The sequence below is a fragment of the Dendrobates tinctorius genome, unplaced genomic scaffold, assembly GCF_039654945.1.
Source record: "Dendrobates tinctorius isolate UK_male_01 unplaced genomic scaffold, ASM3965494v1 ptg000028l, whole genome shotgun sequence".
Classification (NCBI taxonomy): Eukaryota; Metazoa; Chordata; class Amphibia; order Anura; family Dendrobatidae; genus Dendrobates; species Dendrobates tinctorius.
The window spans coordinates 20,245,515-20,317,603 of record NW_027361696.1 but is presented as its reverse complement, the minus strand read 5'-3'; the positions used below and the strand labels follow the sequence as shown (position 1 = coordinate 20,317,603).

General features: G+C 47.2%; 1 long non-coding RNA gene across 1 annotated transcript; it reads left to right on the top strand.

The window, feature by feature from the left end:
* Positions 1 to 26,590: 26,590 nt before the first annotated feature.
* On the top strand, positions 26,591 to 54,145 carry LOC141084865 (uncharacterized). The gene is made up of 3 exons (XR_012231147.1): positions 26,591 to 26,648; positions 51,688 to 52,138; positions 53,636 to 54,145. It is a non-coding gene; the product is annotated as an uncharacterized lncRNA (long non-coding RNA).
* The last annotated feature ends 17,944 nt before the right edge of the window (positions 54,146 to 72,089 follow it).

Below are 72,089 nucleotides of genomic sequence, written 5' to 3'. Positions count from 1 at the left end.
GCAAGCAGGCACGGCTTGGCACACTGGCAGGCAGGCACGGCTTGGAGGCACTGGGCAAGCGGGCACGGCTTGGAGACACTGGGCAAGCGGGCACGGCTTGGAGACACTGGGCAAGCGGGCACGGCTTGGAGACACTGGGCAAGCGGGCACAGCTTGGAGACACTGGACAGGTAGGTGACGGCTTGAGACACAGGGCAAGCAGGAGTGATATATGAGAGAACAGGTTTGGACCTGTTCACACAGGAGGTGCGGGTATGGATATAGGCAGGAAGGAGTGGAATATGAAGGACCAGGTTTGGACCTGTTCACAGAGGAGGTGCAGGTAGGCAGAGCCGCAGGAGTGCGGAGCAGGCAGAGCCGCAGGACTGCGGAGCAGGCAGAGCCGCAGGACTGCGGAGCAGGCAGAGCGGCTAGGGTGCAGATGCACAGATAAAGCTGCGAGGGTGCAGATGCACAGATAAAGCTGCGAGGGTACAGATGCACAGATAAAGCTGCGAGGGTGCAGATGCACAGATAAAGCTGCGAGGGTGCAGATGCACAGATAAAGCTGCGAGGGTGCAGATGCACAGATAAAGCTGCGAGGGTGCAGATGCACAGATAAAGCTGCGAGGGTGCAGATGCACAGACAGGGAGGACACAAGGAAAGACACGTCAGAGAAGGAACCACAAACAAGGAGACTGACGGACAGAGGTAAGACTGAGTTCAGACAGAAACACAGGGACAAAGACACAAGGACCAGGATATTCTGCCTCCTGGCAGGCGGACAGAGAACAGACAAGGCACTGGGAACAAGACTCAAGGGCCAGGATATTCAGCCTCCTGGCAGGCAGACAAGGTACAAGGCAAGACAAAAAGTATTCCTCCAGAGAAGGAGATACACAGAACAGGGCCTGGCTTCCTCAGCAGCAAGACACTAACTGAGTATAGACATTGCACAGGCAAAGGTCAGTGGGTGTGGCGAAACTAAATAGTCAAGGGCTCTAGGTAATTCGTAAGGGACAGATTACACAGGTGCACCCTGACTGCATAAGAACCAGAGAGTTTAGGCGCCGCCCCCTATACACACAGTCTGGAAACATGAAGAGCAGAGGCACAGAGCTGGCAACAGACAGAATTCACAGCATGGCTTGAAGCAGAAAGTAAGTTGGTGTGCGGGGGATGGGAGGCCATGCAGTGATGCCAGCAGGGTTGTTACAGTAACTACAGGACAATGTTACCAAGGGGCATAGACAGAGACAGAAACCAGATCAAGCCGAGGTCAAAGCACGGTTTTAGCAGGACAGTACCAAAGGGTTAGTCAGAGTGAATAGTCAGGACGTAGCAATAGATCAGAAAACCAGAACGGGCAATAGATGGTACAATAGGGACAAACTGTAACGGAGTAATGATAGCCAAGCCAGGAGGTCAGAATCAGAAAAGCCAATTGTACAAAAACGAGAGACGGAGTACAGAGTGAAGGAACAAGCCAGGTCATACACGCGAAGCAAACAAACAACGCAGAGTACACGCACACCAGGGGTCAGACACACCAGAACAGCAGTATAACTGACAGAGAATGCTAGTTTGGAGTGAGTATAAATACCCCTCCCAGATCCAAAAAGAGGCCGGCAAACGTTAACCCTATGAGAACAGGACATTAACCATGTCCTAACCATGACAAGTATTAGATGAGAGGAGGCACAGTAGTAGATGGGAGGAATACTAGTAGATGAAAGGAGGAACAGTAGTATATGAAAAAAGAGGAACAGTAGTAGATGAGAGGAGGAACAGAAGAAAAAGAGAGAAGGAACAGTAATAGATGAGATGAGGAACAACAGTAGACAAGAAGAGGAACAGTAGTAGATGAGAAGAGGAACAGTAATAGACGAAAGGAGGACCAGTAATAGATGAGAGGAAAAATAGTATTAGAAGAGAGGAGGAACAGTAGTAGATGAGAGGAGGAACAGTATTAGATGAGAGCAGGGATCCCACTAGGAATTTCGGGGCTCCATACTGGCAAAATGTTCGGGGCCCCCTTGAGCCCTGCCTCCACTCCTCGAACTGTCCACAGTCAAAAGATTTTTAAGCTGCTCCCACAACAAGGTAGACTCTTTTGGCCGGGCCCAACTCTACTCTAGCCTCTTAAACATTTGCTAAAATAGCCAATACAATTTAGGTATATTTTTATTTGTTTTTTTAATTTCTAAAATGATCAATAATATCACATACAGGGGACAAATACCACCGCACCATGACCAGACACCATATTACCACCACATAGTGACCCATAATGCCACAAACAAGGAGCCAATACTGCCACACCATGACCAAACACCATATTACCACCACATAGTGACCTATAATACCACATACAAGGAAGAAATACCGGTGCAACATGTCCAGACCACATATTACCACCACAGTGACCGAATAATACCACATACAAGGAACAAATATCACTACACCATGGCCAGACCACATATTACCACCACATAGTGACCTATAATGCCACATTGAAGGAACAAATACTGCCACACCATGTTCAGATCTCATATTACCACCATATGATGACCAATAATACCACATACAAGGAACAAATACTGCCACACCATGGCCAGACCACATATTACCACCACATAGTGACCTATAATACCACATTCAAGGAACAAATACTGCCACACCATGTTCAGATCTCATATTACCAACATATGATGACCAATAATACCCCATACAAGGAACAAATACCGCCACACCATGTCCAGACCGCACCATGACCAGACACCATATTACCACTACATAGCGACTTATATTATCATATACAAGGAACAAATACTGCCACACCATGACCAGACACCATATTACCACCACATAGTGACCTATAATACCACGTACAAGGAACAAATACCACCACACCATGTCAACACCACATATTACCACCACATTGACTGAATAATACCACATACAAAGAACAAATACCACTACACCATTGCCAGACCACATATTACCACCACATAGTGACCTATAATACCACACTGAAGGAACAAATACTGCCACACCATGTCCAGACCACATATTACCACCATATGATGACCAATAATACCACATACAAGGAACAAATACCGCCACACCATGGCCAGACCACATATTACCACCACATAGTAACCTATAATACTACATTCAAAGAACAAATACTGCCACACCATGTTCAAATCTCATATTACCACCATATGATGACCAATAATACCTCATACAAGGAGCAAATACCACCACACCATGGCCAGACAACATATTACCACCACATAGTGGCTGAATACTACAATACTGATCAGTAATAAAAAAAAAATACTAAGGTCACTATAAGTGCCATTATACACAGGAGATCTCTACTTAGTATGCAGTGTCTGTGTACAGGCAATACAGTGATCACGGTGACATTATACACAGTAGCTCTGTATATAGTGAATAATGTAAAGGTAATACAGTGATCACTGGTGACATTGTACACAGGACGGCTGTATATGGTATACAATGTATAGTGTTAGTGTACTGGTAACACATTGACTCACCAGTAACATCTCTAGGTGAAGGCCTTCATCTTCATCCTGAGTGACCGCCGTCACTTCTTCCAGTCCGGGCTCGTCTCTGCAGGAAATAACACAATTATTTAGAGCTCCGCTTGGAGAACACATTACTTATTTTTTTCCCAAATTCTAAACTACACCAGATGAAGAAAAAAAGCGACAGTATTGCTCTGCACAGTAACAGGACAGCCCATTCATTTAAAACAGTATCATCAAAAAATAAAATAAATACATCACCGCAGTAATAATATCCAATTAATTAGCCCCTATGGTAATAATATCCCCCATCCTGGCCCCCGTGTGTCTCATTCCTGACTCCAGCCATATGTTATCATTTCCTGCCCCCATATGATCTCCCCATCCTGCCGCATATGATCTCCCCATCCTGCCCCATCTGTCCCATGATCCTGTCCCATCTGTCCTATGATCCTGCCCCATCTGCCTTCATGGGCCCACAAGGCAATAGAGCACCTAAACCTGCATCTCGGACACAGGTTTCAGTTACTGCACAGGAGAATCCTACCACTGGGGCACATTCAGGAGAAAAGACTGGGCCCAAAATGGGCCCACTCTGCTGACCGGGCCCCATACGCCAGGCAGGGCAATAATGCCCTGATGGCAGCCCTGGATGAGTGGAGGAACAGTAGTCGATGACAGGAGGACAGTATTAGATGGGAGGAGGAACAGTATTAGATGGGAGGAGGAATACTAGTATATGAAATTAGGAATAGTGGTAGATTAGAAGAGGAACAGTAGTAGATGAGAGGAGGAACAGAAGATGAAGAGAGAAGGAACAGCAGTAGACGAGAGGAAGAACAGTAGTAGATGAGAAGAGGAACAGTAATAGATGAGAGAAGGAATAGTAGTAGATGAGAGGAACAGTATTAGATGAGAGGAGGAACAGTATTAGATGAGAGGAGGAATAGTATTAGATAAGAGGAGGAACTGTCATGAATGGGTCACCGAGGAGGAGAGCAAGCCCAAGCTAAGCCACAGAAAACCAGAGAGGTTGGTAACTAAGTGGATTGCAGACCCCTGATTCTATCCACACAACTAGCAGTTGCCGTGGAGCGTACCTACGATAATCCTAGATGCCTCAGCATAGCCGGAGAGCTAACTAAGCCTAAAGCAAGAAAGGGGAAATCTAAACTACCCCAGAGCAGACCCCAAAGGAATAGATAGCCCCCAAAACATATATTGTCAGTGAGACAAGGTGAAAACACAAACGCAGGCAGGAAAATAGACTTAGCAAACGATGGGGCCCACACTGACTAGACAGGACAGGAAAGGAAAGACGCTGTCTGCAATCACACAAAAAACCCTGCAAAAAGTCCAACAAGTCTGATGCAAAAAACCCTGAAGTCGCACAACTTCGCACACTATATCAACACTCTGGTATATTCTGAAAGCAGAGCAAAAAGAGGCCAATCTAATAAGGGACAAAAACAAACTGGCACAAGCAGTAACATATGGACGGTGATTCAGCGCAGCCCTAGCAGAAGCTGGCTGACCCACACAAAACTGAGATAGACAAAACCAGATCTAATGTAAACAGAATAGCAAATGAAAACTTAGCTGAAGATGCAGGGACTGAGCTGGAAACATCAGACCTCAGGAGGCAGAAGAAAATCACCAGCAGGGATAGAGGGAGTCGGCTGTCTTAAATCTCAATCTGAAACCCCAGATCTCCAATCATCGTCCTCATCATCAGGTGGCAAGCCCCTGCCAATCAGATCAGCTCCACTACCTCCAGCAACAACCAGAGGGAGCCCATAAAGAGAATTTGCAACCCCTCTGTCAATCTGACCAGCTCCACTACCTTCAGTAATAACCAGAGGGAGGCCAGAAAGCGAATTCACAACAGTACCCCCCCTGAGGAGGGGTCACCGAACCCTCATCCAGGCCACCAGGCCGATCAGGATGGGCCCGGTGAAAAGCACGAACCAATCCTTTGGCATGAATGTCAGAAGCAGAGACCCAAGAATTATTCTCCTGGCCTTAACCCTTTCATTTGACCAAGTACTGGAGTCTCCGTCTAGCCAAACGAGAATCCAATATTTTCTCTACCTCATATTTTAAATTGCCTTTAACCAATACAGGGTCAGGAGGCGCCGACATATGAACTACTGGCTTGACAAACCTCTTCAACAAAGATTTATGAAACACGTTATGGATCTTAAACGTAACTGGAAGAGCCAATCGAAAAGAAATGGGATTAAGGATCTCCAAAATCTTATAAGGTCCAATGAATCTTGGCTTGAATTTTGGAGATGCAACCTTCATAGGAATATTCTTTGAAGACAACCAAACCATATCACCCACTTTAAACCGGGGACCAATGGTCTTATGCTGGTTGGAAAACTGTTGGGCTTTTTCCTGAGAGTGGGACACTTATCCACCACTTGATCCCAAATCTGCTGCATTCTCTCTACCACAGTGTCCACACTTGGGCAGGTCAAAGATTCCACCTGCCCTGAAGAAAATCGAGGATGAAACCCAAAGTTAATGAAAAAGGGCGACATCAAAGTGGCAGAACTAGCTCTTTTGTTTAGCGTGAATTCGGCCAAGGGCAAAAATAAGATCCAGTGATCCTGATCAGCAGATATGAAACATCTCAAATAGGACTCCAAAGTCTGGTTTGTTCTCTCAGTCTGCCCATTGGTCTGAGGATGAAATGCAGAGGAGAAAGATAACTGAATTCCCAGTTTGGAACAAAAAGCTCTCCAAAATCTGGAAACAAACTGGACTCCTCTGTCCAACACAATGTTCTCAGGAATCCCGTGCAACCGAACCACCTGTTGTATAAACAAGGGCACCAATTCAGAAGAGGATGACAACTTTGGGAGTAGTACAAGATGGATCATCTTAGAAAATCTATCACAAATCACCCAGATAACAATCATTCTCTGAGAGACAGGAAGATCGGAAATAAAATCCATTGAGATATGGGTCCATGGCCTCCTGGACACCGGCAGGGGCATCAACAACCCACTAGAACGAGAACAGGGCTTGGACCGAGAACAAGTCCCACAGGACAGCACAAAATTCCTGACATCACGAGATAAGGCAGGCCACCAAAAAGACCAACTCACCAAATGTCTGGTACGAAAAGTACCTGGATGACCAGCCAACGCGGAGCAATGAATTTCAGACATTATTCTCTTCCTTCACTAGTCATGGACATACAATTTTCCCATAGGGCAATGTTCAGGTTTGTCCTCCTGAAATTCCTCCACGGCACATCTCAAATCGGGTGAGATGGTGGAAAGAACTACACCCTCATTTAGAATGGTAGTAGGCTCGGTCACAATAAGAGAATCCGCAAAGAAACTCCTAGAAAGGGCATCCGCCTTAACATTCTTAGTGCCCGGAAGAAAAGAGACCACAAAATTAAAACGCGTGAAAAACAAGGCCCACCTAGCCTTTCTAGGATTCAAGCGTTTGGCTGATTCAAGATAAATCAAATTCTTGTGGTCGGTGAGGACCACAACTTGATGTCTCGCTCCGTCCAACCAATGTCTCCACTCTTCAAATGCCCATTTCATGGCCAACAATTCCCCACGTCATAGTTACATTCAGATAGGGAAAATTTTCGAGAAAAGAAGGCACAGGGATTCATCTTAGAAGTCATAGGATCTTTTTGGGGCAAAACGGCTCCTGCACTAATCTCAGAAGCATCTACATCCACCTGAAATGGGAGTGAGACATCAGGTTGCCGTAGAACCGGAGCAGAAGTGAATCTACGCTTAATCTCCAGAAATGCCGAGACTGCCTCTTGAGAACAAGTCACCACATCAGTGCCCTTTTCGGTCAGATCAGTCAGTCGTTTAACAATATCAGAAAAATTACTTATAAATTTACGGTAGAAATTAGCAAAACCGAAAAATTTCTGGAGAGCCTTCAAAGAAGTGGGCTGAACCCAATCATATATGGCCTGTATCTTGTCCAGGTCCATTTCAATAGCAGACGGGTGTGATGTCACGGGTGACTGGATACTCCGCCTCCAGCAGGGCGAATTTCTATGACACCCGTGACCCTGGATACATCGCCTCCAGCAGGGCGAATTTAAACAATGAATCGTGCAGCCGGATACACCGCCTCCAGCAGGCGAATTTCAATAGTTACACGTGTATCTGGATACACCGCCTCCAGCAGGGCGAATTTCAGAGATAAGGGAAACACCAGGGAAACTGATACAATGGAGGGCCCTGCAATAGGGAACAAGGGCCCTGCAATAGGGAACGGGGATGTGGAGACCTCCTGCACTCCCCTGAGTCAGTGTCTCTACACTCCTGACGGTCCCTAGGCAGGTTCCGCACCTGGCAACAAGCAAGATACCTAAAAACCCTAGCTTGCCCTGCACCTATCCCTTTCTAATGAGTTGGACGGTGCAGAAACTAATCCCACCACTGCACTAAAACACACATAAGGAAAGTTACAAACAGGGAAAAACCACTTAGCTTTGCTCTGTTGCTATTGCTCTCAGCAACAGAGTCCAGCACCTGATTGCAGTTTTCCTCCTGAATAGCTGCTACTTCACCAAAGCTTTGTCAGAGCTGCAAGGAACTCCTCACTGCTGCTCCTTCCACACCAGGACTCTGACTGAGCTGCAAGGAACTCTTCTCTAGCTCCTTGCTCCACCAAGGATGGTTGGAAATGACCAATATAACCAACAGTGAGTGAGACCACCTGACTCTCCTTTATAGGCAAGAGCCAGAGCCATAACACCTGCTAGTGATTCCCAAGTAATAATACTAGCCACCACAGGGGGCAAAGCTAGAACTAAAGACACCACTTTGTAATGACCCTAATGGCCACCGGGGGCAAAACTAACTTTAAGCAAACAGCTTAAAGGAAAAAAAAAGGTTACATGTGCTTTTATCTGTCACAATCCAGCATGGATCCTGACAACGGGGACAAAATAAATCCCAAAAATGAAATCCTCTGTACACCAAAGAGGCACTTCGATCCCTTAACATACAGAGAATTTTCCCTCAAAATCCCGAACACAGTCTGGACATGTTCCACATGAAAATCCCAATCACTGGAAAAGATGAAAATATCATCCAGATAAATTATCAAAAACTTATCCACAAAGTCCCGGAAAATATCGTTCATAAAAGATTGGAAGACAGAAGGGCATTAGTGAGCCCAAAAGGCATCACCAGGTACTCAAAATGTCCCTCCGGAGTATTAAATGCCATCTTCCGTTCATCCCCGTGCATGATGTGAATAAGATTATATGCCCCCCTGAGGTCAAACTTGGTAAACCAACAGGCACTTTTAACTCTGGAAAATAAATCAGAAATCAGGGGTAACGGTTACTGATATTTAACAGTGATTTTGTTAAGGGAACGATAGTCAATACATGGCCTTAATGAACCATCTTTCTTGGCCACAAAAAACTCAGCACCTAAAGGTGAAGAGGATGGTCTAATATGACCCTTCTCCAACGACTCCTTGATATAAGATCGCATAGCATCATATTCGGGTACAGATAAGTTGAAAAGCCGACCCTTGGGAAATTTACACCCGAGCATTAACTCAATTGCACAATCATAACTCCTATGAGGAGGCAAAGACGCAGACTTACTCTCACTAAATACATCAGAAAAATCAGCCAAATAGTCAGGAATATCATGAGACTGGGGAGAGGTGGAGAAAACAGGAGTGTCAATAAGAACACATTGACAACCTCAACTCACCACAGACACAGATTTCCAATCCAAAACAGGATTATGAGTCTGCAACCAAGGAAAACCTAGAACAATAGTATCATGCAAATTGTGCAACACCAAAAATGTACAATTTTCTTGGAGGTCCGGGGCGACCCGCATTATCACCTGGGTCCAAAACTGGGGTTTATTCTCCGCCAAAGGAGTAGCATCAATACCCCTCAAAGGGATAGGAGTCCACAGGGGTATCATAGGAAAACCACAACGTTTAGCAAAGTCTAAATCCATCAGATTCAAAGCTGCTCCTGAATCTACAAAGGCCTTAGAGGAAAATGTAGACAAGGAGCAGATCAGAGTAATTGCCAAAAGGAACTTAGGCTGTACATTGCCCATCACAAATGTGTGAGCAAAACGCTTTTCCCCACAGAAAAAACACATCTTATTACGCCTTCTAAACTCCTGATGTTGCGCCCTAGACAAAACCCTATCACATTGCATGGGTTCAGACGTTCGTTCGAAAGGTGGCAATGCCTCTCGTGTAGTTTTACGTTCACGTAAACGCCGATCAACTTGAATGGCCAATGACATAGAGTCGTCTAGACCAGAGGGAACAGGAAATCCCACCATAACATCTTTTACGGTTTCTGCCAAACCCTTCCGAAAGAGAGCTGCTAGGGCATCGCCATTCCATTTAGTAAGGACCGCTCACTTTTGGAATTTTTGACAATATAGCTCTGCAGAATCCTGACCCTGGTTCAATGCCAATAATGTTTTCTCAGCTTGATCAATTGCATTAGGTTCATCAGCAGGGAGATGACAATTTTAACCTGCTGCACAGAGCTCCCCGATGAGTTAGGTTTCAAAGTAAAAATAGTTTACAATTATTCTTAAAATTCAAAAATTTAGACTGATCCCCAGAAAACACATCAGGAGTAGCTATTTTTGGTTCAACAGCAAATGATTGAGCGAGATAGGCAGAAATTCCCCGCACTTCAGCAGCGAGCTGCTCAGCACGATCAGACAATTGCTTACTCTCCATTTAGAAAAAGAAAAAAAGAGGAAAAAATATACAAGAAAAAAAAAAATTCTGACACCCTTTTTAAAAAAAAAAAAAAAAAAAAAAATTCTTTCCTACTTTAGAGTACCCTAGAGTCTACAGTTAGGCTGGTGAATCTGTTATGAATGGGTCACCGAGGAGGAGAGCAAGCCCAAGCTAAGCCACACAAAACCAGAGAGGTTGGTAACTAAGTGGATTGCAGACCCCTGATCCTATCCACACAACTAGCAGTAGCTGTTGAGCGTACCTACGATGTTCCTAGACGCCTCGAAACAGCCAGAGAGCTAACTAATCCTAAAGCAAGAAAGGGGAAATCTAAACTGCCCCAGAGCAGACCCCAAAGGAATAGATAGCCCCCAAACATATATTGTCAGTGAGACAAGGTGAAAACACAAATGCAGGCAGGAAAATAGACTGAGAAAATGATGACTAGACAGGAAAGGAAAGACGCTGTCTGCAATCACGCAAAAAACCCTACACGTCTGATGCAAAAAACACTGAAGTCGCACGACTTCGCCCACTATATCAGCACTCTGGTATATTCTGAAAGCAGAGCAAAAAGAGGCCAATCTAATAAGGGACAAAAACAAACTGGCACAAGCAGTAACATATGGACGGTGATTCAGCACAGCCCCAGCAGAAGTTGGCTGACCCACACAAAACTGAGATAGACAAAACCAGATCTAATGCAAACAGAATAGCAAATGAACACTTAGCTGAACATGCAGGGACTGAGCTGGAAACATCAGGCCTCAGAAGGCAGAAGAAAATCACCAGCAGGGATAGAGGGAGTCGGCTGTCTTAAATCCCAATCTGAAACCCCAGATCTCCAATCGTCGTCCTCATCATCAGGTGGCAAGCCCCTGCCAATCAGATCAGCTCCACTACCTCCAGCAACCACCAGAGGGAGCTCAGAAAGAGAACTCACAACCCCTCAGTCAATCTGACCAGCTCCACTACCTTCAGTAATAACATCAAGGAACAGTATTAGATGAGAGGAGGAACAGTAGTAGATGAGAGGAGTAAGAGTATTAAATAAGAGGAGGAACAGTAGTAGATGAGAGGAGGAACAGTAGTAGATGAGAGGAACAGTAATAAATGAGAGAAGAGAGGAGGAATAGTATTAGATGAAAGGAGGAACAGTAGTGCAGAGCTTGCTGCTCCAGAGATAAACCCTGAGTAACTGTAATATATGAGAGGAGGAACAGTAATAAATGAGAGATGAGAGGAGTAATAGTATTAGATGAGAGGATGGACAGTAGTAGAAAAGAGGAGGAATAGTATTAGATAAGAGGAGGAACAGTAGTAGATGAGAGGAACAGTAATAAATGAGAGAAGAGAGGAGGAATAGTATTACATGAAAGGAGGAACAGTAGTGCAAAGAGCTTGCTGCTCCAGAGATAAACCCTGAAACATCTGACTCAGATTTTTCATTTGCTCAGCAAGAGATTGTATGGGATCCATATTTCTCAGCAGAGAAAGAAAAAAAAAACCCAAAAACTTAACGGTCAGTTATAATGTCAGGATCCTGTCAGCGCCAGCGTGCAGCCTCCGCTGAGCAAGGGCTCACCCGCATTGTAGGGGGGCCCGGGGTCAGGTACAGCCGGAAAGTAAATAGGGGCGGAAGCCAGCACTGCTTGAGGTTAGAACGCATAAATTGGAGTGCATATGCACATAATATCTAGCTGTATTCAAAAATGAGATATTTAGCAAAAAAATTGATCAATTCAATTGAGCCACCCCGCCGCGCCAAGGCAATCTCATGTGGGGGGTCCTACTCTACATTTTTAATAAATGCTGTGCCATTACGGCCTCCTAAATACATTTAGAGCATGACCACATCAAGTGCAATCTGTACCTGGACATTACTGGATCGCTCCCATGAAGCCAGATGAAGCAAGTGCAGATGAAGGCCAACCAGGTCTGAACATAGACATATCAGGATTGGCCTCCACACATTGCCCGACCAGCAAACATAGATGAAGGGCGATGTTGGCCCAGACACAGGTGCACAATTAAATAAAGCTTGGGGCAGGGCGGGGCTGCCGTGTGTGTGCACAGCAGCCTAATCCATCACTATGAACACAGAAAAATTACAGCGGACATAACCAAGCGTGCACGGCAATAGTGGTGGTGAGCCACAAACCAACAACAAGGAAATAGGGGCGGAAGCCAGCACTGCTTGAGGTTAGAATGCATAAATTGGAGTGCATATGCACATAATATCTAGCTGTATTCAAAAATGAGATATTTAGCAAAAAAAAAAAAAAAAAGGCATTGTGTGGAGGTCAAACCTGAGATGTCTGTGTTCAGACCTGGTTGGCCTTTATCTGCACCTGCTCCATCTGGCTGCACGGGAGTGATGCAGATATGCTTCAGGTATGGATTGCATTTGATATGGTCTTACTTTTAAAACATTTAGGAGGCCGCAATGGCACAGTGAATAAATAAAAATGTAGAGTAGGACCCCCCATATGAGATTGCCTTGGCGTGGCGGGGTGGCTCAATATATTGATCAATATTTTGCTAAATGTCTCATTTTGAATGCAGTAAGATATGTGCATATGCACCTCATGTTATGCGTTTTGACCACTGGCAGTGCTGGCTCTTCTCTTTTTTTACAGCCGGAAAGTACAGATACACAGGACCTGTGGACGCTGAAGTTTAGCAAGCAGTCACAGGACCTACGGTCATGTGACTGCAAGGGGGCAGGGCTTAGCATCCTGCTTTCAGAGATGGCAGGACACTATACAGAAATACTCAGAGTCAGGTAAAATGGAGGTCATACACAGAGATATCAGTAAAGTACCAGGGATGAGACAGGACGGATAGTCAGGGCCAAGCAGAACCTCCGGTTGTGGCCGTGAGTACCGGTAACCAGGCCTCAGAGACCTGGGCCCTTCCCCCCAGCCTTCCCCCATCACGCCGACCCGGCCATCATCGGCCTCAAGATACGCCACCTTGTCACAGGCGGGATTAAAGGCTCGCTACCCTGGCTTAGGAAGAGACTCCTTGGTAAAGGACGGCTACAGGCCTTTCTGGGGAACTGCGTCATCACCGCGCGCCACCTCCATCATTTACTTCAGGGCCTGTTGAGCCCCAACGGCATTGCTTTCTTCAGGGCCTGTTGCGCCCCAACGGCATTGTTTTCTTCAGGGCCTGTTGCGCCCCAGCGGCAGCGTTTCCTTCAGGGCCTGTTGTGCCCCAGCGGCAGCATTACCTTCAGGGCTTGTTGCGCCCCATCGTCCTCGTTTCCTTCAGGGCCTGTTGCGCCCCAGCGGCAGCGTTTCCTTCAGGGCCTGTTGCGCCCCAGCGGCAGCGTTACCTTCAGGGCCTGTTGCGCCCCAACGTCCTCGTTTCCTTCAGGGCCTGTTGCGCCCCAACGTCCTAGTTTTCTTCTGGGCTTGTTGCGCCCCAACGTTATCATTTTCTTCAGGGCCTGATGCCCCCATCGACATCACTTTCCCCAGGACAGCCGCCTCAGCGACCTCAACGCGGCCACGCTACCGAACCCAGCAGTCCCTGGAAGGCTAAGTGAAACAATATTTGGCTAAGATTGTTGAGTCCCTGCGTGGACTGTTGGTGTTGTTCTTTATCCTTGTTTTGTTCAGCCTAGCCCATCGGCTAGAGTTATATAAAAGTAATTTCGAAAACCACCATTCGTTTAGTGTCTCGTCACTGCATCCTGATACCTGTCCGACCCTACACTTGGCGTAGTCGGCAGGATGCAGTCTCCGAGCATAGACGGTGGTGGCGCAGGTCAGGGGAAAGCTGTAGAATCTGTAAATAATGAGGGTCCCCGTACTAGCATTTCATTGGGGGCCATGCTGAACAACCTGCCTAGATTTTCCGGCTCCAATACTATGCTATGGAGCTGGACAGAGCGAATGCGGGGGCTCTTTCGGATGCACCCAATGACCCCTGACCTGGAAGCTGAAGTGGCACTCATGGCCCTAGACGGGGAGGTGCGGAGGTCAGTGATGTTGAAACCTCCGGGGCACCGCAACACTTTTGAAAAGGTGTTGCAGATAGTGGAACAGACCCACGGAGATCCCACTGATGTGGGAGAGTTAAGGACCCGTCTGTTTAGTCGGATGCAGGCAGAGGGGGAGACGATTACTCAGTATATGAATGTGCTCCAAGAATTGCATACGGCTATTGAAAGAAAAGACGGGGTAGGGGTAGGACCTGTTGACATTACCCTATGTGACCTACTGGTGACTGGACTGCGAGATCCACTGATAAAACAGGCATTACGAGAACAGATCAGAATGAATCCCCAAATAGACTTTTCAGAAGTGGGAAGTCAGGCACGGGTTCGGGAGCAAGAGCAGGGGATGGCGGTCCCCGTGGGGAAGGTCCGAGGTGTGGAGGCCTCCTCGAACACAGTTGAGGAACCCCAGTGGGTGGAGGAGATGAAGCGAGAATTGAAAAATATTAAGAGCGAGTTGGCTGAAGTAAAGAGAAGAACCGAACCAGAGACTGGACGACCCAGTGTTAATCCCGGTCCCTGGGGGTCACGTTCTCCGCGGGGTGGTCAACTTATACCGGCCCGGTGATATGAGTGTGGAGAACCAGGCCACTTCGCCCGAGAGTGTCCGCGGCGTGGGAGATACCCACCCCGGTGGCCATTAAACTAAAGGGCTCCGGGCTGGGGGGACGCCGCTCGGAGCCGAAAACCACAACTTGGGGTGGTGGAAGTCCCGAAGATTTGATAGCAAAGTGTCCGGTAGTTTGGGCAGAAGTAGAGGGCCGGGCCGTCCGGTGTCTGGTGGACACAGGGTCCCAAGTAACCACTATGCCCGCAGCGTACTCTCAACGAAACTTTCCAGAGGCAGCAAGGCCCCAGTGGGGACCCATGATTAGACTAGTAGCCGCTAACCAACTGCCGGTCCCGGTTGCTGGGGTAGTGTGGGTGCAGATGACGTTGTGCGGTAAACCCCTCGGCCGTAGAGGGGTGGTGCTGACTCAAGGAGAAGCTGATCAACGACACCCCGTCACCCTAGGCATGAATATTTTAAAAGAGTTTGGTAACCTGTTGCTTAATGATCCCACACAAAGGACACTGAAGCAGTGGGGTTCTCGCACAGCTCAGGGACAGGTATTCCAGCAGCTGGTGCGAGGTGCGCGGGTGCATCGGGACTGCCAGGAGGGTGAGGCTCTGGGTAAGGTCATCGCGTCAGCGGCACCCCTGCTTGTGCTGCCTCCTGGACAGACAGTGGTGGCCCTGCCAATTCGGGCCCCGATACCTTTGGAGGGCGTAGAGGTGCAGGTGGAGCCGTGTCACTCAGAGCACTTACCTCCTGGCATACTGGTGGCTCGTTCCCTCACTACGGTGCGAAAAGGAACCGTCCTGGTCCGCTGCGTTAACCTTGAAGACCGAGATACCATTCTGAAAGCACGGACTGTACTGGCCAAACTAGTAAAGCCTTTAGAAGAAGTGCTGCCCGCTCCTGCGGTTCAATTACGAGTACACCCCGAGGATCCTTGGGAGGTAACAATACGAACCTTACAGGCCCACGAAGTCTCGACACAAGAGAAGGGCCGAAATATTTTGGAGCAGATGCGGGCCGAGCTTTCTGGACTAACTGCGGCCCAACTTTCACAAGTAAAAGCATTGCTGGGACAGTACCACAAAGTATTTGCTAGCCATGAGGACCACTTTGGGTGTACCACCGCCATCACTCATGAGATCCCCACAGCAGGAGCGGCCCCTATCCGAGAACGATATCGACAGATCCCGCCACAACTCTATCAAGAGGTGAAAACTTTGCTGGCTCAGATGCTGCAAAAAGGGGTGATACGGGAAAGTCAAAGCCCTTGGGCGGCCCCCATCGTGTTGGTCCGGAAGAAAGATGGTACACTACGATTCTGTGTGGATTATCGTAAATTGAATGCTTGCACTATTAAAGACTCATACCCACTGCCCCGCATAGAAGAATCTCTGTCTGCATTGGGCAAAGCAAAATATTTTTCGACCCTGGACTTGGCCAGTGGGTACTGGCAGGTGCCCATTTCAGAAGAGGACAGAGCTAAGACGGCGTTCATAATGCCCATGGGACTGTTTGAGTTTAATCGAATGCCATTCGGGCTGGCCAACGCCCCCGGGACATTTCAGCGATTGATGGAGCGATGTTTATGAGATCTCAATTTTGAGGCCACGTTGATCTACCTGGACGACATCATTGTCTATGCTGCCTCCTTCGAGGACCACCTGAAGCGGTTGGGACAGGTACTCAGCCGGCTGCAAAAGTACGGGTTGAAGGTGAAGCCTCAGAAATGCCACCTATTTTGCTCTCAGATTGAGTATCTGGGTCATGTCGTTTCGGCAGAGGGTGTGAGGCCGTCCCGAGAGAAGGTTGCTGCTATCCAGGAATGGCCTACCCCCGAGACGGTGAAAGACGTGCGGGCTTTTCTGGGGTTAGCTGGATATTACCGTCGTTTCGTAAAGAATTTTGCATGTCGAGCTCGAGCCCTGCATGACCTGCTGAAGGGTGCTCCCGCTGGGGCCAATGGGCGAAAAATCCAGTGGCAACACCCTCAGGAAGAGGCCTTCAGAGATCTTAAGGCTGCACTCTCGGATGCCCCAGTGTTGGCTTATGCGGATTTCTCTCAGCCATTCATCCTGCACACTGACGGGAGTCTTCACGGGCTAGGGGCTGTGTTGTCACAGGTTCAGGATGGCCGGGAGAGGGTGATCGCTTATGGAAGCCATTCACTCCATGACTCAGAGCGTAACCCTGACAATTACAGCTCTTTTAAGCTCGAGCTCCTCGCAGTGGTGTGGGCTATGACGGAGAGATTCGCAGAGTACCTAGCGGGCTCCGAGGTGGTAGTGCGAACTGACAACAACCCACTGGCTCATTTGGAAAACACCAAGTTGGGGGCTTTGGAGCAGCGATGGGTGGCCCGAATGGCGAAGTACAATTACAAGATTATTTACAAAAGAGGGGCCGAGAATGTTCATGCAGATGCTCTCTCCAGGATTCGACATACAACTCCCGGACAGAATCGAGATGACGAATTAGAAGGAGAGGAAATACCGTTCGCTCTTACCGCTGCCGTGCTCACCAATGTTGATGCAAAAGTATCTTCCCCAGAGGCCCACAGGGGCATCCTGGAACAATCTCGGGATAAGTGGATACAACAGCAACAAGAAGATGAAGAAGTTGGACTTCTCCGGACATGGGTCGCCGCTGGTCAATTACCCACTGATACTCAACGACAAACTTTGACCCAAGACCTGTCGCTGATGCTGCGACAATGGGAGAGACTGATTATCCGAAAGGGACTACTGTACCATAAAATCACTTCGCAAACAACCTCAACGACTGTTTGGCAGGTGGTTACACCCGGAGCTCAACTACACAAGCTGGCTCAAGAGGCTTACGAAAAAGGGGCCCACTTTGGAGTCAAAAAGACTTTGCAATGGTTACAACAGAAAGTTTATCACCCACGCTTGTCGGCTGTTGTGGAAGAAGTTTGCCGTACCTGCCGCTTATGTGAATTGGCCAAACCGCCTGCTCAGAGGGCCGCAACACAGACGATTGTGACTTCAGCACCCTTTGAGCTCCTGATGGTGGATTATCTGCACATTGGTCCCGCATTCCAGGGATACGAACACTGCCTCGTCATGGTGGATCATTTCACCAAGTTCGCTGTGGTCACCCCTACTCGAGACCAGACCGCGGAGTCAGCCGCCTCCGCAATTTGCAGAAACTTTATACAAGTGTACGGCTGTCCTCAACGTATACATTCCGACCAGGGAGCATGTTTTTTGGGGAAAGTTATGGAGGAACTACATCATCTTTATGGGATTGATAAATCCCGGACCACAGCATATCACCCGCAAGGGAATGGGGCTTGTGAGCGATTTAATCGGACATTGATTCAAATGCTACGCACTTTGGAGAGTGACAAGAAAGCTCGTTGGCCTGAATATGTTTCTGAATTAGTATGGGTTTATAATAATCGGGTACATCGAGTTACGGGCTATACTCCTTATTTCCTGCTGTTCGGATGAGAGGGTAAAGGGATCACGGAGGTAGAGTTGGACCCCGAAGAGCCTCGGCCCTGGACCGGAGTGTCATCTTGGGTCCGAAATCATCGCCACAGGCTGCAAACTCTTCACCGAATTGTACATACTAAACTTCAAGACTGGGAACACCCAGGGAAGAATACAACCTCCCCTCCCCATCTCCAAAGCGGGGACCGTGTGCTTGTACTAGATCAACGCCCCCAGAATAAACTGGAGTCACGTTGGGAAAAGAGTCCTTATCGGGTACTACGCGGTATCCATCCAGAAGGACCTGTGTACGAAATACGGCCCGAACAGGATGAAACACTGCCCACCCGCATTGTGCATCGTAATATGTTACGCCCGTGTATTTCCACCGACCCAAAGCAACTGAAACCTGTCCTGAAGACATCCGAACCGGAGTCCATATGCTGGGACTCGGAAGACGAGGATTTCCCTCCAGTTCCCAAGGGCCCTCCACCCAATAATGAGCCAGTTGACACAATTAACCCACCAGCACCATGCAGCCCACTGACGTTCACCACCCCAGAAGAGTCCACCCCAGTCGAACTTAGATGCTCCGAGCGGTCAACAGCCGGCAAACCCCCCGAACGGTATGAACAAGATCAGTTCGTATGGCAATGAATATTAACACCTTTACAGGCCAATCTTAATAGACTAACTCCCTCGCCTGAGGACTGGCGAGCTTACAGGGTGGGGGAATGTGGGGAGGAGGACCCCCATATAGTGTTTGGGCCGGAACCAAGGGGACCGCCATCAGAGTTATTGAAGGAAGCACAACAGGGGAATTACAAAGGGAGACATGCGACTAAGGTTGTCAGGGCAACAGGGGGAGGGGCTAGGGTAAAAGGAGCAGGGGACGCGCTGAAGTGGCAGTTGGGGAAGAGAGGGAGTGAAGGCAGGACGCAGGGTGACTTGCAGGGGCACCGAGAGGAGCATGCGAGGAGAAAGCAGCCGATTTACCGACAAGAGAGACGTGAGAGACTGTGCCCAGAAACTGCTCCCCGCTCCCGTTCTGAGAGAATTATCCCCGCTAACCCCCGCCTTGGAGAGAGAGGAACTATACCTCCGGTTGTGGCCGTGAGTATCGGTAACCAGGCCTCAGAGACCTGGGCCCTTCCCCCCAGCCTTCCCCCATCACGCCGACTCGGCCATCATCGGCCTCAAGATACGCCACCTTGTCACAGGCGGGATTAAAGGCTCGCTACCCTGGCTTAGGAAGAGACTCCTTGGTAAAGGACAGCTACAGGCCTTTCTGGGGAACTGCGTCATCACCGCGCGCCACCTCCATCATTTACTCCAGGGCCTGTTGAGCCCCAACGGCATTGCTTTCTTCAGGGCCTGTTGCGCCCCAACGGCATTGTTTTCTTCAGGGCCTGTTGCGCCCCAGCAGCAGTGTTTCCTTCAGGGCCTGTTGCGCCCCAGCGGCAGCGTTACCTTCAGGGCCTGTTGCGACCCATCGTCCTCGTTTCCTTCAGGGCCTGTTGCGCCCCAGCGGCAGCGTTTCCTTCAGGGCCTGTTGCGCCCCAGCGGCAGCGTTACCTTCAGGGCCTGTTGCGCCCCAACGTCCTCGTTTCCTTCAGGGCCTGTTGCGCCCCAACGTCCTAGTTTTCTTCTGGGCTTGTTGCGCCCCAACGTTATCATTTTCTTCAGGGCCTGATGCCCCCATCGACATCACTTTCCCCAGGACAGCCGCCTCAGCGACCTCAACGCGGCCACGCTACCGAACCCAGCAGTCCCTGGAAGGCTAAGTGAAACAATATTTGGCTAAGATTGTTGAGTCCCTGCGTGGACTGTTGGTGTTGTTCTTTATCCTTGTTTTGTTCAGCCTAGCCCATCGGCTAGAGTTATATAAAAGTAATTTCGAAAACCACCATTCGTTTAGTGTCTCGTCACTGCATCCTGATACCTGTCCGACCCTACAAACAGACCGAGTCATACACAGAGAATCAAGCAATCAGAACACAGCACAAACACACTCAGGGGTCACCACACAATGCCAAGGGCGAAAGTGTAACTGACGGAGATGGGAGCGTCCTGAGGCTATAAGAAGCCTCTCCCAGAACCAGGGAGAGGCCACAATCATAGCCCCACGTGTGCAGGTAAGCCTGCACTGGGATCACAACCTTTAACCCCAGAAATGCCAGTCATCAGCACTGGTTCCAGACATTAACCCCACGTGTGCGAGTCAAACCCGCACTGAGATCATGACAAGTAGTAGAAGAGAGGAGGAACAGTAAAAAATGAGAGGAGGAACAGTAACAAATGAGAGATGAGAGGAGGAATAGTATTAGATGAGAGGAAGAACAGTAGTAGAAGAGAGAAGGAACAGTAGTAGACGAAAGGAGGAACAGTAATAGATGAGAGGGGGAACAGTAATAGATGAGAAGAGGAACTGTAGTAGATGATAGGAGGACTAGTAGTAGATGAGAGGAGAAACCGCAATAGTTGAAATATGGAACAGTAGTAGATGAGAGAAGAAACAGTAGTAGATGAGAAAAGGAACAGTAATAGGTGAGAGAGGGAATAGTAGTCGATGAGAGGAGGAAAGGTAGTAGAAAAGAGGAGGAACAGTAGTAGAAGTGAGGAGGAACCGTAGTAGATGAGAGGAAGAACAGTAATAGATGAGATGAGGAACATTAATAGATGAGAAGAGGAACAGTAGTAGATGAGATGAGGACTAGTAGTAGATGAGCGGAGGAACAGTAATAGATGAGAGGAGGTCTAGCAGTAGATCAGTTGAGGATCAGTAGTAGAAGAGAGGAGGAATAGTGATAGATGAGAGGAGGAACAATATTAGAAGAGAGTAGGAACAGTAGTAGATGAGTGGCGGAACAGTTATAGAAGATAGGAGGAACAGTAGTAAGCGAGTAGATGATTATTAGTAGATGAGATAAGGACCAGAAGAAGTTGATAAGACAAGTTAATTTGCTGGAAGTATTAGTCCTCCTGAGCTGAGAGAAGTCTCAGTGACCAGAGAGTGGCATATAGATGGTAAATGGCGGAAATGCAAGAGTAGCAGAAAAGTCTCCGTGGGAGGAGAACTTGCCAAAGGCTGAACAGTGAGCATCCCTATATTAAGTAGAGTGGAGCAAGAAGATCTCATTGTGTTTCTATCATTTCGCTCTGTTTCTGCTGCTATTTTTATAGGTCTCTGAATGCAACCTGCAGTATAAAGTATGAACTGATGAAATGTCACAGATGTCGAGGTCTAGTGTGTAATATAAGACTAGTGTTTATAGTCATGGCAACCAGCATGAAAACCCTCCATACCTTATACTGCAGGTGCAGGTAGCACTAAAATCAGGCAGATTTAAAAAACAGTGGGAAATAGAAACAGTTTAACCCCTTCACAACATGCACCGTACATGTACTGCATATGTTGTGTCTCTCCCTTTGATGTGAGTTCCAACACTTAGGCTACGGGCACACGCTGCGGAATGGGGTGCGGATTTGGCCGCGCGGATTTTGTAAAATCCGCAGGTAAATCTGCCTGCGGATTGCTCTGTGGTTTTGCCCTGCGATTTTTCATCTCCACAATGGAGGAGATGGCAAACCACAGCGGAATCCGCGGAAAGAATTGACATGTCAATTCTTTCTGCGGTTTCAAAACCGCAGGAAAACAGCGTGGAAAAATCTGCACCGTCTGCACTGCGTTTTTTTATTCCCATAGGGAATAATGGTACTGTACACCACAGCAAAAACTGCTGCGGACCCGCAGCGGCCCAATCCGCTGCGGACCCGCAGCGGCCCAATCCGCTGCGGAACCGCAGCAGAATCCGCAGCGTGTGCACACACCCTTAGCCCACATCTTTCCCATCACATGTCAGCTGTTTTGAACAGCTGACATGTGCACCTGACAGCCGTGGGTGGAATCGGGATCCACTCGTGGCTGTTAACCTGTTTGTTTTCCGCCCTTTTTCAGCCAATCAGGATCCACGGACACTGTGGGCAACGTGATGACATAGGCAGGGGTCACCACCATCTTTGAGAAGGGCATGCAAGTGATTGGCTTGCTTTGGGGGGCGTCACAGGGGGTGCATGCCGACTGCCATGTTACTCATGCTGATCTCAGAATAGGGACAGCTGCTGCTGCTGCTGATTCTGTTGGGAGAGCGGGAGAGCGTTAGGCAGGGAAGAAGACATCAAAAACTGCTTCTGCTGCTAGCGATTTTGCCTGTACAACACACCAGTCACTGTGTGTGCAGTGCAAGTGGAGGCTATATTGTGGTGGATCAGCTGTGTTGGTTGTTAGGCTGCCTTATAAGTCTTCCTGATAGCTGCATTGCTGTTTTCCCACTGCTCTGCAAACTGCTTTTTTAAAAGGACATGTTCCTTTCTTACAGACCTCCACCTTCTAGTTTTGTCTGTTTTTCAAACAGTTAAGTATATTTGCTGTTTGATCACATTCAAAACTATAGAGAGACAACGTGTGTCAGTCCGTATACTTAAAAAACACGGAGCTTGACAATTTTACGGACACCGGACAGCGGTGTACGTGCACGCTCCTCTCTCAGTACCGTGTAACGGCTGTTATCACGGCCACAGTGAAGCTATCTGTGTGTGACTCTGTAAGGATAAGTTGAGGACATGTTCTTTTCTTACAGACCTCCACCTTCTAGTTTTGTCTGTTTTTCAAACAGTTAAGTATATTTGCTGTTTGATCACATTCAAAACTATAGAGAGAGACAGTGTGTGTCAGTCCGTATACTTAAAAAACACAGAGCTTGACAATTTTACGGACACCGGACAGCGGTGTACGTGCACGCTCCTCTCTCAGTACCGTGTAACGGCTGTTATCACGGCCACAGTGAAGCTATCTGTGTGTGACTCTGTAAGGATAAGTCGAGGACCTGTTCCGTTCTTACAGACCTCCACCTTCTAGTTTTGTCTGGTTTTCAAACAGTTAAGTATATTTGCTGTTTGATCACATTCAAAACTATAGAGAGACAGCGTGTGTCAGTCCGTATACTTAAAAAACACGGAGCTTGACAATTTTACGGACACCGGTGTACGTGCACGCTCTTCTCTCAGTACCGTGTAATGGCTGTTATTACGGCCACAGTGAAGCTATCTGTGTGCGACTCTGTAAGGATAAGTCGAGGACATGTCCGTTCTTACAGACCTCCACCTTCTAGTTTTGTCTGGTTTTCAAACAGTTAAGTATATTTGCTGTTTGATCACATTCAAAACTATAGAGAGACAGCGTGTGTCAGTCCGTATACTTAAAAAACATGGAGCTTGACAATTTTACGGACACCGGACAGCGGTGTACATGCATGCTCCTCTCTCAGTACCGTGTAACGCCTGTTATCACGGCCACAGTGAAGCTATCTGTGTGTGACTCTGTAAGGATAAGTCGAGGACTTTTTCCGTTCTTACAGACCTACACTCTAGGGAGATTCCTATTCTGCCCAATTCTATATACACCTTGTAGTTTGTCATACACTAGCCAATTTCCGCCTGTGACATAGCGGTGTGATATTCACTGGGCCTCACACAATCCAACAGTGTCCACAAGTGTGTTCAGAAATTCTACATCTCCCCTGTCCTATAGTGACATTTTTCACACCGGCGACATTGAGCCTGTGACATAGCGGTGTGATATTCACTGGGCCTCACACAATCCAACAGTGTCCACAAGTGTGTTCAGAAATTCTACATCTCCCCTGTCCTATAGTGACATTTTTCACACCTGCGACATTGAGACTGTGACATAGCGGTGTGATATTCACTGGGCCTCACACAATCCAACAGTGTCCTTTTTGGAAGTGCATTGAGCAGCAAGGTGGTGTGCTGGTAAAAGGGGAAAAGAAAAAAAAAAACTCTTTTAAATCTTCTGCCTGAGCTAGTGTGAACGAGCTGAGTGTGACCTGAGCGTAAGTGCGAACTGTGGTAAGTGTGTGACTTGAGATTCAGTGAAGAGGTATTTGGAAAACCTATAACAAATACCTGTGTGAGTTGCTGAATTGTAGGTTGCTGAGTGCTTTCTACCTGTTCAATTTTTGGGGGGCTTGGGGGCTTGTTTAACCTATTTTTTCTCTCTACAGGGTTAATCTCTTAATTTACTATCTGTGTTTTTAAGGGTTAACTGTTTTTAAGGGTTACCTACATTGCATTTAAATCTTGAGGTGTAACTATATTCACAAGGGGTTAATTAAGGGTGGGAGTTCATACAGTAATTAAGGGTTTATAAGGGGCAGCTGGTTGGGGCTCAACTCCTTTTGGAAGTGCATTGAGCAGCAAGGTGGTGTGCTGGTAAAAGGGGAAAAGAAAAAAAAAAACTCTTTTAAATCTTCTGCCTGAGCTAGTGTGAACGAGCTGAGTGTGACCTGAGCGTAAGTGCGAACTGTGGTAAGTGTGTGACTTGAGATTCAGTGAAGAGGTATTTGGAAAACCTATAACAAATACCTGTGTGAGTTGCTGAATTGTAGGTTGCTGAGTGCTTTCTACCTGTTCAATTTTTGGGGGGCTTGGGGGCTTGTTTAACCTATTTTTTCTCTCTACAGGGTTAATCTCTTAATTTACTATCTGTGTTTTTAAGGGTTAACTGTTTTTAAGGGTTACCTACATTGCATTTAAATCTTGAGGTGTAACTATATTCACAAGGGGTTAATTAAGGGTGGGAGTTCATACAGTAATTAAGGGTTTATAAGGGGCAGCTGGTTGGGGCTCAACTCCTTTTGGAAGTGCATTGAGCAGCAAGGTGGTGTGCTGGTAAAAGGGGAAAAGAAAAAAAAAAACTCTTTTAAATCTTCTGCCTGAGCGAGTGTGAACGAGCTGAGTGTGACCTGAGTGTAAGTGCGAACTGTGGTAAGTGTGTGACTTGAGATTCAGTGACTTTGGATTCAGGGAGTTTCCAAGGGAGGTATTACGGAATTACTGATATATTTTATTAATACTTTTTATTTTTGCTTATCTTTCCTGTCTGGTGCAATCCCCATTAGGATGTGCTCCACTATTGCCAATGCCATCCAGTGCACGTCATGCCGCATGTATGAAAAACTTGAACAGCCGGTCGAGGGTGCATACTGCTGTGCGAGATGTGAGCACGTTGTGCATTTGGAAGCGCAGATACTGGATCTAAATGTGCAGCTGGCAACACTGAGATCCATAGACAATATGGAAAGGAGTCTTCTGCTCACTGAGCAGACACTCAATGGGATAGATGAGGGGGGATGCTAGGTTTGAGCTGCAGGACAATGAAGCAGCTAGCTAGGTGACAGTTAGAAGGCGGGGTAGAGGGAAGAGCACCAGAGAGGCTAGTCCTGATCTGGCACACCCCAATAAGTTTGCTAAGTTGGCAGATGAGGGGAGTGTTAGTGCAGGAGTAGCCCTGCTGCAGAAAGGCATGTCCTCTGAAAGCCGGAGGAGTGTCTGCTCCAGTAAGGGGGGAAATAGGAGAGTAGGGCAGGCCAGACAGGTTCTGGTAGTGGGAGACTCAATTATTAGGGGAACAGATAGGGCAATCTGTCACAAAGACAGGGATCGTCGAACGGTGTGCTGCCTACCTGGCGCTCGAGTCCGACACATCGCTGATCGGGTTGACAGATTACTGGGAGGGGCTGGTGAGGATCCAGCGGTCATGGTGCACATTGGCACAAATGACAAAGTTAGAGGTAGGTGGAAGGTCCTTAAAGATGATTTCAGGGAATTAGGCAGGAAGGCAAATTTCCAACGGATGAAAGATGAACTTGGTGCAATTAACTGGGATGATATCCTGAGACATAAAAATACACAAAGAAAATGGGAGACGTTTATTAGCATCCTGAATAGGACCTGTGCCCAATATATACCGTATGGGAATAACCATGCTAGAAATAGGAGGAAACCACTATGGCTAAATAGAGCTGTAAGGGGTGCAATAAGAGATAAAAATAAAGCATTTAGAGAATTAAAGGGAAGGTGCTGCAATTTTATATAATTTGCAAAAAACGAGTAAGTAACAAAACATGTTGTTTCAGCAAATGTTGTACTAACCAGGATTTATGGTTTGTTTGTAATAATGTTTTAATGTAGCCACTGGGCGCTGCCATCTTGATTTGCAGATCTGTGGAGGACTCCTACAGTCTGCAAATATGGCCGTCCCTGGACATAGACGGTTCCCGACCCCACATTGCAGCCTCATTAGCAGTGAACTGGGCACGCCCCTGTGGGCTGCACCATTCACTGCTGTAGGTGTGGCTGGGCGCCATTTTACTGTAGCCCAGTGCTATCTGCTGAGCTCCACTTTCTGCACTGTGCTTCCTGCTCCAGCTCCCCTGTCCTCCTGCTCTGTCTCCACCTCCTCACTCACTCACAGCCGCAGTGATCTCTGGTAATCTCACACCTTCCTTTTTATGACAGCTTTTATGGCTGTCTGAGGAGGACAGTGACATATACAGCCCATAGTCTAGTGTATAATTGGGGGGCGGCTGAAAGTTTCACCAGTGTGGGCATATCTGTAATACTGTCTCCTGTGATACTGCCTGCTGAGCCGTGTATCTAATCCTCTCCTGTGTGATGCCTGCTGAGCCGTGTATCTAATCCTTTCCTGTGTGATACTGACTGCTGAGCCGTGTATCTAATCCTCTCCTGTGTGATGCTGACTGCTGAGCCGTGCATCTAATCCTCTCCTGTGTGATACTGTCTGCTGAGCCGTGTATCTAATCCTCTCCTGTGTGATACTGCCTGCTGAGCCGTGTATCTAATCCTATCCTGTGTGATGCTGCCTGCTGAGCCATGTATCTAATCCTATCCTGTGTGATGCTGCCTGCTGAGCCGTGTATCTAATCCTATCCTGTGTGATACTGACTGCTGAGCCGTGTATCTAATCCTCTCCTGTATGATGCTGCCTGCTGAGCCGTGTATCTAATCCTATCCTGTGTGATGCTGCCTGCTGAGCCGTGTATCTAATCCTATCCTGTGTGATACTGACTGCTGAGCCGTGTATCTAATCCTCTCCTGTGTGATGCTGCCTGCTGAGCTGTGTATCTAATCCTCTCCTGTGTGATACTGACTGCTGAGCCGTGTATCTAATCCTCTCCTGTGTGATACTGACTGCTGAGCCGTGTATCTAATCCTTTCCTGTGTGATGCTGACTGCTGAGCCATGTATCTAATCCTATCCCATGTGATACTGTCTGCAGAGCTGTGTATCTAATCCTATCCTGTGTGATACTGTCTGCTGAGCCGTGTATCTAATCCTATCCCGTGTGATACTGCTCTCCTGAAATACCCTGTGCTGCTGTCACCCTGCTGGTTTTATGTGTGATCTACATGGTGGTATGAACTACATGGCGGTATTATGTGTGAAGTATATGGCGGTATTATGTGAGAACACTATGGCAGTGTTATCTGCTAAAAGCATTCTAGGGTGGTTCTGGCTGAGCACCTGCACACGGGTCAGGGGTAATTGGTGCAGTCAGGGGAGGGCTGGTGAGGCAGCTGAAGAGAGGAGTCTCATTTTTATCTTTACTGTATGGCTACATTTCCCCCCAGCCTGCTTCCCAGCGACACCCCGGACTGCGCCTGTCGCCTCGCTTTCACACATCGCCAGGACAGGATCTGAGGAGGGGAATGTGGTCTTTGCATGCAAAGTCTGGATCAGAACAGGCCATCAATCAGCAGAAATGTTTCCTGGATTTCTGTGGTGCTGTCACCCTGCTCCTCCCACATATATCTCCCTCTGTCACCCCCATAGACCAGCGCACTGCTCTCCTGAAATACTCTGTGCTGCTGTCACCCTGCTCCTCCACCATATATCTCCCTCTGTGCCCCCCATAGACCAGCGCACTGCTCTCCTGAAATACCCTGTGCTGCTGTCACCCTGCTCCCAGAATCCTTCCTGCCTGCCATCCTCAGTGACCGAAGACCCCATTCCTCTCCTCAGATCCTGTCCTGGCGATGTGTGAAAGCGAGGCGACAGGGGCCTGATATATGGTGGAAAGAGCAGAGTGACAGCAGCACAGAGTATTTCAGGAGAGCAGTGTGCTGGTCTATGGGGGGCGCCCTGTTCGGTGCCAGGGATTGTACATAGAGTGCTGTGTTTTATACACATGGATGGACCGTCTGCTTGTCTGCTCCACAGAAATCCAGGAAACATTTCTGCTGATTGATGGCCTGTTCTGATCCAGACTTTACATGCAAAGACAGTCAGTAACTTTGCAGGCCCCATTAAAATGGTGGCTCACTGTGTTCCTAGATGTCATAGGTTTTTGTGCCAGATTTCAGTAGCTGCTCCCCCTAGTGTTAACAAGTGGAAATGCCAAACTTTTTAAAATTATTTTTCATATTTTGCAAAATTAAAAACAAATGATAATATTTTTTAAGAAAATGTAAACATTAATTCTTTACATTTTTTCAATTGCTGAAAAAAATTTTTTTGGATGGCACCTTCCCTTTAAAGCAAGTAGGTAGTGATGAGGCATTAAATAAATACAGAAAATTAAATAAAATCTGTAAAAAACAAATCAAGACAGCAAAGATTGAGACAGAGAGACTCATTGCCAGAGAAAGTAAAAATAATCCCAAAATATTCTTTACATAAATATTAAGAAGCTAAAAAATGATAGTGTTGGTCCCCTTAAAAATAGTCTGGGTGAAATGGTGGATGAGGATGAGGAAAAAGCCAATATGCTAAATGACTTTTTTTTCAACATTATTTACACAAGAAAATCCCATGACGGATAACGTGATCAGGGATAAAAATTCTCCATTAAATGTCACCTGCTTAACCCAGCAGGAAGTACGGCGGCATCTAAAAATCACTAAAATTGACAAATTCCCGGGCCAGGATGGGATACACCCCCGAGTACTGCAGGAATTAAGCACAGTCATAGATAGACCATTATTTTTAATCTTTAAAGATTCCATAATAACAGGGTCTGTACCACAGGACTGGCGTATAGCAAATGTGGTGCCAATATTTAAAAAGGGGACAAAAACTGAACTTGGAAATTATAGGCCAGTAAGTTTAACCTCAACTGTGGGTAAAATCCTGGAGGGTTTTCTAAGAGATACTATACTGGAGTATCTGGAGAAGAATAACCTTATGACCCAATATCAACATGGGTTTACAAGGGACTGTTCCTGTCAGACTAATCTGATAAGCTTTTATGAAGAGGTAAGTTCCGGACTGGACCAAGGGAATGCAGTGGACGTGGTGTACATGGACTTTTCAAAAGCTTTTGATACGGTGCCACACAAAAGGTTGATACATAAAATGAGAACAATGGGGATAGGGGAAAATATGTGTAGGTGGGTTAAGAGCTGGCTCAGGGATAGGAAACAAAGGGTGGTTATTAATGGAGCACACTCGGACTGGGTCACGGTTAGCAGTGGGGTACCACAGGGGTCAGTTTTGGGCCCGTTTATTTTTAACATATTTATTAATGACCTTGTAGGGGGCATAGAGAGTAGAATTTCAATATTTGCAGATGACACTAAACTCTGCAGGGTAATCAATACAGAGGAGGACAATTTTATATTACAGGAGGATTTATGTAAACTAGAAGCTTGGGCTGATAAATGGCAAATGAGCTTTAATGGGGATAAATGTAAGGTCATGCACTTGGGTAGAACGAACAAGATGTATAATTATGTGCTTAATTGTAAAACACTGGGCAAAACAGTCACTGAAAAAGACCTGGGTGTATGGGTGGACGACAAACTCACATTTAGCGGCCAGTGTCAGGCAGCTGCTGCAAAGGCAAACAAAATAATGGGATGCATTAAAAGAGGCATAGATGCTCATGAGGAGAGCATAATTTTACCTCTATATAAGTCACTAGTGCGACCACACTTAGAATACTGTGTACAGTTCTGGTCTCCGGTGTATAAGAAAGACATAGCTGAACTGGAGCGGGTGCAGAGAAGAGCGACCAAGGTTATTAGGGAACAAGGGGGTCTGCAATACCAAGACAGGTTATTACACTTGGGGTTATTTAGTTTGGAGAATCGAAGGCTTAGGGGTGATCTTATTACAATGTATAAATATATGCGGGGACAATACCAAGACCTCTCAAATGATCTTTTTACTCTTAGACCTGTGACGGGGACAAGGGGGCATCCTCTACGTCTGGAGGAAAGAAAGTTTAAGCATACTCACAGACGCGGATTCTTTACTGTAAGAGCAGTGAGACTATGGAACGCTCTGCCATATGATGTTGTAATGAGTGATTCCCTACCAAAATTTAAGAAGGGACTGGATGCCTTTCTTGGAAAGTATAATATTACAGGGTATATACACTAGTTTCCTTAATATTGCGTTGATCCAGGGAGCTAGTCTGATTGCCGTATGTGGAGTCGGGAAGGAATTTTTTTCCCCAATGTGAAGCTTACTGTTGCCACATGAGGTTTTTTGCCTTCCTCTGGATCAACATGTTAGGGCAAGTTAGGATAGGATATTGGTTGAACTAGATGTACTTAAAGTCTCCCTTCAACCTTAATAACTATGTTACTATGTTATTATGTTACTATGTCCACAAGTGTGTTCAGAAATTCTACTTCTCCCTTGTCCTATAGTGACATTTTTCACACCTGCGACATTGAGCCTGTGATATAGCGGTGTGATATTCACTGGGCCTCACACAATCCAACAGTGTCCACAAGTGTGTTCAGAAATTCTACATCTCCCCTGTCCTATATACACCTTGTACCTTGTTTTACATTACTATATAGTTTGTGGGATTTTGTGTACATTTTTACCAAAAATGAGGAAGGCTGGTGGAAGAGGCCGTGGAATTGGGCGGGGGTTGCCAGCTGGTAATGATGGTGTTGGTGGTGGATCTGATGGTAGTGGCAAAAGCAAAATAGGACCGAATGCAGGAGGTGTTGAGCCTGCGTCATCGTCTGGCTCCACAAGGCCTCGGAGGCTTAGTTTTCTAGGAGTTGGCAAACCGCTTTTAAAGCCAGAGCTTCAGGAAAAAGTTTTGGCTCACATTGCTGACAGCCTCCAGCTCTATCGCCTCCTCTTCTGAAGTTGTAAAAACTAAAAGCACTGAGTCGTCATTGGAGGCTCATGTTCATGAACCACACCTTTCCTTGTGTCCTTCACCCCAAACAAGATTGAAGGATGACGCAGGCCATACAACTGATTACTCCATGGAGCTATTTTCACATACCATGCCTGGGTTATCAAGTGAAATGGTGAGTTACCCAGGCCAAGATGAATCTGACATGGAGTGCACTGATGCACAGCCACTGATAGATGATTCTGCTGGTACATTCACTCAGAGCACTACATTGTCCTCGCAGTGTACAGAGCCAGATTCTTACCCTGATGAGACTCAGGTACCCCTTCCCGCACACTATACCACCATACACGGTGACACAGAGGAAGGTGCACATGACATTGAAGAGGAGGTGATGGATGACCCATTTGTTGACCCAGATTGGCATCCATTGGGGGAAGAGGGTGCTGCTTTCAATAGCTCAGATGAGGAGCTTCCACAGCAGACATCGACATCGCAACAGCTGTTATCTGGCAGGCCCGGAGCACTCCAAAGACAGGTTCCAAAAATCAAAAGAGTTGCTGGACAGCTTGTCCAGAGGGTCAAAAGATCACAGCGTGCTAGGCCGCAAAATGTCTGCCAAAGTAGGAAGAGTGCAGTGTGGCACTTTTTTGAACAAAATCCTCATGATCAGGCCAAGGTTATCTGTAAGAAGTGCGCAAAGACCTTTAGCCGAGGGAAAAATCTGAAAAATTTGAATACCAGTTGCATGCTTAGACATTTAACCACCATGCACTTGCAAGCGTGGACACAACACCAAACCTCAAGTGCCACATGTGCAACTGATCACAAAGAAGGTAGTCAGCAACGCTACATTGTTTCCCCCACTGTAAGCCCACCGGTTAGCACAGCAGCAAATGTTGAGGTGTCGTTGCAAGGCCACAGCAGTCAAGGAATCCCACTGTTATATCAACGAAATACTGAATCTAGGCCATGACGCTGGGATTGTCAAGTTGTTCCCGTTTGTGGGAGACAAGACCATCCTGAAGACCAACGCTACCCCCCATAACTTAACCCCATACGCCGCTTAATAACACCAGAGACCAAAAGTTTCTTTTGGAATTTGTATGGCCACAGCAGCCTTTTATTAAATTATCAAACAACAATAAATAATGTAATATGAACACCATAAATACAATACTTGAACACTGAGGAGGAGTCCTTGAAGCCACAAAGATCTAGGTGAATTAAACACAAAAAATGTTGTGGACAAAACCAACATATTACTCCCAGCCGTTACCCCACAGGCTCGGGAGCACCACCACACCGAGGTATATTGTCCACTAATCATCTAGGGGATCCGCCCACTTTACGGAAACTCCCCATCCAATTTTCACCAGATCACCACCACCATACCTATGAACGTAGGAGACCCAATACCATGAGTCTCCAAAACCAATTTCAAAACGACTCCAAGGACTCCCCCCCCATTTCGAACCGCCATGACCCGAGTAACCCTGACTTTGCCATACGCCAACCTAGAAAAAAGAGGGAGGGAGGGCGGGACAAACTGCTTGGTGTAGCAGAGCGGGAACTGTGAGGAGGGAGGCCCCACTGCATGCCCATATATATAGTGGCAACACCCCCTCCACCAACCCCCTCCCCCACCTTCACCCTCCAAACCCCCCGTCATGCTGGCCTCCGCCTAACGCCTTTCCTGAGGGGAGGGGAGGCTCGGCTCCGGCCAATACTTGACGCGGGGGTTGTCAAGTTGTTCCCGTTTGTGGGAGACAAGACCATCCTGAAGACCAACGCCACCCCCCATAACTTAACCCCATACGCCGCTTAATAACACCAGAGACCAAAAGTTTCTTTTGGAATTTGTATGGCCACAGCAGCCTTTTATTAAATTAACAAACAACAATAAATAATGTAATATGAACACCATAAATACAATACTTGAACACTGAGGAGGAGTCCTTGAAGCCACAAAGATCTAGGTGAATTAAACACAAAAAATGTTGTGGACAAAACCAACATATTACTCCCAGCCGTTACCCCACAGGCTCGGGAGCACCACCACACCGAGGTATATTGTCCACTAATCAACTAGGGGATCCGCCGACTTTACGGAAACTCCCCATCCAATTTTCACCAGATCACCACCACCATACCTATGAATGTAGGAGACCCAATACCATGAGTCTCCAAAACCAATTTCAAAACGACTCCAAGGACTCCCCCCCCTTTTGAACCGCCACAACGAGGGCCCTTGAACACCTCAATGGCCCGAGACCCCCCGAAAACGCCATGCCATGGCCCTCTCAATGCCTTCCTGCAGACCCAGAGCCCAAATGTCAGATCCCACCGCGTTCAAATGAACACCATCAGCCAACCAAAATTCTCCTTCCCCCTTTTCAAGATCAAAATGACGTACAACCACGCCCCCATTCCTAACCTCAAAGGAAGATACCGCCCTGTTAACTTTAATCCTTGCCTTGTCGACCTTCACCAAGGATCTCATAGAACGCCAACGCTTGCGTGGAACAATTTCTGACCAGACAATGGTGACCCCCGGATACAACAACCACAACCGCAAGCAATCCTGCTTGATGTCCTTAATCAGCACCCAAAAAGGTCGAACCGCTAGATCGTTGCCCCGACATGAAGAACCAGAATGTCCGGCGCGTGGTCCAACTGAGCACACACATGGATTTCTTTCAATACCCTTCTCCACTCCATTCCCCTGAAACCGAGCCACCGCACCACCGCCACGGTCCTGGAGAAGCCGAGTTGTCTGCCATCGTTCCGGACGTCAGCTCGCACAGCTCCCCAATGAACAAAGGAGTGCCCAAAAATCCAAACTAACAAAGGTGCGGTACCTGAAACAAAAAAGAGTGGGAGGGGGGCTAACATCACAACATACCACGGTACACGAAAAGTAAATTCCCGATATGCCACCAAACCTTCACTCAAACTCCCCCCCCTCCAATTGAGGCCGAACATAGCTTCGGTACCGATTAGACTTCCAGCCACCAATATGCATTATGTGCACAGGACCTAAACCCCCAACCGCTGCTTCCGTAGCAGCCCCAATCCTAAAAGAGTGAGTTGCAAAACGGGATTCGTCTAAGCCCAACAACTGAATAGACTTTTTGAAAACAGCCCCAAACTGATAACGAGACAAACTACTGCCGTCAACGTGACACAACAATGATCCGCTCAAGCTGGGTCGCATTTCCCAAAAATTCTGTAAACCCTGAACAGGGCACATTGAAGAGCCGGGCACGCTGCCCAACACCACCCGACGGCCTTTTCCCGACTGATCTGTCTTAGACCGGCGTAACCAAAATTCCACACCACGCGATGTCAACACAACATCCCTTGCCAATAACCCACCAACTGAACCTGTGTTGGGGGAAACAAGCTCTCCCGCCCGTAAAGCTCTGAAAAAGGCGAACGAGAAAGCTAAACGAAACAACAGAAGCTCATAATGCGAAGAACAAACCGACTCCAGCACAAGGCCCAACTGTTCCAACATATTAAAAGATACTGGCCTCCTCAAATCACCCCCACTTTTTCGGCGGCGAAAACCTTTAGCCGCTTGTCTGACCAAAAACGTCTTCGTCAAATCGCGACTATTGCGTAAGCGAAAGCCAAAAGACAATCCAGCCAAAACCCGTGACACTTTTGCGCAAGACCAGCCCTCAAGTGAACCGCGCCCCAACCAGGCCAGATGCATTCCCTCCTGATCCTGCCCGAAACCAATGACAGGGCCGGCTGCCACAACTTCCTCCCACGTCCGCCATACAGCCCGGTAGGCCTCCCAGGTTTTCGGCGCCAAGGAGGACTCAATCAGCGACTCTGCGGCCCATAAGCCAACCTCCACAGTTCCTCCGGGCAAGCCAAACCCTCGACCTCTGCTTCTGGCGCCAAGGAGCGAAAGCGATCCCACTGCGAACGAGAGAGAGAGTCAGCTATTTCATTCCTGACTCCAGGAACATGTGACGCGGTCACGTACGCATTCAAAGACAAACATAGCAGAACCAATTGCTGCAGCACCCGGACTACCGGAGGAGATGAGGCAGTAAGCCCGTTGATCGCGCACACAACACCCATGTTGTCGCAATTAAACCGCACACGCTGATCCCGAAACTCCCGACCCCACAAATGCACTGCCACCAGGATCGGAAAAATTTCCAACAATGTAATGTTACGCACCAAACCAGACTCGATCCACTCATCAGGCCAACGAGACGCGCACCACTGACCTCTGAAATAAGCTCCAAAACCGATACCCCCGGCCGCATCCGTAAACAGCTGCACACGTCGTTACCAACCACATCAGACATCACCAAAGAGTGACCGTTGTACCCAACCAAAAAAGACTCCCAAACCGCCAAATCCGCCCTAAGCTCCGACGACAATCTGACAATATGATGGGGGGCCTGAATCCCTGCAGTAGCGCTCGCCAGCCTACGTGAAAAAACTCACCCCATCGGCATTACTCGACACGCGAAATTCAACTTCCCCAACAACGACTGGAGATCGCGCAACGATATTTTCTTCAAACGGCGCGCTCAAACCACCTCGGCCCGCAGATCAGCCAACTTGTCCTCCGGCAGCCTAAACTCCCACTCAACGGTGTCAATAACAATCCCCAAAAAACGCAAGCACGTACTTGGGCCCTCGGTTTTACCAGGCGCCAGCGGAACGCCAAAACGCTCAGCAACCCACTCGATGGTTTGCAATAGTCTGTGACAACGCAACGATTCAGCAGGTCCGACGCACAAAAAATCATCCAAATAATGGATAACTGATTCGAAACCAGAAACGTCACGCACCACCCACTCTAGAAAAGAACTAAAGGCCTCAAAATACGCGCAGGACAATGAGCAACCCATGGGTAAGCACCTGTCCACAAAAAACTTGCCATCCCAAAAGCAACCCAGGAGCCTCATGCTGTCCGGGTGGACTGGTAACAGACGGAAAGCAGCTTCAACGTCAGTCTTAGCCATAAGGGCCCCCCGACCACAACTCCGCACCCACCGTGCCGCCTCATCGAAGGAGGAGTAAACCACCGAACATATCTCCGGATCGATACCGTCGTTGACTGACCTACCCCGTGGAAAAGACAAATGCTGGATAAGCCGAAACTTATTTGGCTCCTTCTTTGGAACCACACCCAGGGGAGAGACCACCAGATCCGGAAAAGGCAGGGACGAGAAAGGGCCGGCCATGCGGCCCAAAGAAACTTCCTTTTCAATTTTGTCCGAGACCACAGCAGCGTGAACCAGGGCTGAACGCAAATTTTTTAAAACGAGCGGAATGACAAAATGACAACAATGCCGCTTTTTCCCGGTCCGCATATCTATTTAGATAAGGGACCATCCTTTCCAGTTTCACTGGAGTCTCCCCCTTTTGAATTACCGCCCCCGGCTCCTGGCTTCCCTTTCTTGAAACACTTAGACGCTCCGTGGGAAGCACCGTTACAAGAGGAACAAAGGTGTTTGAATTTACAATTCGCCCCGAATTTACACTGCCCATCGTTGAACTGCCAACAAACCCCCAACTTGTGGTGCCCCCCTTGCCCCGATCCGCTTCCGCTCATGGCACTTGAGTTACCACTGCTCTGGCTGGTGCTGCCAGCCCCCCCATGAAAGGAGCTCCCATACTTGTTCTGAGCAATGACGCGCATCCATAACCCAATATCCTTCTGATCCCAACGAATAGCTGGGCGAACAGCCTTCCTCCGCCGGAATTGTTCATCGTACCTCAGCCACGCCTGCCCCCCGTAAACCCTGTAAGCTTCACCTATCGCATCCAGGTAACAAAACAATGCCGAGCAATTGTCGGGGGCCCTTTCCCCTATAATGCTTGCCAAAATGGCAAACGCTGCCAATTCACAAACGTTTGAGGAATTAAGCGCCACCTGCGTTTCTCCTCTTCCTTCTTTTTGCTATCCACCCTCTTGCTCTTATCCAGATTAAATTTTTCGAGAGGCAACAACGAGAATATCTCCACATATTCGTCCTTCCATATGCGCTCCTTAACTTCCTTCTTTAAATGAGCCCCCAATGGGTCCTCAAAGCAGACATAGACCTCACCGTGAGCCCTGTCATCCAAGTGCACGCGACATTCCTTCTCCTTTTCCGTTTGCACCGAAACTGACACTGGTTCGCTAGTGCGCCCCGCCAGCCCTGGCCCGCTCAGCCCCACCTGTCCCCCAGATGGAGACCCCACCCAGGCTGCCAAAGGGGATGGTACAACGATACCCCGCTCTAGACGCGACAGCAAATTCCGGACATCTGCAAGCATGGACGTAACCCCCACCCCATTACTCAAACCGTCCGTCAAGGGACCCACCCCGCCTAACCCTGGAGACACCAATGACTGACATACAGGGGACACAGATGCATACTCACCGGGCTGCGAGGGAGCTGTGAGCCCTCCAGCCGAAGCGCCGGGATCCCCGGATGCGTTCCTACCCGGTTGGCTCCTGATGCTGGCTCCACTTGACCGCCGTTGTCGTCCGGGACTCCCCCCTGAGGGAACCGGGACATCGGGCCCGAAACCCAAGGGGGATCCCGCTTGCAGATCCCCACGCGACGTTGCTGACTGCGTCGCCACGACCGGAGACCTTGATGACACGCCAGCCGTCCGCGCTGACGCGTGTGCGGCCCCCGCTGAAGAGCTCCGTGGGACTGGAGCATACCCCCTGCTGCCAGATATGGGGGTGGATGACACGTGCCCTGCAGAGCAGCAGGCCGACCCGTCCCTGCTGCTTGGCCTCGTGTTACTGCCCCCGGAGCAGGAAGCAGGCCACGTTGCGGGCATCCCCCCGCCGCGGCCCCCCCGATGGACCCGCTGACCCCGCCACGCTGGAGGGTGAGGGGCAAGGCCCTGCTGTAGCGCAGGCCGCTGACGCCATCCTTGCCGTCCGGGAAGTGGAGCTGGGAGCAGGCCGCGCTGTATTAGAGCCGCCAGCGCGGCCCTCCGATGGATCCTGGGTAAGGCGCCGCCCGGCACGTGTCCGCCCCGCCCCCTGCACGGAGCGAGACAGAGGCCCGGACACCGCCGCAGGGCCTCTCCGGGCTTGAGGATTCCTCCCAAGCCGGGGCCTGCTGGCGCGAGCAGCGCGGGGCGCCCGGCCTGGAGGGTCCCAGGAGGGGCTCCTGCGCCAACGGGAGGCCCGAGGAGCCGTGTCCGGGGAAAGTCTTTCAGGCGGCCTCACCCGCCGTGCGCGCCGCTCACTCGATGCAGGCAGGATCGGCTGCCCGGACGTTCCCGGGGTGACCGCCGCCAGTTGCGCCTCCAGCCATCCTGGCGGCTGGTTCAAGGAAGCCGCCCTCGTGCACTGCAACGCCCGCTCCAAGTCGGCCATGGTGAGTAGTCAAACTGCTTGGTGTAGCAGAGCGGGAATTGTGAGGAGGGAGGCCCCATTGCATGCCCATATACACTCACTGGCCACTTTATTAGGTACACCATGCTAGTAACGGGTTGGACCCCCTTTTGCCTTCAGAACTGCCTCAATTCTTCATGGCAGAGATTCAACAAGGTGCTGGAAGCATTCCTCAGAGATTTTGGACCATATTGACATGATGGCATCACACAGTTGGCGCAGATTTGTCGGCTGCACATCCCTGATGCGAATCTCCCGTTCCACCACATCCCAAAGATGCTCTATTCGATTGAGATCTGGTGACTGAGGAGGCCATTTGAGTACAGTGAACTCATTGTCATGTTCAAGAAACCAATCTGAGATGATTCGAGCTTTATGACATGGCGCATTATCCTGCTGAAAGTAGCCATCAGATGCCTGTTCTTAGCTGAGAGGAGTGGTACCCAGTGTGGTCTTCTGCTGCTGTAGCCCATCTGCCTCAAAGTTCGACGCACTGTGCGTTCAGAGATGCTCTTCTGCCTACCTTGGTTGTAACGGGTGGCAATTTGAGTCACTGTTGCCTTTCTATCAGCTCGAACCAGTATGCCCATTCTCCTCTGACCTCTGGCATCAACAAGGCATTTCCGGCCACAGAACTGCCGCTCACTGGATTTTTTTTCTTTTTCGGACCATTCTCTGTAAACCCTAGAGATGGTTGTGCGTGAAAATCCCAGTAGATCAGCAGTTTCTGAAATACTCAGACCAGCCCTTCTGGCACCAACAATCTTGCCACGTTCAAAGGCACTCAAATCACCTTTCTTCCCCATACTGATGCTCGGTTTGAACTGCAGGAGATTGTCTTGACCATGTCTACATGCCTAAATGCACTGAGTTGCCGCCATGTGATTGGCTGATTAGAAATTAAGTCTTAACACACAGTTGGACAGGTGTACCTAATAAAGTGGCCAGTGAGTGTATATAGTGGCAACACCCCCTCCACCAACCCCCTCCCCCCACCTTCACCCTCCAAACCCCCCGTCATGCTGGCCTCCGCCTAACGCCTTTCCTGAGGGGAGGGGAGGCTCGGCTCCGGCCAATACTTCAGAAAGAACACCAACTCCATCACCATCATCAACCCTCAAAGCGCTGCCCACCGCTACTTCCACCATATGCAGCTCTCAAGTCCAGCTCACCCCACCAGACACTATGAGTAGGTCAAGAAAGTACTCAGTCTCTCATCCGCGTACACGGGGTTTGAACGCCCACATTGCCAAACTAATCTCGTTTGAGATGATGCCCTATCGGTTGGTGGAAAGCGCAGCTTTCCGTGAACTCATGGCCTATACAGTACCACGCTATGACCTACCCAGTCGCCACTTCTTCTCTCGCAAAGCCATCCCAGCCCTCCACCATCATGTAAAAGACCGCATTGTCCATGCACTCAAGCAGTCAGTGAGTGGAAAGGTGCACCTCACAACTGATGCATGGTCCAGTCGGCATGGCCAGGGCCGTTACGTGTCCATCACTGCGCACTGGGTTAATGTGGTGGATGCAGGGTCCACAGGGGACAGCGGTGGTGGGACAGTGCTGCCTAGCCCACGGTATAGGAAACAGTTGGCTGTAGGCATTCGACCCTCCTCCTCCTCCTCCTCCTCCAGAAGCGAAAGCTCGTCCACAGAGTGCAGTCGTACAAGCACTCCATCTGCAGCTGCCACTGTTGCACACGAGGTGTCCCCCTATCGAGCAGCTAGTGGAAAGCGTCAGCAGGCTGTGTTGCAGATGATGTGTTTGGGCGACAGACACACCGCCAAGGTGCTGGCCGAGTACTTGAAGCGACAAACTGAGCCATGGCTGGGCAGTGTACATCTTGAGGCAGGCAAGGTAGTTAGTGATAACGGCCGTAATTTTGTGGCAGCCATAGCCCTTTCAAAACTCAGCCACATACCTTGCTTGGCTCACACCTTGAACCTGGTGGTGCAGTGCTTCCTCAAAAATTATCCGGAGTTAACAGCCCTGCTCCAGAAGGTGCGAAGACTGTGCACGCACATCCGCCGGTCGCCTGTACACTCCGTTCGTATGCAGAAGCTGCAGCGATTGCTCCACCTTCCCAACCACCGCCTCATTATCGACATTGCAACAAGGTGGAACTCCACCCTGCACATGGTGGAGCGGCTGTGCGAGCAGAGGCAGGCCATAATGCATTTGTGGGAGGATACACGGCCAGGCACTTTGATAGCAGACATGGAGTTGACAGGTGTGCAGTGGTCGAAGCTGAAAGACCTCTGTAAAGTCCTTCAGTGTTTTGAGGAATGCACACGGCTGGTAAGCGCAGAAGATGCCATCCTAAGCATGAGCATCCCACTTATGCGTCTGCTCATGCAAACTTTGACGCACATTAAGGAGCAGGCGTCTGCAGCCAATGTTGATGAGGAGGAAGAGGAGGAGGGAATCCTTGATGACATTCAGCCATTGTCTGCTCAGGGACCTCTCCTGGACGAGGTGGAGGAAGAAGAGGAGGAGGAGGATGATGATGGGGATGATTACTTAGGGGAGGAGGATGCATCTCGTGGGGCAAGTGAAAATGTTGGCGTGGCAAGGTCTGGTACAGGGTTTGTGCGTGACTGGAGGGATGTGGATTTGCCAGAAAGTGCTCCTCCAACCAGCACTTGCAGTGCATCATTGACACCGGGAACATTGGCCCACATGTCAGATTATGCCTTGCAGATCCTAAAAAGGGACCCCCGCATTGCCAAAATGATGAACGATGACGACTACTGGTTGGCCAGCATCCTGGATCCACGCTATAAAGGCAAATTACAAAACATCATGCCACAGGAGAACCTTGACCTAATATTGGCTAATAAACAAGCAACTCTGGTAAATCGGTTGCTTGAGGCATTCCCAGCACACAGCAGCGGTGATGGTTCTCACACGAGCCGTACGGGCCGGGGGCAGCTTGGCAGAAGTGTTCATGGTGCACACAGCAGAAGTGGCGTTGGAGACAGGGGTTTCATGACAATGTTGTGGACTGATTTTTCAAGTACCGCTCACACAACTGGTAATACTGCATCGATGGAAAGTGACAGGAGACAGCAGTTGTCAACTATGGTTACAAACTACTTTTCCTCCCATATGGATGTTCTCCCACACAGGTCATTCCCCTTTGACTATTGGGCCGCTAAACTGGACACCTGGCCTGAATTGGCACAATATGCCTTACAGGAGCTCGCTTGCCCAGCTGCAAGTGTGCTATCGGAAAGAGTCTTCAGTGCAGCTGGATCAATCCTGACAGAAAAAAGGACCCGTCTGTCAACCCAAAATGTGGATGATCTAACCTTCATTAAAATGAACCATGCATGGGTTTCCAAGGATTTTGTCCCACCTTCCCCTGATGACACATAGGGTGACAGAAAAATGGCTTGCTTTGGTCCACCTCTTCCTGGGACTTGACCTATTTCGCCTTTTGCATCAGCTGAATGTCCAACATCAACATATGCCACTTTCTAAAACTCCCTAACTGTGCTGCCTCCCCCCCCCATGGCCGGGGTCACCACCTAGCGCACGACACCGTGCGAGTGCCGTTGCCCTGGACAGGTGGGTAGGCCGACTCTTGGGCGCGGGCACTGGCACAGGGTCCCTCATAGTGCAGTCAAGTGTCTCTGACGGTGGTGGTGCACACCTGCCGTCAGACACACCGCCGTACTATGAGGGGCCCAGTGCCAGTACCGACGCCCAAGAGTGTGCCCCCCTTGCTTGGGCAGGGCCCCAGCATTTGCAATCTTTACCTCTCCCTGCTCCTCCGCTGTGTAGTCTGGGCCGTCAAATCCATACTGTGCCTGACACCGTCTGAGCCTGCCTCCTGATGTATAGACATATATTTTGAATGTGTATGCTATCCATACATGTTATCCGGGGATACGGTACCCTTTCTCACCTTTGTGCAATCACGTGCAAGCCATACTGGGCCTAACACCGTCTGAGCCTGCCTCCTGATGTATTGACACATATTTTGAATGTGTACGCTATCCATACATGTTATCCGGTGATACGGTACCCTTTCTCACCTTTGTGCAATCACGTGTAATCCATACTGGGCGTGAGAACGGCTGGCGAGCTGTTAAGCAAGCTACAGCACCTGTGGTTTGCACACGTAAGTTTTTCATTTTTTCAGGAATGACGGTTAGGCCTAATTCCGGAACTGCGGTTGACCTGCACTTACTGGGAAATCATCGTTCGCGGGTAATAATTGTAATCAGTGATCCCCATCACTAACGTTGTTCAGCGGGTTATCTGCACCTGTAAGCGACAAACGCTGGCCTTTTCAGTGTAGCGCACATGCAGCCACGGACATGTAAGGGCATGACACACCAGTTATTGGCCAATCTCATGTGCCAGAGCCTCACGTGTCCCTCTAGTAAGCCGGACTCGGACCGCGGGGCATGACGGAGTCTCGTTCGTTAACGGAATTAAGCTTGCAATGTGTGCATCTTTTCTGTAGCTGGCATGGTTGAGGTTTCCCAGGTGGAGTCGAATTTAACCGTAGGCTCCACTCCTGGTGGTGCCCTTCTGGACATTCCTTTAAGGTTCAGCTTTGCAACCATACTGCCCACGTAAAACAAACACTTTGCCTTCATGAACGCTGTTTGGAGGGTCATGACTCGTGGGAATAACACCGCCCAATCAGTTAACCTGCTAGAGAGATCCTTCGTTGCTCCCAAGCATGACATCACACTCCCTAGGAGGAAGGTAATGCCACTGTGGCGACCGTACTCCTGGGGGCGACACAAGTGCACTGATGCCCAGCCACTGCTCGATGAATCTGCTGGTACATTGACCCAGACCACTACATTCCCCTCGCACGCTACACGGCCTGAATCTGACCCTGATGAAACTCAGGTTACCCTTCCCATATACAGTTCCATCTTACACGGTGACAAAGAGGAAGCTGCAGATGAAAGTGCAGGTTCGGCCCACCCACCATCAGACACACCACCGTACTATCAGGGGCCCTGTGCCAGTGCCGTCGCCAACGAGTGGGCCCCCCCTGCTTGCTCAGGATCACAGCACTTGCAAGGTTGAAATACTGTGCAGTGAGATGAAAGATGGGGACGACGAGGAGTCCAGACTAGTACAGGGATTCTCTAGCAAGGAGACTTATTTGATTGTTTTCAATGTTGGGACAGCAATTTTTGGGGAGCACTATACTCTGGAGAATGATAGATGGGGCCCACCATACACTGGAACATTCCAAAGGTGGACATCAGACACTGGAGCAGCATTTACAGGGCCCATTATACACTAGAGCATTAGAAATGGGGCCCATTATGTTTGGAGCATTATTTGGGCCCATAAGACAGTGGAGCTTCATCCATGGGGACCAACATATACTGTAGCATTATGTGGAGCTCATCATATACTGTTTCAAACATTATATGGGATCAATGATTCTGTATGGAGAAATAGATGGGCCTCGTCATGAGATGTAAAAAGTGAAGTATTTTTCATTGTACTATACCGCTATTTCTCTGCCGTATCGGAGCATGATGAGTTGTGGTATGTGTTAAAGGGGCGCTCTTTCGCCCAGGGCACATGAAAACCTGGAGCCAGCCCTACCCCCCCCACAACTTTAGCCATCAGTGCGTAACTTGTATTATGAAGTTAATTAAGGTTGACAAGCTTAAGTAAGAAGAATTGATGCTTTTGGCATTCAAATGGGCACTGTAGGTGTGTTTCCTGTCCTCCTCTCACTGCCGACTTTTATTCCCCATTGACTTACATTGGGTTTCGTGTTTCGGGACTTTTTGTCCCGTGTTTCGGGACTTTTGGAAAAGTCGGGTTTCACGAAACGAAACTCGACCCTAAAAAACCAAAAGTCGCTCAACTCTACTGCTCAGGGACCTCTCCTGGACGAGGTGGAGGAAGAAGAGGAGGAGGAGGATGATGATGGGGATGATTACTTAGGGGAGGAGGATGCATCTCGTGGGGCAAGTGAAAATGTTGGCGTGGCAAGGTCTGGTACAGGGTTTGTGCGTGACTGGAAGGATGTGGATTTGCCAGAAAGTGCTCCTCCAACCAGCACTCGCAGTGCATCATTGACACCGGGAACATTGGCCCACATGTCAGATTATGCCTTGCAGATCCTAAAAAGGGACCCCCGCATTGCCAAAATGATGAACGATGACGACTACTGGTTGGCCAGCATCCTGGATCCACGCTATAAAGGCAAATTACAAAACATCATGCCACAGGAGAACCTTGACCTAATATTGGCTAATAAACAAGCAACTCTGGTAAACCGGGTGGTTGAGGCATTCACAGCACACAGCAGCGGTGATGGTTCTCACACGAGCATTACGGGCCAGGGGCAGCTTGGCAGAGGTGTTTGTGGTGCACACAGCAGAAGTGGCGTTGGAGACAGGGGTTTCATGACAATGTTGTGGACTGATTTTTCAAGTACCGCTCACACAACTGGTAATACTGGATCGATGGAAAGTGACAGGAGACAGCAGTTGTCAACTATGATTACAAACTACTTTTCCTCCCATATCGATGTTCTTCCGCACAGGTCATTCCCCTTTGACTATTGGGCCGCTAAATTGGACACCTGGCCTGAATTGGCACAATATGCCTTACAGGAACTCGCTTGCTCAGCTGCAAGTGTGCTATCGGAAAGAGTCTTCAGTGTAGCTGGATCAATCCTGACAGAAAAAAGGACCCGTCTGTCAACCCAAAATGTGGATGATCTAACCTTCATTAAAATGAACCATGCATGGGTTTCCAAGGATTTTGTCCCACCTTCCCTTGATGACACATAGGTTGCCAGAAAAATGGCTTGCTTTGGTCCTCCTCCTATTCCGCGAACTTGACCTATTTCGCCTTTTGCAGCAGCTGAATGTCCCACATCAACATATGCCACTTTGTAAACCGCCCTAACTGGGCTGCCCCCCCCATGGCCGGGGTCACCACCTAGCGCACGACACCGTGCGAGTGCCGTTGCCCTGGACAGGTGGGTAGGCCGACTCTTGGGCGCGGGCACTGGCACAGGGTCCCTCATAGTGCAATCAAGTGTCTCTGACGGTGGTGGTGCACACCCGCCATCAGACACACCGCCGTACTATGAGGGGCCCAGTGCCAGTACCGACGCCCACGAGTGTGCCCCCCTTGCTTGGGCAGGGCCCCAGCATTTGCAATGTTTACCTCTCCCTGTTCCTCCGCTGTGTAGTCTGGGCTGTCAAATCCTTCACTGGGAGTGCCACTACAAATTGATTGAACTGAAAGATGATGGTTAAGATGTAGCTATGCCCTGTCATGCTGGCCAGGCTCTAGCTCCAGATGATCAATGGCTTCCATTTCTTATGGACGTCGACTCACAATGACATGCATTGGTGGTTTATCATCAGCTTTCACAGTTTTCCTACTCACAAACGTGTGACATTCCGGCACACATTTTAAAATGTGCCCTTTCATGCCAATCAAATAGAATCGCCTACGGCCAGTGGCTTCTGTCTTTTGCAGTCCAAAGTTACGTGACAGATCATAATAGCCAGTGAGCACCATGTCTACATCGCTCCCTGTGATAAAAATTTGATTGAGATGAGTAACAGTGATGGAATCAACGGAAGTGCGATACAGCAAGACTTTATTCACAAAAAAATGTTTTCACTGTCTCAATGCACAAATTAATTGAGGGTCAGCATCGCCTATGAGAATTGTGATGGAGGTTTTTCCCATGAATAGTAATTCCTAGATTTCTGCAATCACTAGCCTTTATGTCAGTAATTGTATGCATCTCATTTCCTATTGCGGAGAGGCTGGACTGTATTACTGAGACAGAAATATATATGAAGATTTAAAAATAACACCAAAAGTATATAGTTGTGTACGCCTCAAATGCATTTCCTTTTTTCCACTTTTTAGATTGCTGTGTAATCCATACTGAGAACATGGAGATTTTACATGTTTAAACTATGCTATATATACCTGCTATCCAGTGATAAAGTACCCTTTCTCAACTTTGTACAATCTGGTCAAATCCATACTGGGCCTGAGAACATCTGAGTCTGCCTCCTGATCTATAGACATATATTTTTAATGTGTAAACTAGGCTACATATATACGTGTTATCCGGTGAAACTGTACCCTTTATCAACTTTCTACAATGTTGTTGAATCCATACTGGGCCTGAGAACGGCTGCCGAGCTGTTAGGCAAGCTACAGCACCTGTGGTTTGGACACGTAATTTTTTCAGGAATGACGGTTAGGTCTAAGGCTGGTTTCACACTTGCGTTTTTTTTTGCGGGATTTTAGCGCTAAAAAACGCATGCGATTTTTTTTCCTATACTTTCCATGGGATGCTCTTATGTGCGCATACACATGCGTTTGTATGCGTTTTTCCGCGCATGCGTTTTTTTGCGGTATGCGCTCGGGCGCACAAAATGCATCCTGTTGCATTTTTTGAGCGTCCGACTTGCCTCAAAAAAACGCATGCGCACGCAATGTGTTTTTTTTACAGCAAGACACCCATTATAAGTCTATGGGTGCGCATATGTGCGCATTGGCATGCTTATGTATGCGTTTTTTTGTGCATGCGTTTTTTTTTTACCATAGTTGGACAATGGAATTTAGGGGTTTGGGTTAGAGTTAGGGTTAGTTAAGGGGGTTTAGGGCTAGGGTTAGGGTTAGCTAGGGTTTAGGGTTAGGGTCAGGGTTAGGGTTAGGGTCAGGGTTAGGGTTAGGGTCAGGGTTAGGGTTAGGGTTAGGGTCAGGGTTAGGGTTAGGGTTAGGGTCAGGGTTAGGGTTAGGGTTAGGGTTAGGATCAGGGTTAGGGTTAGGGTCAGGGTTAGGGTTAGTAAAGTCATGGTTTGGATTAGTGTGAGGGGCCACCTAATGTTGGAAAAAAACGCAAACGCGGTAAAAACGCACTAAAAACGCATACAAACGCATAAAAACGCTGCGTTTTTTTCATGCATGCTCATAAAAATGCTTGAAAAAAACGCAGCATTTGTATGCGTTTGTATGCGTTTTTTCTATGCGTTTTTTTGCGCTAAAAACGCGCTGGAAAAAAAAGCAAGTGTGAAATTAGCCTAACTCCGGAATTGCGGTTGACCTGAACTTACTGGGAAATCATCGTTTGCGGGGAATAATCTGAATCCCAGAACCCCATCACTAACGCAGTTCAGCAGGTTATCTGCACCTGTAAGCCCTGGACATGTACGGGAATGCTAGACCTGTTATTGCTCGATCTCACGTGCCAGAGCCTCTCTTATCCCTCTAGTAAGCTTGACGCGTGCTGCGGGGGCATGCCGGAGTCTCGGTTGTTAACGGAATAAAGCTGAGAAATCGCTAGCACAACTACAAACACACATACCACACCACACACAGAATCGACAAAGGTTTCACAGTGTGCATCTTTTCTTTAGGTAGCATGGTTGTGGTTTCCCGGGTGGAGTCCAATTAAGCCACAGGCTCCACTCCTGGTGGTGCCCTTTTGGACATTCCTTTAAGGTTCAGCTTTGCAATCATACTGCCCCCCGGAAACCAAAAACTTTGCCTTCATGGACGCTGTTTGAGGGTTCGTGGGAATAACGCCGCCCGATCAGCAGTCGGCATATGGGTCGCCCTCCCAGGGCTGTGGGGTACTCGGTACCGGGCCGGTGTCAGTGGGATGTGTCACAGCAGCGGTGACCTGGACGGTGGCCCTGGGCCCCCATGTAAATGGCGTGGTATAATGGTAAAGAGTTTAGATAGTTTGATGCCACCTGTGGTGTTCGGCAACATAGATGTTAGGCCGACGCTGCATGCAGATCCTCTGGGACTGATGGTGTTGGGCAGCAAAGATGGTGAAGCTCCCCACAGGTGGAGCTGGAGTCTCAGGGAAGTGTAGATGTAGTGATGGAGGAAAGGCACAGGCGGTGTAGGTGCTGGTACCCAGATGTAGCGGTGTTGGAATAACTGTAGGATACCAGAGCGTGCAGTTCCAAAGCTTTACTCACAGTCTGCAGGTTACACAGATGCCTGCCTCCGTGCTGTGTCCTCCCTGCTAACACTCCGCCAACATGTACCTTCCTGAACGTCTCCTTTCTAGCGCTTGTGGGGGAAGCACTCACAGGACCGTGGTTCACTGAAGCGCCTCTTGTCTAACAGATGTTCCTCAGACTTTACTTGTATGGCAGACAGCTGTAGCCTTTTCCTTCTCGCTCCCACACGTCGATGCTGGGGCCTCTGAGCCTTAGTTGGGTACAGAGCATTTATAGCTGCTACTTCCCCCGGTTTCTGCTGCAGGAACGTCAGGGTCCCTACAAACTCGGAGACCGGAATCGGGACCATGCGCTCCAGCTAGGAGTGAGCCTTAACTCTGCTCATCCTCCAGCTCCTCTTCTCACGTCCACACACTTCCCCTTCCCTGCACAGAGTGCCCTAACTTACCTCCTCCCGACCACAGAGAGCAGCTCCTCAGCAGTCAGGTTCAGAGGTCTCCCTGCTAGCCTGGAGTGGGAAATGTGTTGTGTGTTGGTTTCACTGCTAGAGAGATCCTTCGTTGCTCCCAAGCTTGACAACACACTCCCTAGGAGGAAGGTAATGCCACAGTGGCGACCGTACTCTTGGGGACGCCACAAGTGCACTGAGGCCCAGCCACTGCTGGATGATGCTGCCGGTACATTGACCCAGACCACTACATTCCCCTCGCACTCTACACTGCCAGAATCTGACCCAGAGGAAACTCAGGTTCCCCTTCCCACATACTATACCACCTTACACGGTGACAAAGAGGAAGGTGCAGATGAAAGTGCAGGTTCCTTGAGCAGGTGAGGGGGGTCATACTCATGGGTGATGGCACTGGCACAGGGCCCCTCTTAGTACGCAAAAGTGTCTCTGCCGGTGGGAGGGCCTAAACATCCAAGTGCAGTGAGATGGAAGATGTGGACGACAAGGAGTTCAGAGTAGTGCAGGGATTCCCTAGCAAGGAGACTTATGTAATTGTTTTCAATGTTGGGACAGCAATTTTTGGGGAGCACTATACTCTGGTGAATGATATATGGGGCCCACCATACACTGGAGCATTCCAAAGGTGGACATCAGACACTGGAGCAGCATTTACAGGGCCCATTATACACTAGAGCAGTAGAAATGGGGCCCATTATATATGGAGCATTATTTGGGCCCATAAGACAGTGGAGCTTCATCCATTGGGACCAACATATACTATAGCATTATGTGGAGCTCATCATATACGGTTTGAAACATTTTATGGGATCAATGATTCCATATGTAGAAATATATGGGCCTCATTACTCTGTATAGCGCACTAAGCGCTGGCCATAATACTGTATGGAGTTATATACTGTCCGTTTTTGGAGGTATTGGAGAATTTAAAATGGATATCAGTCATGAGATGTAAGAAGTGAAGTATCTTTCATTGTACTATACTGCTATTTCTCTGCCGTATCGGAGCATCATGAGTTGTGGTATGTGTTAAAGGGGCGCTCTTTGGCCCTGGGCCCACGAAAACCTGGAGCCAGCCCTACCCCCCCACAACTGTAGCCAAATAACCCCCATTTTTCAGTGCGTAGGTAGTATTATGAAGTAAATTAAGGTTGACAAGCTTAAGTAATAAGAATTGATGCTTTTGGCATTCAAATGGGCACTGTAGGTGTGTTTCCTGTCCTCCTCTCACTGCCGACTTTAATTCCCCATTGACTTACATTGGGTTTCGTGTTTCGGTCGGACCCCCGACTTTTCCCTATAGTCGGCCGATTTTGCTCGACCCTACTTTTGGAAAAGTCGGGTTTCATGAAACGAAACTCGACCCTAAAAAAACAAAAGTCGCTCAACTCTACTCCTAACAAATGAGCATTTCTGCTACACACAGGCGATCTGATCATCGCTTGTTTGTTGCAAGAGGCGATCAGAAGATCGCAGCTTCTAGTCTCCCATGGAGACTATTGAAGCAAGTGAAAGGTAAAAAAAAGTTTTTAAAAATACTAAAATAAATAAAAGTTCAAATCACCCCCCTTTCAAAACAAAACAATAAAAAATACACATATTTGGTATCACCGCATTCTGAATCGCTTGATCTATCAATATATAATAATAATTAATTTGATTGATAAACAGCGTAGCGAGAAAAAAGTCAAAACGCCAGAATTACGTTTTTTTGGTCTCCGCAACATTGCATTAAAATGCAATAACGAGCGATCAAAAGATTGTATCTACAAGAAAGTGGCATCAATAAAACCATCAGCTCGGTGAGCAAAAAATAAGCCCTCACCCAGCCTCAGATCACAAAAAATGAAGACACTACGAGTCTCAGAAAATGACGCAATTTTTTTTTTTTACAAGAAGAATCATAATTGCAGGTCAGATTTAGCATTTAGTGAACATGGTAAAAAAATAATTTAAAAAAACTGTAGTGGAATTACACTTTTTTTGCAATATCACTGCGCCTGGAATTTTTTCCCCGTTTTCCACTACATTATATGGTAAAACCAATGGTGCCATTCAAAAGTACAGCTTGTCCCGCAAAAAATTTCCTCACATGGCTATGTTGATGGAAAAATAAAAAAATCACGGCTCTGGGAAGCAGGGGAGCAAAAAACTGAAGCGTGAAGGGGTTAATATTAAAAAATTGCTTTTGTTTGTGTTCTGACAACTTATAACTGCTAATTAACTGTTCCCAATGTATGCCCCTATACTTATTTAGTCCTGTAAATTTGGACTCAAATCTATTAAGCATAATCTCATTAAATACAGACCCCTCCTCAGTCTGAACCCTAGAGCTTAGAGGGGGGTCACATGTCTCCTATCTGCTAAGAGGATATGCTCGATAATTAAAGAGTCAGGGAGGCGGAGCTAAGACTGGTTGCACATTGTCTTGCGCATTTCTGTGCTGTTAGTGTCGGTGCTGCCAGTGATTCCCATCAGCTCAGCATGGACAGGGCCGTGTGCGGACATTCTCATTTTCGGAGTCAGGATCCCTTTAAATGTTCGTTGGCAGATCAGGGTCTGCAACGTCTTCAATTTGTTGACTGTAGGATTATTTTCCAGAGAAATTTTCTAGGTCAGCACTGGAAAGTCTGACGTGGTGGCGTCTCCCTGTATATATAGGACCAGGACCCGTGATCTTCCAACGTGAAGGGACCTGGGACCGGATCTGGGACAACTTTCTCCAGAAACTTGAGAACGTGGCCGAAGAATGGACAGAAACATAGACACTAATGGGCAAGAAAGTAACAAGATTGGCCCCCGTGGACCCCCGGAATGTCCTCCCTATACCATGTACCCAATGACAGATGCTAATCCATGCAGCCCCCCACCATACACCCCAAACCCACCACAACCATGCTCAGGTCAGCCCTCGTTTTTTGTGGTGACCGACCAGCCGAAAATGGTGGTCCCCTATCAAACGGCCATCAAGGATCACTTATACTGCTCAATCGCCAACCTGCTCTGCTGCAATCTGCTTCTCGGTACCTTTGCCCTTGTGTTCTCTGTAAAGGTAAGGAATAAGGGTGCTATGATAGAATACTGGGGGTAAGGGTACATGGCAGCAACAGAGGATACATATCCATATTCCTCAGCTTTCTAGTGTATGAATAAAATGCAAGAGATGCAGTAAAGACTGACACACAATAGTGGGGGGAGACATTTCTGTGCCGTCAGGGGTCCATCATCCTCCAGGAAAAGTAAGAGCTGAAATTACTGGACCTGGGGCGGACAGAGAAGATTCAATACAAAGAACTGGGTTTTATTGACAGCTCACTTTTTAGTCACATACAAAGAGGAAAATAAAAAGTATAGAATTTTCTACTGAAAGGAACTGGGTCCCAGTCACCGACTGCAGATTATACTGGAAAAACTTGTTCTACTGGGATCACAGCAAATATTAGACCACTGGGCACAAACATTGGTATTTCCATTCAACACCAACTGTAAAGTGTTCAGTTCCTGCCTGACCTGTCCACATCTATCTATCTATCTATCTATCTATCTATCTATCTATCTATCAATAGATAGATAATAGATAGATAATCTGTATCTATCTATTGATCTGTTTTCTGTCTATTATCTATCTATTATCTGTATATTATCTATTATTTATCTTTTATTCATCTATTATCTATCATCCATCTATTATCTGTTATCTATTATCTATCTATTATCTATCTAGAAAAAGAGCCTACAATACAAATAGGTAAGTAGAACTGATATACTGTACATTACTTGCTGGTCAGTGTATATAGTGTAACTGTAGGCAGATAGCACAAGGTAAATGTTTTCAGTGTTTGCAAATATCTTGGCTCCTATAGAGTGCTGCTGTGTTTTTCTTTTTCCATATAATGCAGCTATTGCAGCTGGCACCTGTTCACACCTAGGAGGTGCTGGTCAGGTTTTTTCTTTATAGCTATTACTTATCTATTGTTTATCTTTATCTATTATATATATCTATTATCTATTATATACCTATCTATTATTTTTCTAGAATCCTAGAATGTCAGAGTTGGAGGAGACCTCCGGGGTCATTAGGACCTCCAGGGTCCTCGTGTCCCATCCCCTGCTCAATGCAGGAGTCACTAAACCATCTCAGACAGATGTCTGTCCAGCCTCTGTGTGAAGACTTCCATTGAAGGAGAACTCACCACCTCTCATGGCCGCCTGTTCCACTCATTGATCACCCTGTCAAAAAGTTTTTTCTAATATCCAATCTGTATCTTCTTCCTTTCCGTTTCATTCCATTGCTTCTCGTGTTTCCATGTGTAGATGATTATAATGATGATCCCTCTACACTGTGACAGCCCTTCAGGTATTTGCAGACAGCCATTAAGTCTCCTCTTTAGACTTCTTTTTTGCAGCAAAACATTCCCAGATCCTTTACGCGTTCCTCGAAGGACATAGTCTGCAGACCGGTCACCATCCTGGTCGCTCTTCTCTGATATCTTTTTTCTATCTGGTTTATTGCGTATATATAATATACATTTCCCTTTTTTCCCCCTAGACCCGCTCATCCATCAAATTTGGGTACTCCGTTGCCGCAGCAGGTTACTCCCGGACAGCGAGCACCTTCAACGTGATTGGCTTCATCCTGGGGATCACCACTCACGTCATCTGGATCTCGCTGATCATTTATTGGGCAGTGAAACACGGCGAAGCCCAGAAGTTTCTACAATGGATCCGGCATCAGTCTTTACACTAATGACCATCACTCTACTGGCCATTGTGGGCCGCTATGGCTCACACTGATGCATTGTAACAAACCTTCAGCTCAACGATTACAGATTCTTTATTTTTCTGTTAATTAAGTGAATACCACGGTAAGATGGGAGAATTGATCCCTATGTTCAGTGCTGTCACGTAATTGATGAGTGTGAAATCACCGTGAATTCATGATATTTTCTTTCTGAGCGGGCACCCTGTGTGTATGTGGTTGTCAGCACTCACATTGATGTCATAAGTTTCTGTCTAATTGCTCTATTACCTTCAATAAATGTTATTTACATTCATTTGATACATTGTTTCTATCATTAAAGTAGATGATGTGACGGCTGCTTCTACAACTCTGCACCTCTGCTCCCTCCACGACTCTGCACCTCTGCTCCCTCCACGACTCTGCACCTCACAACTCTGCACCTCTGCTCCCTCTACACCTCTGTTCCCTCCACGACTCTGCACTTCTACGATTCAGCACTTCTACGACTCTTCACCTCTGCTACCTCTACGACTCTACACCTCTATGACTCAGCACCTCTGCTCTCTCCACGACTGCACCTCTGCTGCCTCTACGACTCTGAACTTCTGCTCCCCCCATGACTCTGCACCTCTGCTCCCCTATGACTGTGCACCTCTACAAGTCTGCACCTCTGCTCCCTCAATGACTCTGCACCTCTGCTCCCTCTACGACTCTGCACCTCTGCTCCCTCTACAACTCTGCACCTCTGCTCCCTCCATGACTTTGCACCTCTGCTCCCTCCACAACCCTGCATTTCTGCTCCCTCCACAACCCTGCATTTCTGCTCCCTCCACAACCCTGCATCTCTGCTTCTTCTATGACTACACCTCTGCTAACTATGACTCTGCGTCTCTGCTACCTCTACGACTCTGCACCTCTTCTCCCTCTATTACTCTGCACGTCAAGAACTCTGCACCTCTGCTACCTCCACAACCCTGCATTTCTGTTCCCTCCAAAACTCGGCATCTCTGCTCCTTCTATGACTACACCTCTGCTAACTCTATGACTCTGCACTTCTGCTACCTCTACGACTGCATCTCTGCACCTCTGCTACCCTACCTCTACGACTCTGCACCTCTGCTCCCTCTATGACTCTGCACGTCTAGAACTCTCCAACTCTGCTACCTCCACAAATCTGCAACTCTGCTGCCTCTACAACTATGCTACCACTACAGCTCTGATTCCTCTGCTACCTCCACAGCTCTGCACCTCTGCCTCCTCTACAATTTTGCACCTCTGCTACCTCTACAACTCTGCATCTCTGCTACCTCCACAAATCTGCAACTGTACCTCTGCTACCTTCACAACTCTGCACCTGTCCTACCTTCACAACTCTGCAACTGTACCTCTGCTACCTTCACAACTCTGCACCTGTCCTACCTTCACAACTCTGCAACTGTACCTCTGCTACCTTCACAACTCTGCACCTCTCCTACCTTCACAACTCTGCAACTGTACCTCTGCTACCTTCACAACTCTGCACCTCTGCTACCTCTACAACTCTGCATCTCTGCTACCTCCACAAATCTGCAACTCTGCTGCCTCTACAACTATGCTATCGCTGAAAAGACAAAAAGCAAAAAACACAAATATCCTGAAATAAATAGTAAAAAATAAACTGCAAATAATGCATAAAGGTAATAATAATAATCAGGGTATTTAGTAAACATAATTTTGATCAAAATAATGTACAAGCCATCCCGCCACGTCACAGCAACCCTTGTGGGACTGTCCCTACTGAAGTATTTAAAACCTTTTCACTTGCCAAGTGACGTGAATGTGAACAGTTTTTTTAACTATGCTATCGCTGCAGCTCTGATGCCTGTGCTACCTTCGCAACTCTGCACCTCTGCTACCTCTGCAACTCTTCTATGTTTAAGGGTATGTGCACACGTAGTGGTTTTGGCTCTGCGGAAACGCAGCAGATTCTGCTGTGCTGTACAGTACCTTTATTTTCATTGAAAAAAAAACAACGCAGTGCACATGCTGCGTATTTTTCCGCGCGGTTTTGCTGTGGTTTACAATCCGCAGCATGTCAATTGTTTGGTGCAGAAACGCTGCAGTTTTACACCTCATCCATTATGAGGTGTGAAACCGCAGGGCAAAACCGCAGGCAAAACCGCAGATAAACCGCAGGACTTTTGTCCTGCGGATTTACCTGCGGTTTTCTCTCCAAAATCCGCAGAGGCAAAAAACTACGTGTGCACATAGCCTAATACCTCCACATCTCTGCAACTCTGCCTCCTCTGCAACTCTACAGCCTTTACAACTCTGTTACCGCTGCACCTCTGCTGCTTGTGCTACCTTCACAACTCTGCACCTCTACTACCTCTAAATTGAACTCTGCAACTCTACTTCCTCCAAAACTTTGCTACGTCTTCTACCTCCACAAGTCTGCACATCTGCTACCTCTACGATTCTGCACCTCTGCTCCCTCTACAACTCTGCACCTCTGCTACCTCTACAATTCTGCACCTTTGCTCCCTCTATGACTCTGCTACCTCTATGACTCTGCACCTCTGCTACCTCAACAACTCTGCACCTCTGCTACCTCTACAACTCTGCACCTCTGCTACCTCTACAACTCTGCACTTCTGCTAACTCTCCGACTCTGCACCTCACGGCTCATGGAATGAAATCCTCTTTTTGTGTCTTCATCCGGATTTTCAATATTTTTTCTCCGTATAGCTGATGCACAATGTGCTGTGCCTGTGAATGTGCACTATTGTCCTCTGCTATCAGGCGCTTTAGACATAAGGTAACAGGTTTCCTGGTAACATCTCCTTGGGCTACAATGTAACAAACATTGACCTTGCCGACCATTGCTTGCTCTGATTGATGATTCCATAGAATGGTGAAGACGTCATCATTTCTGGTCAGGCCACCTCAGATGTCACCAGAGCAGAACACAAGATGTACCCACCACCGCCGTATACCAAACATGGGAACCAAGACCAACCGTATCAGCCCGGCTTCATCAACCAGCCTCCACCACCTTACCACATTCCACCAGGACCAATGCCAACCCAACCACATGACCACCTCATGGTGGTGACTACAGCTCAGTACGTGGTGGCCATGCCTCAGGCTGTCTACAGGGACTACACCGGCCTCTCCCTCCTCAATATCATCCTCTGCTGCCTGCCCCTTGGGATTTTGGCTTTCTTATTCTCCTCCAAGGTGAGTACCCCCTCCTCTACGCCAGACAATTCTCTTTTCTATCACTGATTGCTACTGATCAAAGAAGATCAATGGCAATGCCAAGGAGGATTACACTGCGAACTGCTGGAGAGGGCAGGTACTGACAGTGATGTGTTGATCCCTCCACTAGAGGGTGCATTAAACCTTCTTGCCGTATGCAGCTGTCAGGTGCAGATATAGGGGGCCTCATTTCTTTACATATGTGAATGAAGCCCCTTATTCTGTAGATTCATCACGGGGTCACCTGATGTCTTATGAGCCCAGGAAAACAATATTTAGAGGGATAGTAAAATATGATGCACTGTGCCTTTAACCGCTTCAAAACCTAGGATATACTATCACGTCCTATATCGGGTGCGGATACACGGAGCACCTCCAGGGCTGCGTGATACATCTGCCACTAAAAGAGGAAGCTTTATTTATTTTTTTGTCCAATGTGGAAAGTTCGGAAAATTTGCAAATCATCAATTAGATTTGTAAAAAAAAAAAAATGCATATAAATGGCTTAAAACCCCCCGGCTTTTCCCAATCTATTTGCTGCCTTGGGAGTTCATATATTGGCCCCAATAAAGTTACTTGCAAAGTTTCAGAAGTTTCCACTGTGGACAAAGTTATAAAAAAAAAGCTTAAAGTTTAATTAATGGACACTTGAGAGCTGCAGTCACCGCCACATTGTTACTCCGCAGATTTAGTCTCCTAATGAAGCTGGGAAATAATGTGAGAAAAGGAATTTTTGCGGCGGTAAACGGCGAATTTATTAAAGCAGAAATATATTTAATTAATGGTGAAATAAGGAACTGAAAAACCGAAGTCTCCTAAAATGCAACCAATGAGAAAAAAGTTGTAAGCCCCCTAAACTGGTTCTATTATAAAACGACAGCTAAAATATGAAAGAAAAGTTTTCCGTAAATGGCGACACAAACCAACTTTTTTTTTAAAAAAAATAAATTCAAATTGTTTAAGCCCCAAAAATGGTAGAATAACTGTACATATTTGTCATCGCCGCAGTCTGGAGAATTACGTAATTGGGTCATTTTTAGGGTGTGTGCACACGCTGCAGATTCTGCTGCGGATCCGCAGCAGTTTCTGCTGCGTTGTACATTACCATTATTCCCTATGGGAAATGGAAACCGCTGTGCAGACGCTGCAGAATTTCCCGCGTGGATTTTCTGCGGTTTCTAATCCGCAGAAAGAATTGCATGTCAATTCTGCGGATTCTGCAGCGGTTTCCCATCACCTCCATTGTGGAGATGATAAACCGCAGGGCAAAACTGCAGGCTAATCCGCAGATAAACCGCAGGTGTTGTGACCTGCAGATTTACCTGCGGATTTTGCAAAATCCGCTCGGATCAATCCACAGCAGATTCCGCAGCGTGTGCACACAGCCTTACGGCACAATGAACACAGAAAAACATACCCAAAAAAACAATAGAGGTGTTGTGGTCCTCTTCACCATGTTACCGTTCTTGTATTTTATCCCCGTTTTCCAGCACATCTTCACGGTGTTATTAAAAACTACATCTTGTCCCACTAAAAACAAGCCCTCATTTGAGTGCCTTGATGGAAATTAAAAGTTCTGGCTCTTGGAAGAAGAGGATGAAAAAATGAAAGTGCAAAAAATTGCCTCCATCATCAGTATCTGGTGACTGCCTGTTGCCTCCATAATCAGTATCTGGTGACTGCCTGTTGCCTCCATAATCAGTATCTGGTGACTGCCCATGGCCTCCATTATCAGTATCTGGTGATCATCCGTCACCTCCATCGTCAGTATCAGGTGAGTACCCTTTGCCTCCATCATCAGTATCTGGTGAGTGCCCTTCACTTCCATCAGCAGCATCTGGTGGCCGCTGCCTTCTCCATCATCAGTATCTGGCAGCCGCCTGTCTCCTCCATCATCAGTATCTGGTGACCGCCTTTCTCCTCTATCATCAGTATCTGGTGACTGCCTGCTGCCTCCATCATCAGAATCTGATGACTGCCCACCGACTCCATCATCAGTATCTAGTGACCGCCCGTCACCTCCATCACTTCTTCTCGTCACTTGTGTCCATTATACCTAACAGGTGATAATGGTCATATTCATATGAGGGTATGTGCACACACTGCAGATTCTGCTGCGTTGTACAGTACCTTTATTTCCTATGGAAATAAAAAAACGCTGTGCACATGCTGCGGATTTTTCCGCGCAGATTTGCTGCGGTAACAATCCGCAGCATGTCAATTCTTTGTGCGTTTTCCGCTGCGGTTTCACACCTTATCATTATGAGGTGTGAAACCGCAGGGCAAAACCACAGGCTAATCCACAGATAAACTGCAGGACTTTTGTCCTGCAGATTTTCCAACAAAATCTGTACAACCTAAAAACTACGTGGGCTCATAGCCTGAAGGGTGATACACAGACATTAGGTGAAACAGAAACAGATGTGTGGCAGGCTTTACCCAGGTTGAGGAGCTGCCAGACAGCATTTTGTTTTCACTCCTGCCTAAAACTTTTGCACAGTGTGTATGGGGTTTTATTCCCTATAATGAAGGTGCGGCCATTGTGCATCTCCTTTATCACTTGGATACTTTGCATCAGATTCGTTTGTGTTTTGTGTCTTGCAGTCGCGGGAGGCGCTGAGTGGCGGGGACCTGCCACTGGCCACTCGTTACTCGGGCACTGCGCTGAGGCTGAACATGGCGGGGATCGTCCTGGGCTCCTGCGGGCACCGCGCCTGGATCTCGTACGGCATTTACTACATTGTTACTCGGGAAAAACAAAAACAAAACACAAAACGAATATCCTGGAAAAAAGTATAAAATATATTGCAAAAATTGCATGAAGGTAGTAATAATAGTAAAAATAAGGATGTTTAGTTAACATAATTTTGATCAAGATAATGTAGAAGCCATCCTGCCAGTCAAGGCAACCCCCGTGGGACAGTCCTAACTCTTGTATTTAAAACCTTTCCACTTGTCAAGTGACGTAAATGTGAACTAGGACAGAGGGACTGAACCACCAGTAAGGCCGGAGTCACACTGGCGAGGAATACGGGAGAGTGAGAGGCGCAAAAAGCACGCATTAGACACGGACAAATGATTTTCTATGGGGTCCCTCGCACCAGCCGTATATTTCTCATCCGTATCCTACGCTCCGTGCCAATCGCAGCATGCTGTGATTGTCAGCGTACTACGCCCGTAGTACGCCAATGCAAGTCAATGGGTGCACAAAAAATACGGATTACACACGGACCAGACATGTGACCTGCGAGCAATACGCAGGTCTTTTGGCTGGTGACAGGAAATGGGCCAATCCGTCATCAGGAAGCCTAGACATGCAAATGAGCTAAAAAACCGCTTCAGACATCCAGGAAGTACGCCTCCACGGAGTACAGCAGCAGCATGGCGTCCACATATATTAATGTTGAGATGCTCATTCTGCTGGTGCAGGAGCGTCCCGAAATATGGGACCCAAGCGATGCAAATTATGCAAACCGGGCAAGAAAGGAGGCGTCATGGAGGCGCATCTGTCGCCAGATGTACCATGACTTTGGTGACAGACCACGTGATGAGCAGCATAAAATTCGTAAGTGCAACCATATAAACATCATTAACCTTAGTGCGCACTATAATATGACTCTACAATCAGCCCCCCCCCCCTTCCTGTGCATGTACTTTTATTAGCCTCATGAGGCCGTTACATTTGGATGTGACACGTGGCTTCACACAGCCATAATTAGGGGTTAGGCCACAAGCTCCTCATCCTCCTAGCCAATAAAATTAGTTTCAGTGGAGCTAATGAGACCCTGTGTATCGACCCAATTACATATGCCACCATGGGTAGAACGCACACCCCAGAAGGCCCCATGCCTAGACTACTGTTCGAAAATGTGACCTCTCAAATATGTGATTTTGACAATCTTTCCTGTCACATTGCAGTGGAAGATGTGATGAAACGGTGGAGAAGCATCCAGGACCAGTTCCGCCGGAAACGCCAGCAGCGGTCCAGGAGTGGGGATGCTGGACATGTGAAAAGAAAATATATCTACTATGACCGGCTGAACTTCCTTGCCCCAATTCTGGATCTGAGACCGTAAGTACATACCTCACACCACATGACACAAATACATTACACAAATACTTTACAGGGACAAAAATATTGATGTATATTTTTCTATTTCATAACAGAAATCAATCCAACCTTACGGATCGAGAAACGGCCTCAGAGGCAGAGCCCATTATTGATCCTGTAGGGGATGAGGTGGCTGGCCCATCTTCTCCCCCTACAAGAAGGATGGCTGAAGATGAGGCATCACAAGACCACACAATGGCTGGCCTACACACCACACCACCAGGACGGTCTGCTGCTGCCACCTCACCCATCCTGGAAGAGCCGGGCAACTTGAGCAGCAGCCCAACTGCCCAGATCAGGTCCTCCCCACAGGCTGCTCTAGCATCACGGCGAACAAGAAGAAGGCGCCAGGTCACTATTCAAGAGAGCAGGACCAATGTGGACACAGGGGTGCTGAATTATTTGTCCAGAGTAACTACAGATGATGGTGAGGAGGCCTATGCACGTAGCCTCACCCTTTATCTCCGTGCCCTTACCCGTGAGGTCAGGCTCCGTATTAGGGGATGTATTCAGATCCTGCTTGATGCAAGCACCCCCCCAATACCCCATATGAGGTTTTTGAATTTCTGGAGAGGTGGCAGCTCTCACCACGAAATTTAATGCGCATGAGACCATCCACACAGATGCTTGCTCAAGCAGGGTCTGAACAGCCCCTAATACGTGGGCCAACACCTCAAGCCCTTCCTCCCCCTACCCATCCTTCTATTCCGCAGCCCCAAATGTCTTCCTCAAGCCAACCCCACCAATATGGCCACTTGTACCCACCCAGTGTTGGAGGCTGGTCCCAACCTGGTTGGGGACGATCTGGCTATCTTGGTGGGTATGAGCCACGGGCCTACCAGAGCCAACAAGAAGCCCCTCACCATCATCATTACTCTGGCCAGTATCCCCAACAGGCCCAGGAGGCTGGACAATTACAGCATCATGGGCAACAGTATGGCCCCACACAGGGCGATGTTGGCCACAATGTCCAGCAGCACCCACAGGCTGTTCATCCACGTTCCCCTTCCCCAACATATGAGGATTTATGATTCTGATGGTTGGAGATGTCCAGTGAGATGTAACTGGTGCTCCTAATCTAAAACAAAAAACAGGTGTTCTCCTTCACCAACATTTAGAACATAATTTAACACTCACATTTTTGAACAATGTTTTCCAAACATATGAAACAATCCATCATGACAGGCAACGCTACCTCACGCCTTTCACACAGATATTACATGTGTGTAGAAAAGAGAATATTTAAATGCGCTATACTGTAAAATGAAAGGATGAAAATACACTACTCACTTGCTAACGCCTAGGAAAGGCGTGCTCGCCTTAGTTAAGTAGTCACCTTTTCTGTTAGCAATCTCTAGTAAAAAAATTCTAGGCGACCAGCATTCAGAATATCACGCTCTCTCTATGTCTTAACAAGTGAGTTTTGTATTTTCATCCTTTCCAGTATAGCATGCTTAAATATTGTCTGTTCTACAGACAGGTAATATCTGTGTGAAAGATGTGAGGTAGCCTTGCCTGTCATGGTGGAATCTTTCTATGATTGGATAACATTATGAGGAAATGTGAGTGTTATCTTGTTGCCTTTATTTTGGTGATGGAGCTCACCTTTTGTTGCCAAATCTAGGTTAATCTAGGCATGCAGCAATGTTGTTATTGCCTAATGTTTGTTGCTGTTTTGTTATGTAATGTTAATTTTACACCAAGTTAAAGAAGGCACAAAGGGTCATTTTGGCCATTGCCAAATTTGTGTTATGGCAATATTATGTTTGCCTTTAAGCATACCAAAGAAAAAAAGGCAAAACTAAAAATTTGTCTACTCTAGTTAACGTCTCCGTGTGATTTTTCACAATGCCTCACAACATAATAACAGACACCAACCAATGCAATGAAACACTCATAGAATCATAAAGGCTTGAGTAATATATATTTAGACACACTTAAAGAAACAAATTATAACATAGACACAGCATGCGCTTGCCAAGAAGTTGCCCCCTCAGGTGAGATAAAGTAATTCGTGAAAATATCACGCACTTTGAGGCCAGAGAGCGGTCTACGTTGAGGGTTGATAGGTGGTCTCACCCTGCGCACATTGTCTGGCCTACGCATAGCACCATCAGAGGAGGAACAATCATGTATCCTGGTGAAGTTATGCAGAACAACACAGGCTTTCACAACTTCATTCACATTTTGCTCACTCAACTGAATGGCAGACTGGAGTACCCGCCATTTGGCACAAAGAATCCCAAAGGAACACTCCACCAGTCGCCTAGCACGTGATAGGCGCAAGTTAACAATTCTGCGCCTGTGGTCAAGGTTGCGCCGGGGATATGGCCTCATGACATTGCGTGATAACTGAAAGGCCTCATCTGCCACAAGGACATAAGGGACTGATTGTTCGGGGGAGCCTGGTAGCTGGCGTGGTGGTGGTAGATCCAACTGGTTGGTGCGTAGCCGCCGAGCCATTATGGAAGTATTGAAGACTCTAGAGTCTCCCGTCCTTCCTTAGGCCCCAATGTCAACAATTATAAACTTGTATTGAGGGTCTACCAGAGCCAACAATACAACAGAAAAGTATTGTTTATAATTGAAGAATTGGGAGCCTGAGTTCAGCGGCTTACGCACCCTGATATGTTTGCCATCCAGGGCCCCAATACAATTTGGAAACTGGCAGTCCTCCTCAAAGTCCCTTGATATCCTTAACCAGTCTTCCATCCTGGGCTCGGGCATGACCACATGATGGAGTCTTGTCCAGATTTGTGCACATGTAGACCTCACTATGCCTGAAATGGTTGACTTTCCAATGAGAAACTCATGGTGGAGGGCGGCATAAGACAGGCCAGTGGACAGGAAGCTGTAGAACAACAGAAATAGTACAGTTCAGAATGGCTAAAGTAAAAAAAAATCAGTTACATGCCGACCAAACTTGGTAGGAAATGAGAGAGAACAACACACACATATTTGGTGGCACAATGACTAAGTGATATGCAGGACATATTAGATGTAACATTCTGGTGTGTCAGGTGAAGCATATTTGGAGTAAGATGAGGGCATTAAACTTTGTCCAAGAAGGCCAAAAAACATAATTTAACACACACATTATGAACATAGAGAATGTGGTTGTGTAGTACATACCGTATTGTGAGTAGAAGTCGCTCCTCTGCAGATATGGCTTTGCGCATCCTTGTGTCCTGAAAGGTGATCCCAGGGCGCACTGTCTCCAAGAGTCGATCAAATGTGGAAATGCTCATACGACAGTACTGGTAAAATTTCTCCGGATGCTCCCACAGAGAAGAGTAGAGGCGGTGAAAATGACCTCTTGTGAGTCGTTGCCTCAAAAGTGGATGGACCCACATGCGTCTCCTCCGCGGATCCACTATCACAGGATATGGTTGCCCAAAGCGCCGTGGCAAAAGCCAGGTAAAGAGAACCTGCTCAGTTGTATTGAATCGCAGACCCTCTGCCATGCTGCACAAAGAACACCAACACACCTCGTGAAAGCAAGGTGACAAATGTACAGAATGGAGGCAGCCACCTGTTTCTGAGTGTCTAAATAGGGTGCAGGCTAATGATTTAAATTGTTTGCAGGCCTCAAAACCGTTAAATGTCCATTTTGCAAGGCTGCGAGAAAATCTCGCCATACGGATTGCATACGGATGCCACACGGATTACATACGGATGCTCACATGCGCAAAATACGTGACCTCACCTTGCTTACGGATGACCTACGGAGCACTATTTAGGGGTCATTCATCCGTATTACGCATGTAAACTACGGAGCGTATTTTGCGCAGGTTAGTGTGACTCCAGCCTAATAGTATAGGCCAGACAGGATGGATTTTCCAACTCAGAAACAGGGCAGTCACACCTTTATATGCACAGAATGCACAATGAAACAAATGAGAAACTGGGTCTGAGCAGAAAAAGTAAAATAATGAGCATGCAAAATGTAATTGCATATGAACACATGACCTTTAGACAGAGAAAACCAAAAACAGAACACAAAACAAATATCCTGGAAAAAAGTAAAAAATATATTGCAAAAATTGCATGAAGGTAGTAATAATAGTAATAATAAGGGTATTTAGTTAACATAATTTTGATTATTATTATTGTTTTGTTTTTGTTTTTCTCTGTGTAAAGGTCATGTGTTCATATGCAATTACATTTTGCATGCACATTATTTTACTTTTTCTGCTCAGACCCAGTTTCTCAATTGTTACTCGGGACCATTCCTTCAACCACATGTGGGTCGGATAGATGGCATCGTGGCGGCACACTGACGGGTGGTGACTTCACTTCTCTCATTGCTGTCAGTGAATGGAAACGTTCTCTACATTCAGAGGCTGAATTGCCTGTAATATCTTGCAGAGCTGAGGTTTCATTACAATTATATCCAGTGTAGAAAATCTCTGTGAGCAGAAATCAGTTACACGTCTACAATCCTATTTGGTGCCATTTTTAGGGTCCCCAGTAATTCCACATCAGGACAAAAACTAAATCAGATAAGTTTTCATACAAGTGGACATTTTAGGAATAATGTTCCTGGGGAGGGTCTATTACCCACTGCACAAAGAGCCACAATGCTGCATTATGTGATGTGGAAACTGGAGGTGGAGAATAATCTCCGGCTGATTACGACTCCGGGTAGTTATTAGGCCATGTGCACACGTTGCGGATTCTGCTGCGGATCCGCAGCGTTTCGGGCTCTGCGGGTCCGCAGCCGATTTAGCTGCATTGTACAGTACCATTGTTTTCAATGGTAAACTGAAAAACGCTGTGCACATGCTGCGGTTCAAATCTGCAGCATGTCAATTCTTTGTGCGGAATCTGCAGCTGTTTCACACCTTCTCCATTGTAGAGGTGTGAAACCACAGGGTTAATCCGCAGGTAAACCGCAGGTCTTTTGACCTGTGGATTTACCTGCGGATTTTTCCAAATCCACCCGAAAAATGCGCAGCACCTAAAACTACGTGCGCACATAGCTACAGATGGATACGGTGAGCACTGAGTATACACAAGGAGAGTATATAGATGTATGGGGTCAGAGGGGGACGGCAGAAGTATATACACCTGCTTAATTCTATTAACCTCTTCACTACCAAGGGTGGTTTGCACGTTAACCCCCGGGCCAATTTTTACAATTCTGACCACTGTCCCTTTATGAGGTAATAACTCTGAAACGCTTCCATGAATCCCGGTGATTCTGAAATTGTTTTCTCATGACATATTGTACTTCATGTTAGTGGTAAAATTTCATTCAAATAACTTGCGTTTATTTGTGAAAAAAATGGAAATTTGGCACAAATGTTTAAAATTTCGCAATTTTCCAACTTTGAATTTTTATGCCCTTAAATCACAGAGATACGGCACACAAAAAACTTGATAAGTAACATTTCGCACATGTTTACTTTACATCAGCACAATTATGATATAAGGGTTAAAAATTGACCAGCGATTTCTCATTTTTGCAACACCATTTTATTTTTACGGACCACATCACATTTGAAGCCACTTTGCGGGGTCTATATGATAGAAAATACCCAAAAGTGACACCATTCTAAAAACTACACCCCTTAAGGTGCTTAAAACCACATTCAAGAAGTTTATTAACCCTTTAGGTGCGTCACAGGAATTTTTTGAATATTAAAAAAAAAAAAATGAACATTTAATTTTTTTCACAAAAAAAATACTTCAGGTTCAATTTTTTTATTTTACCAAGGGTAACAGGGGAAATTGGACTGCAAAAGTTATTGTGCAATTTGTCCTGAGTACGCTGATACCTGATATGTGGGGGGGAACCACTGTTTCGGCGCATGGCAGAGCTCAGAAGGGAAGGAGCGCCGTTTGACTTTTTCAATGCAAAATTGGCTGGAATTCAGAACGGATGCCATGTCGCGTTTGGAGCGCCCTTGATGTACCTAAACAGTGGAACCCCGCACAAGTGACACCATTTTGGAAACTAGACCACCCAAGGAACTTTTCTAGATATGTGGTGAGAACTTTGAACTCATAAGTGCTTCACAGAAGTTTATAACGTACAGCAGTACAATTAAAAAATCATATTTTTTCCACAAAAATGATCTTTTCACCCCCAATTCTTATTTTTCCAAGGGTAACAGGACCTTAAATGTTATTGTGCAATTTGTCCTGAGTACGCTGATACCTCAAATGTGTGGGTAAACCACTATTTGGGCGCATGGCAGAGCTCGGAAGGGAAGCAGCGCCATTTGACGTTTTTGGCTGGAATTGAGATCGGACACCATGTCGCGATTGGAAAACCCCTGATGTACCAAAACAGTGGAAACCCCCCACAAATGACACCATTTTGGAAATTAGACCCCCCCAAGGAACTTATCTAGATGTGTGGTGAGAACTTTGAACCCCCCAGTGCTTCACAGAAGTTTATAATGCCTGGGCGTGAAAATAAAAAAATCGTATTTTTTCCACAAACATGATATTTTAGTCACCAATTTTTTTATTTTCCCAATGGTCCCAGGAGAAATTGGACCACAAAAGTTGTTGTCCAATTTGTCCTGAGTACACTGATACCTCATATGTGGGAGAAAACTACTGTATGGGCACACGTCGGGGCATGGAAGGGAAGTAGTGACGTTTTGGAATGCAGACTTTGATGGAATGGTCTGCGGGTGTCATGTTGCATTTGGAGAGCCCCTGATGTACCTAAACAGTGGAAACCCCCCACAAGTGACCCCATTTTGGAAACTAGATCCCCTAAGGAACTTATCTAGATGTGTGGTGAGCACTTTGAATCCCCAAGGGCTTCACAGAAGTTTATAATGCCCGGGCATGAAAATAAAAAAATTGTATTTTTTCCACAAACATGATCAATTAGTCCCCAATTTTTTTATTTTCCCAAGGGTACCAGGAGTAATTGGACCGCAAAAGTGGTTGTCCAATTTGTCCTGAGTACGCTGATACCTCATATGTGGGAGAAAACTACTGTACGAGCATACGTCGGGGCTCGGAAGGGAAGTAGTGACGTTTTGGAATGCAGACTTTGATGGAATGGTCTGCGGGTGTCATGTGCGTTTGGAGAGCCCCTGATGTACCTAAACTATTGAAACTCCCCACAAGTGACCCCATTTTGGAAACTAGACCCCCCCAAGGAACTTATCTAGATGTGTGGTGAGCACTTTGAACCCCCAAGTGCTTCACAGAAGTTTATAACGCCCGGGCGTGAAAATAAAAAAATCTTTTTTTTTCCACAAAAATTATATTTTTGCCCCCCAATTTTTTATTTTCAAAAGGGTAACAGGAGAAATTGGACCCCAAAAGTTGTTTTGCAATTTGTCCTGAGTAGGCTGATACCCTACATTTGGGTGTAAAACACTGTTTGGGTGCATGGCAGAGCTTGGAAGGGAAGGAGCACCATTTGACTTTTTCAACGCAGAATTGGCTGGAATTGAGATCAGACGCCATGTTGCATTTGGAGAGCCCCTGATGTGCCCAAACAGTGGAAACCCCAAATTCTAACTCGAACCCTAACTCCAACACACCCCTAACCATAATCTCAGCCCTGACCCTAGCCCTAACCCTAATGGGAAAATGGAAATAAATACATTTTCTTTTAATTTTATTATTTTTCCCTAACTAAGGGGGTGATAACGGGGGGGTTTGATTTACTATTTATGGCGGTTTTTATTTTTGGCGGCTGTCACACGCTAAAAGACGCTTTTTATTGTAAAAATAGTTTTTGCATCACCACATATACTGAGAGCTATAATTTTTCCGTATTTTGACCCACTGAGTCATGTGAGGTCTTATTTTTTGCGGGACGAGTTGATGTTTTTATTGGTATCATTTTCGGGCATGTGACATTTTTTGATAGCTTTTTATTCCGATTTTTGGGACGCAGAATGAACAAAAACCAGCATTTCAAGAATTTCTTTTGGGGGGGTGCGTTTACACCGTTCCGCGTGCGGTAAAATTGATTAAGAGGTTTTATTCTTTGGGTCAGTACAGTTACAGTGATACCTCATTTATGTCTTTTCTTATGTTTTGGCGGTTTTATGCAATGAAAACTATTTTATATAAAAAATAATTATTTTTGCATCGCTTTAATCTGCGAGCTATAACTATTTTATTTTTTCGCTGATGATGCTGTATGGTGGCTCGTTTTTTGCGGGACAAGATGACGTTTTCTGCGGTACCATGGATATTTATATGCGTCTTTTTGATCGCGCATTATTGCACTTTTTGTTCGGCGGTATGATAATAAATCATTATTTTTTGCTTCGTTTTTTATTTTTAATTTTTAAGGAGTTCGCTAAAGGGGTTAACTAATGGGACAGTTTTATAGGGAAGGTCTTTATGGATGCGTCGATACCAAATATGTGTACGTTTATTGCTTTTTTTTTATTTCCAAAAAATGAATTTATTTGGGAATATTTTTTTTTTCTAATTTATTTAGAGATTTTTTAAAAATTATTTTTACACTTTTTTTAAAATTTTTTTTAACTTTTTTAGGTTGTCCCAGGGGGGACATCACTGTCCTGTGACAAATCGCTGATCTGTCACATCACAGATCACAGTGACAGATCAGCAATCTGTCACAGGCATAGACGCAGACTTCCTCATGCCTGCGCTTTGCAGGCACTGAGGATGTCAGCTCCCTACAGGCCCCCGAAGGTCCCCATCACCATCTTGGATCTGGGGACATGTAGGGAAAGAGACCCCCGCAGCAGCGCTGCACGTTGCGCTGCTGTGGGGGGCTCAGGGAAGCCCCCTCCCTGCCGATGCTTTCCTTTAACCCCCGGTACACCGCGATCGTGTTTGATCGTGGTGTGCAAGGGGTTAACGTGTCGGGGGCGGTCCGTGACCACCCCTGACACATTGTGCCGGGTGTCAGCTGTGATAATCAGCTGACACCCGGCCGCGATCAGCGGCGCTCACAACGTGGGCGCCGCTGATCGCATTAGACGTGATATTCCGTCCATGGGACTTAGGGCCCAGGTCACATGGATGGAATATTACGTCCAATGTAGGAAAGGGGTTAATGGGCCAGTCCAGTGTATTAAAAGTGAAATATTAGAATAAAACATTCTGCAGCTCTTACATCTTCCCAGATTCAATATTTCTACTTGCTGTCAGTGAATGAAAATCTTTTTTAGGTTAATATGAATGTTGAAAACTCTTCCTAATCTAATGTAACTGAAGGGGTTTTATAACTGTGGCAGCTCTGGACAATCCACAATGTGATTAACGTCCGGGACCCCCAGAACGATACAATGATACAGAAACTCCTATGTAAACTCCCATGTTTCTCTGAAAATAAGACAGGGTCTTATATTATTTCTTTGCTCCGAAAGTTGGGCCAGGGCTTATTTTCAGGAGAGCACTTATTTTCATTCCATGAGCAATAATCCACATTTATTATTGAACAAAAAATTAGCATTTTATCACACACACACTGCACAAACACACACACACACACGCATATATACACACTGCACATACAGGTATACACACACGCTGCACATACACATGTACTGTATATACAGTCGGGAAAAAAGTATTTAGTCAGCCACCAATTGTGCAAGTTCTCTCACTTAAAAAGATGAGAGTGGCCTGTAGTTGACATCATAGGTAGACCAAGACTATGAGAGTCAAAATGAGAAAACAAATCCAGAAAATCACGTTGTCTGATTTGGCAAGATTTATTTTGCAAATTATGGGAGAAAATAAGTATTTCATCACCTAAAACCATGCAAGATTTCTGGCTCTCACAGACCTGTAACTTCTTCTTTAAGAGGCTCCTCTGTCCTGCACTCATTACCTGTTGTAATGGCACCTGTTCACCTGTTTGAGCTTGTTATCAGTATAAAAGACCTCAAACAGTCACACTCCAAACTCCACTATGGTGAAGACCAAAGAGCTGTCGAAGGACACCAGCAACAAATTTGTAGCCCTGCACCAGGCTGGGAGGACTTAAACTGCAACAGGCAAGAAGTTTGGTGTGATGAAATCAACTGTGGGAGGAATAATAATAAAATGGAAGACATACAAGACCACTGATAATCTCCCTTGATCTGGGGCTCCACATCAGATCTCTCCCCGTGGGGTCAAAATGATCACAAGAATGGTGAACAAAAATCCCAGAACCACACGGAGGGACCTAGTGAATGACCTGCATAGAGCTGGTACCACTGTAACAAAGGCTACCATCAGTAACTCACTACACCGCCAGGGACTCAGATCCTGCTGTGCCCCATACGTGTCTGCCTGCTTAAGCCAGTACATGTCCGAGCCCATGTGAAGTTTTCTAGAGAACATTTGGATTATCCAGAAGAGTATTGGGAAAATGTCATATGGTCTGATGAAACCAAAGTAGAACTGTTCGGTAGAAGCAAAACTTGTTGTGTTTGGAGGAGACAGAATGCTGAGTTGCATCCAAAGAACACCATACCTACTGTGAGGCATGGGGGTGGCAACATCATGCTTTGGGGCTGTTTCTCTGCAAAGGGACCTGGACGACTGATCTGTGTACATGAAAGAATGAAGGGGGCCATGTATCATGAGATTTTGAGTGCAAACCTCCTTCCATCAGCAAGGGCAATGAAGATGAAACATGGATCAGTCTTTCAGCATGATAACGATCCCAAGCACACTGCCAGGGCAGTGAAGGAGTGGCTTCGTAAGAAGCTTATGAAGGTCCTGGAGAGGCCTAGCCAGTCTCCAGAACTCAACTCCATAGAAAACCTTTGGAGGGATTTGAAAGTCTGTGTTGCCCAGTGACATGCCCAAAACATCACTGCTTTAGAGGAGATATGCATGGAGGAATGGGCCAACATACCACCAACAGTGTATGCCAGCCCTTTGAAGACTTAGGCTAGGATCACATTAGCGTTTGAGTCCACAGCATATCATCCGCATGCACAAACGTATGCAAAA